The following is a 72,089-nucleotide window of genomic DNA, read 5'->3' on the forward strand; positions in this document are numbered from 1 at the left end:
ACGCAGAGCCAGGGTTGGTATGTAGGGTTTCATTAGGACAGCTAAGTAGGGAGGTGCCAGTCCGTGAATAATTTTATAGGTTAGTAGCAGAACCTTAAAATTTGATCTCACAGGGACAGGAAGCCAGTGAAGAGATGCCAAAAGGGATGTAATGTGGTCAAACTTTCTGCTTCCTGTCAAACGTCTGGCAGGAGCATTTTGAACCAGGTGGAGACCCCTAATGCTGGACTGTGGTAAACCAGAAAATTGGACCTTGCAGTAGTCCAATCTAGAAGAGACAAATGTATGAATCAGGGTCTCAGCATCAGCCATAGACAGGATGGGACAAATCTTCGCTATATTTCGCAGGTCAAAGAAAGCAGTCTTCGTAATATCGCTAATGTGGAGGTCAAAAGACAATGTAGGATCAAATATTACCCCAAGGTTCCTCACGTTGTCAGTGTGATATATGACACATAAGCCTAGGCTAAGTGTTAGCTGGTCAAATTGATGCCAATGTCTCACTGGACCAAGAACCATCATTTTAGTCTTTTCAGAGTTTAAAAGTAGGAAATTGCTAGACATCCATCTTTTCACTGATGCATGGCAATCTTCTAAGCATTGTATGTGAATGAGGTTACCAGCAGTAATTGCCATGTATAACTGAGTATCATCACCATTGCAATGAAAGATAATCCCAAAACGCCGCAATATGTGCCCAAGGGGTGCTATATAAAGAGAGAAAAGCAGGGGGCCTAAGACGGACCCCTGTGGAACCCCAAATTTCATGTCACTAAAGGTTAGAGGTAGTGTTATTGTACAAAACACAGTGAGAACACCTGGTCATGTATGATGTCAACCATGCAAGGGCAATACCCAGTAATCCCAAAATGATTCTCCAGCCTGTTGAGTAGAATATGATGATCAGGACTGCCTGGATCATCGACGGTGGCTCTGGAAGCTGGCGAGGCAAAATGAGTCAAGCAAGGCAACAGACAAACATGGCACACAAGTATTTGGCAATACATGAACAGAAAGTCAGGGTTTAAATAGTCTATCAATAATCAGTCACTCATCTGATCCAGGTGTGAAACAAAACTAAGGGCACCATCTAGTGGAGAAACTAACACGACACTGGTAAAACAAAAAGTTACAGTTTTTCTCAGTTGCTTTGGTGCATTTCTCAGATCAGAATGAAACTCCTCATAACTATTAGTTCAACCTCCACAACATCAAGTCATTTGTGCATATCATAATAGCAGTTTCTCATTACCTCAAACAAATTGCAAATGCTTTTGGACGTGTATCAATTACTGCCATACAGTTCTCTGCTGTTTCATAACATCATCATCTGCTTTTGTCATGTCAGTCAAGATGAACTATACTTATGAATCCTGAATAGTCATTCCCTATAAAGCTAACATTCCTCATTTCATTGCTTGGGTCATTACATACAAAATGGCTGAACTAGTTGTCAAAAGCTGTCAAGCTAATTTCATACATCTCTTTATGATCTTTTTTCCTGAAAATGTCTCAGAAATTGAACAACTGATCTCAGGTGAACCTCAGCTTTCACTCATGAGGAGGTGTGTGAAGCACTAGTTGTAACCAATGACAAGCCACTTGTCCACAGTCACTCAGAGCTGAATCCAATGAACCCTCAATTGGCAAGCATATATGAACCAAGCAGGACAAAGTGTGCACCATTTCTACAATTTTGAGACACAAAAATGGAATGTCAGCATCGTGGAGGAAGTGTGAGAATGCAGGGAGGAAGGGGAAGGGGACAAAACAGGGGCAGAGGAAGAAGAGGTGAAGTACATAGGCAGATTCCTGGTGAAATTAGGGCTACACTTGTGGACCATGTTGCCAATCACGGCCTCACTATGGCTAAGGCTGGTCGACGGGTGCAACCAAATGTAGGATAAAAAGACAGAAGCACTTTGAGGCAACTCTGTTGTGATTTGGCGCTATATAAATGAAAATAAATTGAAATAGGAAGAACCACTGTAAATTCCATCATTCAAACATTTCGTAGGGACAACAGGTATGTATAGTGTTGGACAGTAATCCAATACCTTTTTTTTTATCTCATATTTACTGTACTTTACTATAATTTTACTCTACAACACATAGGACTGCAAGACAACCTCGCAGAGGTGGAAGGGGGCCACTTTTTACTCCACAACAAGAGGAAGGCATGTGTGCAATGGTGACTGCAAACAACGCAATAAGACTGAAAGAGATTCAAAGCGCTGTTATAGAGGATGACAATATCTTTGGCAATATTGAATCTGTTTCAATCACAACAATTGACAGAGTGCTCAGGAGCAATGAAATGCATGTGAAACAACTTTACAATGTGCCATTTGAAAGAAACAGCGAAAGAGTGAAGGACATACTCTAATGTTCAGCACTGTAAACTGTTCTAGTTTGTGTAGTTCCATAACAGTTCTGTATATTCACAGTAGGCTACATATTGTTCACTATGTTGTCAAAAATGCGTTATGTTACACAGGGAAGGTTCTTACAATTGTTTTTTCCTCTCTTTCCCTCTCTTCTGGGATAAAGCGTATACTGGAGCTAGAGGCCAGGGAACCACTACTCACATTTATTAACACTGATGAAGCAGGTTTCAATCTGGTCAAAGGCAGAAGACGTGGAAGGAACAGAATTGGAGAAAGAACAATGATTGATGTCCCAGGCCAATGAGGGAGGAATGCCACAATGTGTGCAGCCATCTCGGAAAATAGTGTCCTCACCCATATCCCCTTTTCTTGGCCCTTACAACACGCAACATCTTCTCTCTTTTCTAGACACTCTTTACAGAACCATAGTCCCTGAGAATGAGAGGGGTCTAGCTGGAGACCATCTGAGCAAGTATGTTGTCATGTGGGATAATGTGAGCTTTCACCACTCACAACCATAGTGAGTAAACTGAAAACCATGACAAAGCCATTTGACTATCCTGTTCATAAATAATGGTGTCAGACCTTATCATTTTGAAAACAGTGACACTTTCATTGACATGAATACTTGCTTTTGAGGAGTCAACTATTTATTCATTTTGAGCAAGTGACGTGCTTTTGCAGGTTATCCACTAGGTTTTGCAGTTTGAACTAATTGTTCTGAGAAATGCACCAGTTGTTATGCAAATGTTAATAGTGATGTGAGAAATGCACCAAAGCAATTGAAAAAACTGTAAAACCAGGCTCTGAGGGAAATCCTGACAGGTATGGGATCAAATAAGCAGGTAGTGCTTTTCGTCAAAACGCCTAGTGAGATAGTATCAAATTCTATAAATCTAGGCAATACCTCAGTAATGGCACCCACCTCAAGAGCAGGGTGTAGAGACTGGGTTAAGGCATGCTGGGATATGTTTAACCTAATGTATCTATTTTCTTTTCAAAGTAATCCAAGAAAGTTTGTGTTGTAAATGAGAGCGACTTATAGGTGGGTGTCCATGAATAAGTGTCGCCACCATGTCAAAAAAGAATTCTGAGTTATGCTTGTTTTTGTTGATCAAATAAGAGTAATAGGCTCCCTTTGTAGCCAGTAATGATAGATAGATAGATAGATAGATAGATAGATAGATAGATAGATAGATAGATAGATAGATAGATAGATAGATAGATAGATAGATAGATAGATAGATAGATAGATAGATAGATAGATAGATAGATAGACAGACAGACAGACAGACAGACAGACAGACAGACAGACAGACAGACAGACAGACAGACAGACCGCTCGCTCCAGGGAAAGCAATACCCTACTTCACCACTTTATTAATGTACAGGGTAACTAAGAGGATTACAGTATTCCTCATACAAACCTCTTTAACCTAAATATGTATTTTCAAAAATAATCAAACATTCTCTGTAAAATTAAAATTGATTGACATTTACCTCTGGATCACTGGTACAAGAACATTTTCAGAGGCACCAAAATCTGTTAAAGGAACCACAAATTGAATGGGTTATTTGCTGTTTTGAATTATTCAGCTACATTTGAATTATGAACCTTTAATGTGAGAGAGAGAGAGAGAGAGAGAGAGAGAGAGAGAGAGAGAGAGAGAGAGAGAGAGAGAGAGAGAGAGAGAGACGAGGCTGCATTGTTCACAGGCCTGATTACAGAAAAAACAAAATCTATCCAAATGATTCATTATGTACCAGCTCCATCACATACAGTAAATTTATTCTGTTCTTCTCTTTCTGTTCTTCTGTTTACTTGTGTAATATTGATTGTATCAAATTGAAATGCTGTATTTAGCTCATATTTAGGATATATATATATATAGACAGCTCAGACTGGAGACAGCACATACAAAGCTCCATTTCCATGATGAATTCTGTATCAAAGTGTGTAACACATTTCTAGTGTTGTTAATATGTTAAAATATGTGGTTCATGTATCATCAGCACCATGGAGAGATCACCATAAAAAATGACTCTTACCATTCATTATTCACATCAAAACAAGCTGCTTGAGAAAAAGCTTGTGTTAAACTGCTCATACAGATCACTAAGGACTCATTTGTGTCAATATTAAAATTTTAAATGTGTCTATTTTCTGAAAGCTTATGGTCACAGATGAAACAGAGCAGTATGAGTGGGTATCATGGGGGGGCGGGGTGAGAGCAGTGGAGCCAAAGTTCAAGCAATACACAACCCAAATGCATTATATTTTGCTGAACTGATTTAGTGCCACCAACACTCCCTGATACCCTGTAAGGAAGAGTAGAATCAATGACACATGTAGACCAAAGGTGTCACATGTTAAGTATACAAGAATTTGTAACTACAGTAAGACTCACATATAATGGGTTCAGGTGGACAAACAAATTGTGTCCATTAAAATCTAAATCTGTTATATGTATAAAATGGAGAAAATCCATTGTACGTATGTAACGGATTAGCTACAGTCAGGAGGTGCCAAACTACCTACGGGGAATCCCAAGCACCAATTAGGCTTACATATTTCCTTTATTAAATATCTGACCTTGAATTGGAACCTGCCTCATTTAATGACCAGGCCAAAACTTTGTCTGAAAAAAATAAACGCCTGCCTCGCACATTATGTGCATTAAAAGATTACATTTGGTGGAGTCACCATTTTTTTTTTAAGTCCACTATGTGGTAGTACCTGTTAGGGGGGGTTCCCAGATTTTCCCAGGTTAAATGTGCAGGTTGTGGGGAGCACACTCACAAGACTCAAAAACTGACAAGAAGCTGACTTGAATTTTAGATATTGTACTGAAAGATGCATTCACTAAACAAAAATTTGCTACCACAGCTTGCAAGCTGATCGCACAGCGCTCTGCCTGCCTGTTCCGCCTCCCCTCAGCTCTGCACCCAGATGGGAGGGCTGTTGCCCTCAGCATGGGTCAGTAAAGTTATGTTATTGGTTGAAAAATGTTGAATTTGACATTTATGTGCGGTGATTGCTCGCACTGTATATAAATGATATGTGTAAAAGTAAAACTGTGTTTTGCCTATGTTCCGTGGTAAGCAAAAGAACAGTATGCACCATGGTGTCCCAGAGGAGATATGACATTATCAAATAGACTGAGAGCATGGCCATGAGACATAATGCTCAACATACATTAAAATCTTCAAGCCTGATTTATGCTTCTCCAGTTCTGTAACTCTGTGGCCATGCAGAGTTACGCTATGTTAAAGGTCTCTGTCACGTTGGTGGGCATCTTAGTGCAATTTACCACAGGAACAGTGTCTTTTTCTGGATTAATTTGTCCTTCAATGAGTTCTACTTCATTACACAATCATCAACCTCCAAACCAATTGTATGGTACGTATAATTTCCCTCCCATGAATTGCGGGTCATTTGTGCATCTTTTTCCGACTCCATGTTGTAAACTTGGTCATATTTGGAGACTTCTCTGCCAAACATATTTAATCCACGATCAAAATGTAATTGGCAGGCGCATTACAAAAACTTTGAAAATATGATGGGAGAGGAAGGCATGAAAACATACAAGTGACAAATCACAGCCCTTTGCGGTCTCCATCATTTAACAGGTGCATGGGTTCGTAGGCACGCAGAGAGTGATGTGTAAAACTTAATGGCATATTACAGTGCAGCCAACAAGCAGCAATTTGTTAATAATCATCAGCCTTGAATTACGCCCTGCCTCATTCATTCATGAGCAGTTTGAAAAAAATAAACATGCGGGCTTTTAATCATGGAAATATGGTACCCACTTTCCTCGAGTCGATGAGGGTTAGTGCTGTACAGTGGTCCCTCATTTATCGCAGGAGTTATGTTCTAAAAATAACCCGCGATAAGCAAAATCCGTGAAGTAGTCAGCATTATTTTTTGCAATTATTACAGAAGTTTTAAGGCTGTAAAACCCCTCACTACACACTTTATACACTTTTCTCAAACAGGCATTAACATTTTCTCACTTTTCTCTCCTGTGTAAACACTCTCTTTTTTCTTCTGGGCGAGAAAATTATAAACAGACACATGCAGAACTCTCCCTTTGTTCACTGTGTCCGGAGGTACGGATGCGGAACCCGCAAAGAATCCAAGTCCTCTCTCGGTGGCCATGGAGCTCTGCGGCTGAGGTCAACGTCCGCATCAAAACAGCGAGCGTAGTCTCTGGACCTGTTGCCAGATTTGGCGCATCTCCGCACAGCAGACAGGAAGGAGGTGTGAGTGGCCCGCTGCTGCATTTACCCAGCCCGCAGACTCAGTAAGTGCATTGGAGGCAGTGAGAGCAATCGCAGTGATGCCGACCGGTGCTGCGACCGGCCCGCCTGATAAGGACGCAGAACACAATGCACTGTTAAAAAAAAGCATGCAAAATTGCACTAAAAAAAATCTGTGAAACTGCGAGGCCACGAAAGATGAACCGTGTTATAGCGAGTGACCACTGTACTTCACTTTATACTTTTGTTACTGCCCTGTCCAATGTATGTGAGGGGTTTTTAATGGAGATGCATTGTGATGGGACAGGGCATTTTGTCAGATGTGAGCGACAATCTGTTGTACAAAATCCATTATATACGAGGTCTGTGATAAAAAAGCGGTCCTTTTAATTTTTTTCAAAAAATAAATGGATTTGATTCATATGTTTTTATGTCAGACAAGCTTGAACCCTCGTGCGCATGCGTGAGTTTTGTCATGCCTATCGGTGACGTCATTTGCCTGTGGGCAGGCTTTGAGTGAGGTGTGGACTCCCCCTCCCGTCGGAATCTCTTTGTCTCAGAAGCTGCAGGGAGACGGCGCACGTTGCTTTATCAAATTTTTTCAGGACCGGTGAGGGATATCCGTGTGGACACTATTCGAGAAATTCAGCTGGTTATCGGTGTAAAGTTTAATGGCTGATGAGAGATTGTGGAGTTTCTTTCGCTTTAAGCACAGCCCACAAAGCGGATCGGCGTGGCGTGGTCGGAGGTGGCGTCCGTCTGGCTGTTTCGAGCTGAAAACATCCTAATTTAAAGCTCTGTTCACCCAGGACGTCGTCAGAGAACAGAGAAGTTTCAGAAGAAACCGGCATCAGGAGTTTACCCGGACATTCCACTGTTAAAGGAGATTTTGTAATGAAAGAACGTGTGGACGAATTTGCCGAGTCGGATCCGTGATGACGTGGCAAATCCGTCTGCGCCGCGACATGAAAAACACCTCCATGTTGAAAACCATTTGTAAAATTCAGGCGGCTTTTGATGGCTTTCAACAAGTGAGTATCTGAGAAATTGTTTAACAGCTTGGGCATGTTCCAACTTGTCCGTTAAGATTTCCAACAGAGGTGTTTTTCCTGTGGCGACCCCCCGCGGTCAAGTCCGGCCCGACATGCGAATCTGCCTGCATGTTCTTTCATTACAAAATCTCCTTTAACAGCGGAATGTCTGGATAAACTCCTGATCCCAAATTCTTCTGAAAGTTCTCGGTTATCTCACGACGTCTTGGGTCCACAGAGCCTGAAATTATGAAGTTTTCAGCTTGAAACAGAGAGACGACGCCGCCTCGGAGCACAGATCGCCATCGGGCGCCGTGGGCCGTCCTTACCGCGACAGTAAAACTCCAAAATCTCTCATCAGCCATTAAAATTTTCACCGAAAACCAGCTGAATTTATCGAATGGTGTCCACTCAGTTGTGCCTTACAGGTTTTGAAAAAAATTTTATCAAACAAAGCAGCAGTCTCTGAGCCATTCCTAAACAATGAAAAAATCGATGAGAGGGTGGGCCACTCCTCACTCAAAGACTGCCCACAGGCGAATGACGTAACCGACAGGCGTGAAAAAACTCTTGCATGCCCACGAGGGTTCAAGCATGTCTGATGTAATCACACGTGATTCAAATCCATATAGTTTTTGAAAAAAATAATAAGGTCGGATACTTTTCTCACAGACCTTGTACAGTGTTTATTCCATGGAAAACCATACAAATGCATTGGGACTTTTGCTTTTGTCCAGTGAGTGCAAGTATCTGGTTTATACGATGACAACTTAGATGAGTTTTACTGTACCCCTCTCTTTTTTGTATCATCTGACAGGAAGCCTTTCATGTATCATTTTTTTTTGCCTACTTACGAATAATGTGATAAGTCGATTTCACTTCTTAGTAATTCCCACAGCTGATCGATTGCAGGACAACCGCTACGCTGTAGCAGTTCTACATGGGAAAATGTGTATTGACTGTTGAGAGGGGGTGCAGTGGGGCATTTGGGGTGTTGACGGGTGACTACTGTGTGTTGCAACATTAAGAAAAAAAAAGATGAGTGTGTCTGCGCCGGTATGATGGATGACTCTGGGCTTCGGAGGAGCTAATTGGCTCTTGATGAGGCCAGTGTAGCAGAGAGAAAGCATACTAGGCTAGATTAGCACATTAGGAAGCTTAATCAATGAGGAAATTAAGGTGTGCACTGTCTCAGTTTCATTCCATGTTGTTTTCTTCAAAGTTGCTGTTCAACACTTCTTAAATAGTCATTTTCAGTTTTTGTCGTAGACATGTTCTTTCCCCCTTCATTCACTTCATGCAAGCGTGGAATCATGGGAAATACTGTGGACAAAAATAGTCTTCTGAGAGACTGTTATTGATTCATTTTTTCTTCCCCCTGGGTGTACAGAAAGCAGGAGATGAGCAGTGCTGCAGTATTCTTATTTCAACTCTGGCTGAACTCTGCATTTGAATTGATTTGAAAAATCCTCCGCAGCTCTGTCATGCAATTTTAAACATGTCCATACAATTGCTGCAGCCTTTTATGTCGATCAGCATTTCCTCTTTTTCCACATACTGTAGCACATTTCAAAAATAGATTTTGCTGAATTTTTCATCCAGTTTCATTGTCCTGGTTTTCTTTCTTTGATTGTACACTTCTTTTCCAGATACATCCCACATATTCCTTTTTTTTTTTAAACCATTCATTGCTTTCACTCGCACTCACAGTTTCTCCAGTTCTCTCGAGTTTTAACCCAGCATTTATCCATCATTATTATTATTTTTTTTTTTTTGTCCAAATATGCATAAGACACGACTGTAGTGCTTGAAAGTTTGTGAACTCTTGACGGTTTGAATTTTGCAATTAGACAAAAAGAAAATCAAACTTCTTCATTTTACAGTTTCTAAAATGATGCCCTTTTTAACTCACAGTGGAAACTAATATCTACAACATGACAAATAAAATGTATAAAAGTCAAAGCAATGGGATGCAAATATGTATACACACAGATGATGATACCCAGAAGTACAGCACATAAAATAATCCTGTTTACCAGTTTTCTTCAGAAAAGTAAGAAGTTGGAGTTTTCTAACTTACTGAAGATGTCTTGAACTAGATATATTAATTTTCTATACCTGCTTACGCCAATCAAGAGTCATGGGGGTGGTCTGCTTGTCCCAGCAGTCATAGGCTGTAAGACAGGGTAAACCTTGAGCAGGATGCCAGTCTCATACAGATCCACACAGACAAACATACTCACACTCATGGTCAATGTAAAGTTTCTAATTTACCTAATGTGCATATCTTTGGAAGTGGGAGGATGTGAACTTAGGGAAACCATGTAAATTCCACATAGAACGATCCCAAGACTTTAATGCTGTGAGTCAACGGTGCTAACCACTATGCCACAGTACCATCCTTTATTGTTGTTAATGCTGTTGTTGTGGCTTCAATAAAAATAATAATTAAAAAAAAATGTATGTGAGATGTCCTCAGGCTGGCCATCTCCTGGAATGTCTGTACACTGACTGACTGACCTGTCTGCACTGTCTGAGGCAATGTCAGCTGATTGATGGGAAAGCAAAGTGATGGACCCCACACACTCACAAACATAGTACATAGGTAACAAACTAAAGTATGTTGAAAGGAGATGCAGCAACTCTGCTCTGTGTGTACCAGATGTCTGAAGTGAAGCAGTGTAGGTTGTGATTTGGAGTTGGCTGAGAGACCGGTTTTGATAAGCAGAGGCTGTGTATTTTTGTCTATGTAGAACTGGAGTTGCATCAAGATGCGCAAATACTGTAAAACGTGTGCCAAATGCCAATGCAGATCTATACTGGAGAAGACAAAGAACTACCACATGGTAAAATGAGCTCTGCATTGGGAATTACAATGTTTTATGCCAGTTGTCCTGGCAGTTGCTAATTAGGACCTCTTCTGCTTAATTCCTGAGATCTGATGGGATCAAGCATTCGTGGTGTATGGCTGCACAAAGTGCTGCAAGCATAGTACCATTAGACTACTTTGCAACAAAATACAGCATAGTGAGACAAACCAACTACATAATTTCACACTTGAGTGTTGTGGTGTGCACTCTGTCCATGTTTGTGGCTTGTATCTGTGGTCTGCCCTTTGCCTGTGTGCTGATTGTCATTGTGTTTTGTCTGTTTCCTGTCTTTTGTCTGTGTTAGTATTCTCTGTGTCCCGTCCCGTCTGTGTCCGTTATCCGTGTTTGTCATCCTTGTGGTCTGTCCTTGTCTCATAGACTAAAAACCAAACATATATATTAATGATATATGTTTGGTTCCTAAGTCTGTGAGTTGCATTTTGTTTGCGGATGTTTGAAAACTGTGTTTTGTAGTGGGGATCATTTGGGACAGCTTTTGGACATGATGGAGAGGGAAATACTAAATTTCAAACAATGGTTTGATTCAAACAAATTATCGCTGGAGGGCTCTGAAATTTTCATCTTAGGTGCATGTCCGGAAATCCCGGAAATCCATCACAATGTATGATTTTTTTAATAATTTATTTGTATGTTACTGCTGCAAATAAGTGCTTGATCCCCTACCAACGAGCAACAATTCTGGCTCACACAGACCTGTTCATTTTTTTTTAAGAAGCCCTCTTATTCTCCACTCTTTACCTGCATTAATTGCACCTGTTTGAACTTGTTACCTGTATAAAAGACACCTGTTCACACTCTCAGTTAATCACACTCCAACCTGTCCACCATAGCCAAGACCAAAGAGCTGTCTAAGGACACCAGGGACAAAACTGTAGACCTGCACAAGGCTGGTATGGACTACAGGACAACAGGCAAGCAGCTTGGTAGAAGACAACTGTTATGATTATTTATTAGAAAGTGGAAGAAACACAAGATGACTGTCAATCTCCTTCAGTCTGGGATTCCATGCAACATCTCACTTTGTGGGGTAAGGATGATTCTGAGAAAGCTTAGAACTACACAGGAGGACCTGGTCAATGACCTGAAGAGAGCTGGGACCACAGTCACAAAGATTACATTAGTAACACATGATGCTGTCATGGTTTAAAGTCTTGCAGGGCAGCAAGGTTAAGCACATGTCCAGGCCCGTTTGAAGTTCACCAGTGACCATCTGGTGAAGAGGAGGCATGGGAGAAGGTCATGTGGACAGATGAGACCAGAATAGAGCTTTTTGGAATCATCTCCACTTACCATGTTTGTTTCACCTTATCTTGTATTTGGTTGCTGCCTGCATCGCTGGGTTCATTACTAACTGCTCACATAACACTTAAGGTTGAATTCAAGTCAAGTCAAATCAGGAGGCATGTGATGGTATCACACTTAGTTGCATCCACAATACCAAAGAACTGCCTTGGTTTGTGGTTGACACCTACCTTGGCAAACAATCAAGTCATCCCCTCCTTTCAAAACTAACCATTGACAGATGAGCACAAAATTATTAGCCGCCTATGAAATTTAATGTTTTCAGAGAAGGAATTTTCAACACATGACTGTTTCACTGTATTTTCCACATTTTTTAAAAGCACATGTTATGGCTTTGTACTTAAATATCTACTGGGGATATACTAATATTTGTCTTTTCATGGCATAGAGTGCTGTGAAACGAACAAAAGGAAAAAAAAAACATGAAAATAGGTGAATATTTGGCGCTGATAGGTCCCAAAATGTATTAGAATTTGGCACTATTTTGAACGTAAAAAATACGGAATGAAATAGTAGTGAAGGGTAACAAAAATGCATGTATACACATGTATTTTTCATGTATTCTTAATCTTTACATAATAATGAACAATTTCAGGTGTCAAAGAAGAAGCATATCCTTTGTTTGGAAAATAATTAGGGAAGACTCACAGAAACCCCACCATTATGTTTTTTGATATAAGTATTGTTCAAAGGTTTTGTAGCTGATAAGAAGTTGGATTTTTCACTTTTTAACATCCTTTCTTACTTGTTGTGTGTTGGGGGGGGGGGGGGGGGGGGGGGGGTTTGGCTGGCCAAGATACTGTTTGTGTGTTTTGTGTATACTTCGGGTGGTTTGTGGGGGGCGTGTCTGAGGCTGTGATGATGGATGAAGCATCTCTCACCCTCCACTGTCATCATGCCAACCCCATGCACCTGATGAGCAGTTCATGTGCAGATCTAGAGGACTACCAGCTGAAGAGGATGTACCTGATGAGCAGTTCACGTGCAGAGTTAAAGGACTACCAGCTGAAGTGGATGCACCTGATGAGCAGTTCACGTGCAGAGTTAAAGGACTACCAGCTGAAGTGGATATCCTGATCAGCAGTTCCAAAGGACTTCCAGCTGAAGTAGATATCCTAATGATGTACTACATTTAAGCCATGACTGCTCTGTGTAAGGTGCTGGGGACTCAACCTTGTTGCTGCTGTGTGACGATTGTTTGTCTAACATTGTGACGCTGAGGATCGCTCCAGGTTTGACGCACCATGCCTGTTAAGGAGATGGGTGAGGGACATGCTCCATCAGCACACTTCAGAGGTAACTAAAGCTGTGAATGACTTTGAGTAATTAACAATAGTAATTTGGCGTTTTGTACGCAGCTATATTTGAGCTACTCTGATAATTGTGTAAATTTGCTCTTCACAGCCGTGGAGTGCGGATTGATGGTCCTCCACGGGCTGTGAGAGCTGTTTCTGTAATTTGAGTCTGAATTAGAACCTGAATGTGTTTGCTGATGGTGTGAACCCTAAACAGTATTTGTGTGAACAGTGTTGACTTATCTCGCCTCTCATCCTTAACAGGCGCTGTCCGATTCATTAACCACCTGGGGGGTGCCGGCGGGAATTTCTGGGTCCAGAACTGTCGGGCTCCAATCCCTTGGGCGCTAGGAAGAGTGCGTCGTCCTCCACCCCGCCAGGCTGTTAATTCACTTTTTGTTTATATTTGCACTTGAAATAAATCTGTTATGTTCTTTGGAACCGCTCTCTGTTTCTTTAGCGTTGGGTCCTTGTCAGACGCTGGTTCGCTCCTCTAACCTGCGTCCCAACATAACATTACTGGTAAGTTATGCTCACTTATATACTTTGGAAACCTAGTTGTTAAGTTTTTAATATAACTATATATTTTTTTATGTTTAGTGTTTTAAGATTTTTGTCCGGAAAATTGTAGTGTTCCCCCCCCTGCCAGATTCCAGATAACGCAATAAATCAGGAGATTATAGAATTTACAGTTGTTAAGTCTTATCATGCCTATGTAAAATAACATGCAACTGTGTATCATTTTGATATTTAAATACTAAAATTAAGACCAATATTTGCTAATTATAGTGTCCATCCCCTTCTGTAGTGTCCATCCCCTAGAGTACCCAAGTGCATATGAAGGCTATTTCTTTTACAGTAGTTACAAATGTGATTTTTATTTTAATGACAAACTTCAGATATTCCTCTAAACTATTGTAAGGATTAAAAGATTGCAATAAAAAAATAGTGAATATAATGATGCAGATTTATAGTGAAATGAGTTTATTTCCAAAAAAAAATCTACATTGATACCTTAAATTTTAACCCTCTGGGGTCTGAGGGCATTTTTTTTTTTTTTTTTTTTTTGGACAATTCACTCGCCTGGCATAAATGTTTTATTATTGCTATTAACAGCTCTCCCTGCATCCCACAATCAAGTTTTATGTCTCTTTTTTTTCAGGACAACCTGTGCTTTCAGAATATATATGTTTTTGTTGTTTTATAAATGTAATAAAGGTTTACAATCAAAAATAGGCAAGGAAAAAGTAAAGTGAAAAATAATTTGCACACACGTTTATTCAAAACACACAGCAAACTATAATAAACAACTGTTTTGACACTTTATAAAGGTAATTTGAGATCTTGTGTGAAAGTCTGTACAACAAAAAGGTTCAAACAATAAACACAAATGCACATTTTTAACAATATATATGAAATTATCCATGCGTTTTGTTGTCCATTGATATGGTAAACAGTGCTTTATGCAGAGAAAGGCGACAGAGGTATCCAGTAACATTTACATGCAAACTAGTGGAGCAATCCTGATAGTTGCACACTCTTTGTTTGAGCACGTGAGATTGTCATCAGAGGCTATTTGTCTGCTCCTGCTTTCACTGATCGCTGTGCATAATGGCGCAGGGCGCACTGAGTATGTACTAATAGTATGTACTCATTGGAGCACCCGGGGGCTATTCAAACGGGCCACCTAGTAACACATCACTCCTGAAAAAACGATCTTGGCTTTTCACATGAGGTAAATCTGCCCTACGATTGGATTTTGGAAAACCATGTGACAGTGAACCAATTCCGTTTGGACACTCACATTGCACACGTTATCACACAGCTTCTATGAGGAGTACAATATATATATATATATATATATATATATATATATATATATATATATATATATATATATATATATGAAACATAAAAGCATCCATTTTTTTTACTTAAGACACAGAAATAAAACCTATTCCACAAAACAAAAATCTACCAGGATCAAAATTATTAGGCTCTGAACAACTGATCTTTTTGTTGAGTAAAATAATGCATGCACGTAACATAAAACTAAGATACTTCAAAATGTTGTGTTGAAAATTCCTTTCTCTTAAAAAAGCACATGGGAAAATTTTGAACAAAGTGTTAAATGTTACAGGAGAGCTAATAATGTTGTCCTCTTCTGTATCTGCTACAGTCATGTGAAGCATGTGTGAACCATTAGTCTTGTCCTGCTACTAGAGGTCCCCAATTGTAAGACACTTACATGTTCGATCATGCACAGAGAAATGCACCGCATAGTCAGAATGTTAAAGCTGGTGCTGCCTGACATTGCAAGTGACACTTTTCACCTAAGTTTCCCAATATGACTGCTCATTTGTGACATAGTCAATCCAGTGGTACCCTAGGATCTTCCAAAGAGACCTGGTACCAAACTTATCCAGTTGTTGCCTTAGGTCCCTGGTTACCGTCATAGTCTCACAACCATACAGTAAGACAAAAGTGAGCTTCAAAACTAATGTGGACACAAATTGACAACAGTACAGTGATATATACAAGTCAAGCCAAGTCAGCATGGCAGCATGCATTGGTACTGTGCTCCACCAAATCCATGGTGCCATGGAACCACCTTGGGTCCTGAATGGCGACCACCTAGGCAGACAAGTATCAACACCTATCTGCTACAGCCAGGTGAAATGTAGGAATCCTCTTGCTATTCTCCAGCCACTAGGGTCCTCAGCACTCAGGCAGCTGTGTGCTGGATCATGCACAGAGAAATATGACCACATGGCCAAAATGCTGACCCTGACGCTCCCTCACAACAAGTGATACTCCTCATCTCAGTCTCTCTAGGTAACCACTCATTTGATGCAGTCATTCCAGTGATACCTAAAGATCCTCTGAAGAGATCTAGTACCAAAGACTACCAGTAGTCACCTTAGGTCACTGGTTAGTGTTCAAGTCTCACAATCAAAAAGGAAGGCAGGTAGGACCAGGACCCTAAAGACCTGGACCTTTGTTCTCATGCAAAGATATTGACACCTGTGTCCAGCATCCTCATGACAACATATGGATCAAATACTGTAGAGTAGACCTCAACATTCATAAGAAAAGCATTGGAGACTTGCAGGACAAGGATTTTTTTTTTTTTTTTTTTTTTTTTGCAGGATGATATTTCAGGTGTGAGAGATCAGTCAGACTTCCAGGGAGTGTGCTGGAAAAGTTCAAATGCACTAGCCAAATCTTCAGCTGCAAGCAGAAGGGAGGATTTTGTTCATTTTGGCTTGATCAATTTTGTAACTGTGTTCAGGAAACAGAAACTGGAGTGGTGTATTTCATTCAGCGATTGTGTGCATCTCATCGTACCTGTGAATAACTGAATACACTCACTCACTCATTCAGCTTCAGCCACTTACTCCAATTAAGGGTCATGGGGTGTAGGGGAGCACCAGAGCCTATCCCAGCAGTCATAGGGCATGACGTGGGGTAGACCCTGTACAGGACTCCAGTCTGTCACAGGGCCACATATATAGATAAACAAACACATTCACACCCGCACGCACACCTATGGACTATTTAAAATTTTCAGTCCACTTAACCTGCATGTCTTTGGATATGGGAAGAAGCCGGACCACCCAGAGAGAACCAACGTAAACATGGGGAGAGCATGCAAACTCCACACAGAAAGACCACAGGTGGGGTTCAATCCCATGACCTTCTTGCTGAGAGGCAACAGTGCTAACCACTAAGCCACCATGCTGCTCTAACTGAACACAACTGTTTTACAGAAATATAAATTTGACTGACAAAGGACCATGTATTACACCTGAGGGTACAGTTATGCTGCTGTAAAGTGTATTAATGTTTGAGTTTCTGCATATTTCTGCTTTGTGATGCTATGCACCTTGGAGAAGAACAAAAAAAAAAAAAACTAGAGGCTCAGTTAATGTGCTTTGAGTGTCAGGTATAATGAACCATGATGGGAGATTAAATCGGCTTTATCTTCTGATCCTGCAAACCGGAGTAGCTGGAGGAATCCCATGCAGACACTGGGAGAACATGCAAGCTCCACATGGAAAGGACCAGGTTGGAAGTTATCCCAGGACATTCTTACTGTGAGGCAACAGTACTAACCACCAGTGTTGAGAGTCATGCATTACAAAAGTAACACAATTAAAGAAAAGTACTATTATTTTTTGTGATGCAGTAATGTAAGGCATTACTAATACATTTTCAGTAATACTACACTCATTTATTTCAACACTACAAGACCTTTGGCAAAATGCAGCCTGTAAAAAGACAGCTGTGTGTGGGGCTGTGGTGTGCAGCATTTCTGCACTGATGTCCTCAAAAGCCGCATTGATAAATCTGCTGTGTGCCCTGTTGATGGACAGATCAAAACTCTGGTCCAATCCATCTTGTTAATTAGTCAGTTAATCTTGAGTCACTCAGAAGTGCACAATTACTCTTGCTTTCGTCTGCGAGGTGGAGAGAGCAGCCAGTGTTTTATAGAGAGATCAACACACAGCACTGTGTGTTTAAATACACAACACACTGTTCCATGGAACTGATACAGCAATTTAAAAACAACCAGCACACTCTCTCCCTGTTCATGTCTATTCTGTAGTTTGCACACAGATCATGCAGGGCCTGACCCACAGGGGTGAGAGGTGGGAAAGCCCCCACCCCAAAACCCCTTAAAGTCTTTTTAAACAGTTTTTACACATAATAATACTGACCATATTCTACTACTTCAGTTGTTAAGAATAAAGTAATGCAGTTTGTGATGCCAAGATTGGTTTTCACTGATTCTGTCTGAGCCTACTGAATAGATTGTGCACAGCAGAGCTGCCTGAAACTCATCAGCTAGTCCCAACTAAATTAAATTATCTTGCATGGATGTGCTTTATTTGAGTTGGGGATTTATTAGATGGAAATCCTGCTCGTAATTGAATTGAGTTCATCCAATGAGTCAGTTTTTTTTGAGTGTATGTTACAAAAATCAATCAATAAATAAATAAATAAATAAAGTTTGGCATATAGTCAAGCTTTATTGCAGACTCCAGCGTCCAAATAGACATACCATCACATACAAAACATAAAACAAATATATAGTATAAGAAAAGGTGTTATATCACGTAATATAAAAAAAAATAAATAAATATATATACACATACACACATATATACATACATATATACATATACACATATATACACATGCATACACATACACATACATACATAAAAAAATGCTTAAGCAAACTCAATAAAAAGGCATCTAATAAATAGAAACAGTAAAAGATGCCATTAAAAAAGAAAAAAAAATGCATACACATTCTATAAAAGGCATATAGGGTAAGGAAGATCTTGCTTTTTGGCATGTTTTATTTCTTAGCAGTTGCAGGGTATGTTTAGCTTATATGTTAATTTGTTGTAAAGTTGGGCTAAAATGACTGAGGGCTAATCCTCCAAGTGCACTTTATAATTCTTTATAAAAGCATAATTTATTTCCATCATGCCAGAATGAAAGCTTTGCTCATGACAGTTTTGTACAGTGAACTTCATCTGAAAGAAAATAAAAGAATGGAAATGAAAAGAAAGGGATTGTGTATCTTGCAGTGTCATTAGGCTATGGGTTACATTATAGTGAGCTCTAGATCGATTGTGTTTTATGTGAATTTTGCTAGATTTAAAATATTCACACTATCTCTGTCATAATTTTACAATGTTTGTATTCTGGCTGTAAGAAATACAAATATGACTTTCTGTACCACACAGCTGTTTTAATGTTGTATTTTTAAAATAGCCTATTTTTATTCAGACGTCCTTGAGATAACTACCATTTTTGTGGCTTATTTAACAGTTTATGTCACAATTCTCCCTATTACATGATTGACAGATAGACTTCATCTTCATTCAACTGCTCCCCAAGCTCAGATCATGGTCTCTTCTTCATCTTTTACTCAATGACTGAGAATAGAGCCACTGAGAGTTAAAGTGGGCTAAAGCATAAAATCAAAACCTTTGAGAGAGATAATGGTATTGTATTATTCCCAATACTATATGCTTGAAAAGATATATAATTTGTTGTGGTTTCTGCTTTCTTTAGCATCTAAAATGTCTCATTTGCTGTAAAATTTAGAATTTGTTTGTTCCCTGCAGCTGGTAAAAACATAGGGCTTCATCAGCAAAACTACAGAACATTGCTGTGGCCTTTTATTTGCATTATTCTCATTGTCAAAAGCCTGCTGAATCTAGAGAATGGCTTCTGCTTGGGTATCACCAAGCTTTTGGCAAAGTTTGATTCAATACCTTTGCTCCTGTTGGTCCATTATATTATAGTACATTTTCACTCTATGTCTGACTGCATGTGACTGATGCACTCTTCAGGCGCAGGGGGATGTCATGTGCAGTAAGGTTCCCCACCAAATGTCAACTTTAATTTGTTTATAAGTGAAAACATATGGTTGGATATGTTTTGAATGCACCTCATATACAACAGAATGAGGAATTCAAGATGTACTACTGGAGTTGCACTCAAATCTCAAATACCACTGCTGACCTGTGCCAGAACCACTGCCCAGATTCAAGGAACTGGGGGCTGCAGAAAAACTAATAGATACAGTACAGCATGGAGCTATGGGTGGTGCCAAACTTTATCCTTGTGCCTGCAAATTACAGAGGACTATCTTGAAGCACTTCAAAACCTTTGGCACAGCCATGTTTCAAATTTTTTTTGTAGAGTCTGCATGATAAAGCAAACATCATAGGAGGAGGTGGGGCCCTATTAATTTATTGGTTAGACCCATTCTGTAAGACAGCAGGTGAAGCAGGGCTTCACCGATATTTCACTGTACCTACCGTGTGATATTTGGGCACTATTGTGTTCTATGCATTTTGACCCATCTACTGGATGGCAGTGTGAATAGTGTCCACATATGACACAACCCCTATTTGTTGTGCTGAATACCCTTAAACAGAATTTTCAGTCTTACAAATGCCTTTTTTTAACAAATGAAAAATGAGTGATGAGTGGAGGCTCATTTTCCCATTGGCATATGCGTGTGTTAATGCTCAAACCTTCAGAATTAGTGGATTACTTTAAAATTAAAAGATATGTGTTATATTTTCACTTTCACATGAATGTAGATAAACTATCCAGATTAATTTGGTTTATAAATCAAACACATGACTCAAACTTGCTTTGCTTTTCATGTCTACTGCCACACATCTGGGGCACTGTATGTTGAATGTAAATGACGTTTTTATAGCAGCTTGGCAGTCAGGCCCCTTCTGCTGGGGTAGGGTTGAGCTCAGCTCCTCACGGCTGTTTGACTGCTCTAAAACATGTAACAGAGAGGAACCAATATGTATGATTTAAGGGTTTACAAATATTTCTGACCATTCAGCTTTACTAACTATGTCAGCAAAAAAGTTAGCAGACTAAAAGTTAGCAGAACTAAATTTAGCGGAAGCTATTTGGTCCTCTGATGGTTTTCAAAGTTAGCTGAAAAGCCAATCTGCTAACAAAAATTTAGCTTCACTAATTAGCAGTTAGCGGAAGTGTGCCCACCACTCACTGTACCCAACAAATAAAATAAAAAAGCTCTCAACAATCACATTTTTTTTCTTCCTTAAACATTTGTTTGAGCCACTGCCATCGGGCAGATGGTACAGGTCCATTAAAGCAAGAACAAATAGCCTGAAAAACAGTTTCTACCCAACTGCTGTTAGAGTTATGAATGCCATTGAACTAAAATAGCCATGTCATATGTCACACTGAAATTAGCACAATATCTATTATGTGCATTTTCAACTGTCAAATGTGTAATATCGACTGACACTGTGAAATATCCATGGTTTTGTACTTACTTTTTCATATATATATATATATATATATATATATATATATACGAGGGCTGTCCGTAAAGTAACGGTCCTTTTTATTTTTTTCAAAAACTATATGGATTTCATTCATATGTTTTTACGTCAGACATGCTTGCACCCTCGTGCGCATGCGTGAGTTTTTCCATGCCTGTCGGTGACGTCATTCACCTGTGAGCACTCCTTGTGGGAGGAGTCGTCCAGCCCCTCGTCGGAATTCCTTTGTCTGAGAAGTTGCTGAGAGACTGGCGCTTTGTTTGATCAAAATTTTTTCTAAACCTGTGAGACACATCGAAGTGGACATGGTTCGAAAAATTAAGCTGGTTTTCAGTGAAAATTTTAACAGCTGATGAGAGATTTTGAGGTGATTCTGTCGCTTTAAGGACTTTTCACGGTGCGAGACGTCGCTCAGCGCTCTCAGGCAGCGTCATCAGCCTGTTTCAAGCTTAAAACCTCCACATTTCAGGCTCTATTGATCCAGGACGTCGTGAGAGAACAGAGAAGTTTCAGAAGAAGTCGGTTTCAGCATTTTATCCGGATATTCCACTGTTAAAGCAGATTTTTTTAATGAAAGACGTGCGGATGGGTCCGCGCGTCGGGACGCAGCCGACGCGGCGCGGCGGCACAGGAAAAACACCTCCGTGTTGATAACCATTTGTAAAATCCAGGCGGCTTTTGATGGCTTTCAGTGGAGTGAGTATATGAGAAATTGTTTATCAGCTGGAGATGTTCCAACTTGTCCTCAAGGCTTCCAACAGAGGTGTTTTTCCTGTGGCGGAGCGTCGCGGCGGCTGCGAGCGACGCTGCAATCCGCCCGCACGTCTTTCATTAAAAAAATCTCCTTTAACAGTGGAATATCCGGATAAAATGCTGAAACCGACTTCTTCTGAAACTTCTCTGTTCTCTCACGACGTCCTGGATCAATAAAGCCTGAAATGTGGAGGTTTTAAGCTTGAAACAGGCTGATGTCGCCGCCTGAGAGCGCTGCACGACGTCTCGCACCGTGAAAAGTCCTTAAAGCGACAGAATCACCTCAAAATCTCTCATCAGCTGTTAAAATTTTCACTGAAGACCAGCTTAATTTTTCGAACCATGTCCACTTCGATGTGTCTCACAGGTTTAGAAAAAATTTTGATCAAACAAAGCGCCAGTCTCTCAGCAACTTCTCAGACAAAGGAATTCCGACAAGGGGCTGGACGACTCCTCCCACAAGGAGTGCTCACAGGCGAATGACGTCACCGACAGGCGTGGAAAAACTCACGCATGCGCACGAGGGTTCAAGCACGTCTGACGTAAAAACATATGAATGAAATCCATATAGTTTTTGAAAAAAATAAAAAGGACCTATACTTTACGGACAGCCCTCGTATATATATATATATATATATATATATATATATATATATATATATATATATATATATATATATATATATACATGAGGTCTATTATATAAGAAACTGACACTTTTATTTTTTTTTAACTATATGGATTTGAATGACGTGCGATTACACCAATCATGCTTGAACCCTCGGGCGCATGCGTGAGTTTTTTCACGCATGTCGGTGACGTCATTTCCCTGTGGGCAGGCCTTGAGTGAGATGTGGTTCAGCCCTCTCGGCTGAATTCCTTTGTTTCACACGCTGCTCGAGATGGCGCCCGTTGCTTTATCAAAATTTTTTCTGGACCTGTGAGGAATATCCGAGTGGACACTAGTCGAGAAATTTAGCTGGTTTTCGGTGAAAAGTTTAACAGCTGATGAGAGATTATGGGGTGTTTCTGTCGCTGTAAGGACTTCCCACGGAACGGGATGTCGCGCAGCACTTCCAGGCGCTGTCGTCGGCCTGTTTCGACCTGAAAACATCCTAATTTAAGGCTTAATTCACCCAGGATATCGTGAGAGAACAGAGAAGATTCAGAAGAGGCTGGCATGAGGACTTTATGCGGACATTCCACTGTTTAAGGGCATTTTGTAATGAAAGACGTGCGCGCAAATCTGTGTGCGCTGCGACAGGAAAAACACCTCCGTGTTGAAAACCATTTGTAAAATTCAGGCGGCTTTTGATGGCTTTCAACAAGTGAGTAACTGAGAAATTGTTTAACAGCTTGGGCATGTTCCAACTTGCCTGTTAAGGTTTCCAACGGAGGTGTTTTTCCTGTCGCGACCCCCCGCGGTCGGGTCCGGCCCGACATGCGACTCTGCCCGCACGTTCTTTCATTACAAAATGTCCGTTAACAATGGAATGTCCGAATAAACTCCTCATGCGGACTTCTTCTGAAAGTTCTCTGTTCTCTGATGACTTACTGGGTCAACAGAGCCTGAAATGTGTAAGTTTTCAACTTGAAACAGCGAGACGCTGCCACCTCGAAGCGCAGATCGCCATCAGGCGCCGTGGGCCGTCCTTAAAGCGACACTACCAGACCAAAATCTCTCATCAGCCATTAAAATTTTTACCGAAAACCAGCTGAATTTATCAAATGGTGTCCACGCAGTTGTACCTTACAGTTTTTGAAAAAATTTTTATCAAACAAAGCAGCAGTCTCTGAGCCATTCCTAAACAATGAAAAAACGACGAGAGGGTGGGCGACTCCTCACTCAAAGACTGCCCACAGGCGAATGATGTAACCGACAGGTGTGAAAAAACTCTTGCATGCCCACGAGGGTTCAAGCATGTCTGATGTAATCACACGTGATTCAAATCCATATGGTTTTTGAAAAAAATAATAAGGTCGGATACTTTTTCTAACAGACCTTGTATATATATATATATATATATATATATATATATATATATATATATATATATATATATATGTATATACTGCTACTGTGTACTTACATTTTTTAAACACGCTTTATACATAACATTTTTATTCTGTTAAATTTTAGATTAACATTCTCTTTCCTTCCATAGACCATGTAAGTATGCATGTTGTTTATATATATATAGTTTTATATTTGCACTGAAAAGGCTTGCACCTTAATTTTCCTTGTACTTGTTATAATGATAAATAATCTGGATTCTGGAGAAATATGGTTGTTATCCTGCTACAGACATAAGGTTGTTTTCTTGAAATCAGCTACTATGTGTGAAAGTTTCCCACCCCTGCTCCAGGTGACTCAGTGGTGCTACAGTGCTTCATAACCAGATATTTGTACCCCATTCATCTCTGAGTAATTGTACAGAATCACCTACTTGTGGTCTGTTGCCCCTGTGCAGTTAAACAGACTCTTATAGCAATAAATCTCACTCCTAGAGCAGTAGTTCACCCTGTACAGAGTTTGGCAATTTATAGAGTAATACCTATAAACCATCACATTTGCTATGCTGTGCAAATGCTGCCCCTGATTGTTTAACCAGACCAAAATTGAGCAAAATCTGTGACCTTTGAAGTTGCAATTCCATGCTTATTGTTCTTTTGCCATATTACACTGCATCACATATCCAGTACAGCGCTTGCAATACGACGTGTGTCTAGTGTTATTTGAACCATTAGGTTCAGGTCACTGTTTTGCTGTGCCAAAGTCACCTCTGTTCTTCTCACTGGAAGCATTAGTGTGTCATGTCGAGTAATCTTCCCCTATCTCGTTATTGTCACCACCCTTGTCTGTTCAGGCTTAAATGTATTCTATGAGGTGTGTATATGCAAGACAGCTACAGTGTACATGCAGGATAAATGTGGTGCCACCAATGACATCTTCATGCTGAATGGAAATACACCAATAAACCTGTGTTCTGCTTACAACCCCTGTGACAATGACAGGGAATGGTAATAAAGGAATGGCAAAGAGCACTAAACCATTTTGCAGATGATGCTTTTCAGCACATAAAGAGTTCGTGGTTACAATACACTCCGTGGCTGCAAGGGACAATCAATAATAATTACCTTGTGACTGGGCCATTTAGCTAATACTAAAGCAGCTTAATTTAACGGATACATAGTTCATTAACACAATCCTTTGTAATTACCATCAGGAAGTGTTACTTAACGCGCAGTCTTGTCTTTACACACCTCAAGTGTCAGCATTTCTTTTTAAATCTGTGATGACCAACCAGCGGACCAAGCAGACATGTAATTATGCAAGAGTGGTGATGGTGGATGGCCCGTAATGACTGACACTGTGCTGAATTTTCAGTGAATAATCCACTTGTATCCCATAAATCCACTTGGAATTTTCATCCTTCGAATTTTCCATCATCATCATCATCATCACACGTTTCTTTGGCCATTTTTTAAAAACTTGAAATATAATTACATAGACACTTCAAAAATGACAAAGCTTGCTCATGTGTTAAAAAAAAGCCTGAAAGAAGATGAACCTTTCTGTTATTACGTCACACATGCAGCCGTAGCACATGGAGAGGCGTTACTGTATCCTTCGGTCTATGTTACAACAAAATAACTTAAAGAAAGCTCATCTTGGTGGAATGTATGGGTTCAGTCAAGGATGAGAATTTCAATTTTCAAAGTCAAAGAATCAGCAATCTTACCAATGACAACATGTACTCTCTCCTTGAGGAAATGCGAATTGAAAGAGAAGTACTGCTGTTGAAATTAAATAACCCCCCAAAGTAGAGGTTCATTCTGCATTTCCTATATTCTAAATTTTAGTGTGCTAAAACTTTATACCAGTGGATTCTAGTTTGTGGTGCTTTGAAAACATTGTAGGGAACACTCGACTTTGTGTGGTGAAGTTCTGTGTTATCTGCAGCAAGGAAAACCCTCACATTTTTTTCTCTATGCCCACTCTATGCCCCTGTATGCCCAAAGATACATCTATGGTTACTACTGAACACTAATATGAAGTCATCGGTCACATTTCTGCTGGTCACCTGGCTTTTGACACTGGATAACCTTGAAGGGTGAAACTCAATGCCATAACGGTTATACTCCAACTGTTTGTCGCCAAGATAGATTGATCATGGTGGAGGGATTGTGTTCTCCTTCTTGAGCATAAACTGCTTCTATTTTGGACAGAATGGATCAAACATTAAGGCCAAACAGTGTCACATGTAATGGTATCACTGAATTACAAAGAAGTAATTTGCAAGACACTGTGGCAGACATGTAGTGAGCATTTCAAGCTCTAAGCACTTGCTGTTTTACAGTTGAGGTTTGACTTTCTCATGCTTCTGCAGTAATACCTGCACACAAATTCTAGTTTATTTTGGGTGCTATTCTGTGCTGTAAAAAACAGAGTACATTAGATTGTGTTTGGAAAGTCTACACATGGGAGATGTCTCACTCTTCTGTTTGTCACTTACTCAATCCAACACACCTGAGTGTCATCTGAAGATCCTGAGTTATGAGCCTTTGACTACTATGCTCATGGTCCTATAGGGGTGATTTTCTTTTCGTACTTCAACCGCTTAACAAAGATTGTTATCGATTTGACTGTTTTACTGTTACAACCTCTGGTTGTGAGTGTAAGTGAATGTTTGTGCTTTTCTTTGACATTGTGGAACCTGGTTGTCCTCGCTCTGTGAGCGGATAAACCTGTGTACCATAGACTGTTTTGCATTGACTTGTGTTCTTTCAGCAGCTTGGTTTACAGAATGAGCCCCACAACAGCAATTGACTTGTTGTGACTCATTGCTGAAAAACAACATGATATGATGGCGCAGCTAAGGTAAGTAACTAAGCAATCTGTGTTTTAAAACATGACATTTTGTGAGGGAACCATGCACATTGACCTGGGTAGAGACCATTTCCCTGCTGCCAGATACTCCCTTTTCAATCGCAACAAGAAGTGGTGTTTTTTAGCATGGCTGTGACTGTGCTTGCATTCTAAACCAAAATTTTTGGGGGGTGATGGTCTAGTGGTGAATTGTTGGGCTTGAGACCAGAGGATCCTCTGTTCAAATCCCAGCCTGACTGGAAAATCATTAAGGGCACTTGCGCAACATCCTTAATCCCCTAGTTGCTCCCAGTGTGTAGTGGGTGACTTGCATGGCAGCAACCTGACGTCAGGGTGAATGTGATGAATTATTGCTGTAAAGCGCTTTGAGCATCTGATGCAGAAAGAAAAGCACTATATAAATGCGGTCCATTTACCATTTGCCAATTCAATTCATGTTTGTTCTCAGTGAAAAGATGAACCCCACAACTTAAAAAAAAAAGTCTGGAGTCATGTGTAGCACAGTGCAGTATCCAACATGGTCCTGGATGGCAACCATCAATGCAATCAACCAATCAATCCCCACCTCTCAAAAACAGACATCTATCTGCCACAACCAAGTCAGATGGCTTCAAAGAGACATCTTGTTGTACATCTTTCCATCGCATCAAGACTTGCATCTTTGTCCCTCTGCCAAGATACTGGCATTACCAAACACCTCTGCCCAGCAATGTCATAGTGTACAAGCAGAATCCAATAAAAAGTATATAACTTTTCTTTTAAAATTGTTGTATTGGACTGATATTATAACATATTTTGGATACTTTGATGCACTTTGACAGCTGTTTGAAGATCCATAGAGAAATACAATTCTTCTTATTGGTATTCAGATGCAAGTGGGAAAATCCAATTGCTACAGAACTGTAATTGCAGAACATGCTAGATGGTTATCCATAGACAACTGGCAAATCATTAGTGGATAACTTTGGAAGTCAGGTAATTTTGTCTGAAAATGACAATAACAATGACATAATAATAATATATGCTCTAATATGTTAGACCTAGTCTTAAGACATGATACTGACCCACCAAAAAACAAATGAATAAATAAATATATACAAGTATGACCTATAGCAATGTGAGCAGGTCAGGCAATGACAGGTGATCACGGATTCTAAAAGATACGCTTCCACACAGACATCCAAAATAATAAGTTTTGGGCTGTCAGCCTCTACTTGTTAGTCTGTATCTTGGGCTGACCTTGACACTCCAAGCTCTAATGACTACTACATTTGTACAGAAAATGGGCACAGATGGACATGTGCACACTGTCGATTACATACAGGTGAACATCCACAGTATGATAAAAATTGCTTGAAATATGGTAAACGGGCTCCCCGGGTTCACACATATTCCCAGATGGGAACCAATTAGACCAATCAGAGAAGCTGTTTTCACACTGAAGGAGCAGGGAGGAACCTGGGGGATTGACCTCTACAAGAGAGGTGAAAGGGCTGATCGGAGATGTGAGTTCCAAAACGTCACACCTGACAAAAGAGACAGAGTGACAATAAGAAGGAGATGGATGAAGACTGACAGAATGGCAGGTACTCCTCTGAGATATTTCTTATTTAAAATTTGTCAGGGTTGGGGTGTAAGCCTTCAGGGATTGTGTTGTAACAGGCATTGCAATAAAAGAATATGCAAAAAAGAACCAATAAAAATAAATCCTGGTATATCATTCAAGTGACATAATGTCTTTTATCTAAGAGGTTGAAAAGTACAAAGGATATTAGGGCCATTCTAAGTTAAAAGAAAAAAAAAGGATGGGGTGGGAGAAACAGAGAAAAAAGTAGAACATCCAAGTTTAAGCAAATACATTTCTGAGAATAAAACTAAAATAATGAATATGTGAGAAAAAATTACATCTTTTTTGTGATATTGGATATTCAACATTACAATTTCAGTTTTCAATTTATTTTCATTTATATAGCGCCAAATCACAACAGATTTGCCTCAATGTGCTTCACACAAGTAAGATCGAACCTTACTAATCCGCAGGGCAACAGTGGTAAAGAAAAACTCCCTCTGAGGAAGAAACCTCAAGCAGACAAGATTCAAAGGGGTGACCCTCTGCTTGGGTCACCCCTTTGAACAGACACAAATTACAGACACAAATAATAGAACAATTCACAAAATGAATATACAGGAAATGCTGTTGGTGCACAGGACCCATCTCTGGATGGAGCTGCACCTTAAACAGAGAGAAAAAACTGAATCAGGCATCAGAAAAACAAGAAAAACTGTATAATTTGCCAGCATTAAGCAACAAGAAAAACAGAAGAAATACTAAGGTGATCATCGGCCACTAAGCTTCACTAAAAGACCCAGAATTTAGGTAAAGTTACAAAGTCATTCATTTGTGAACAAGGTTATGAAATAATAAATCTCCATAAACAACTCACAAATTAACAACTTAAAAAAAATCATCTATATTCTCTGATATGATAAAGTCATACATGATCCAGAAGAAAACTAAAAGTAAAACAAACAAACAAACAAACAAACCAAAACAAAAGCCTGAAAAAATAGGGGGTGTGTGGGTTGGGTTGTCACAGAACCAAAATACCTCACCTTGCAGGCGGAACACAGCCAAACACACACAGTGCAAAATTTCAACAAAGCTGCTCATTAATACTGTCATATTAATTACCATGTGTTTGAAAAATGAGGGATTTTCTGTGTGCATGTTTTCTCTATTTTCATCACTCCATTCTTTCTGTATGACATACACAGATCCTTCTCATTCTGACAACACACATGATAATTAATATGACTCCATATATATATATATACACACACACACACACACACACACACACACACACACACACACACACACACACACACACCACAATAAAAGGTAATTAATAATATTACAGTCAATAGTTTGATTTTTATTTTTAATTACTGCAGCTTAGCAAGAACAATATGTTGTGGTCTGTCCTTTGTCCTTGTCTTGTGTCCTGTCAGTTAAATGTTGTTTCTTTCTAGTCACTTTGCCTTTGTTTTATATTTTGAGTTATTTGAGTTCTCCTTTAGCTCCACTCACTGGTTTTATGTTGTAGTTAATGTTTGTTTTTAGTCACATTCCCCCAGGTTTCTTCGTAGTTTTGTCTTCACCTTGTCTGTGTGTTTGTGTGCGTGTCTGTGTCACATGTTGTTTCTCACAGCTGGTTTCACCTCACCTGTTACTTGTCCCCTCATTACCTGCATCACTATTTAAGTTTGTCACTGCTTATGACGGGTTGTTTATGGGTCATGTTTCATGTCTATGTGTTTCCCCTCGCCTCATCCCAGTTTGTTTCCGATCCTCCATCAAGTTATCTCCTTCTTGAGTCCACCTTTGACTCTCCACTCATGCCTCCTACCCTTAGAACTATTTGGACTGATCCCCATCTTTTGGAGAATTACTCAACTTACCTGGTAATAAAATCACTTATTATGCCTTTTCAGTGTCCTTTTGTCTGTATTTTGGGTTCAACTAAGGATAATCCCAACACAGCAACCACAAAATCACCATATTTTTCGTCTCCTATTGTGGTTTCAAACATTTTTATTTCTCAGACAGAAAATGCTTGGTTTAAAGTGAAGAAAACAAACTTTTCAGACTGTTGCTTGTCTTTCTACCAACCTTGTCCCTGGCATTGTTATTGTCTTCCTACTGACAGCCAGCACCCACTCTGATTGGCTGCTGCTGGTCTGACTTACTGTCAGAATGACCCTTGCAAGAACTTTTTGCTCTTGCTTTTCATTTGCATAATGCTAAGCTGACAGGTCGTCAGCTCACAGCCAGTTTCTCGTTGATTCCCACTGTCTTGCACACCAAGTGCACCTGCTTTCTATTTTTATATTTTGTCTTTTCACAGAATACTATATTATATATATATATATATATATATATATATATATATATATATATATATATATATGTGTGTGTGTGTGTGTGAATGGTGGAGCTATTTTCTAAGCCAGCATTCATGATCAGCAAACCTTCCAAGGATTTAAAGAATCCTTAAAGGAACATTGCAGGAGTGGCTTAAATCCTATGAAGTAGGAATGTAAATGCATGCTCGAGCCCTGAATATGAGTGGAACAGCTCCTGCACATGTGCCATTGAACAAGGCACGTCACTCCTAGTTTCCCTTGTAGGGCTGCTGTGTGTGTGTGTGTGTGTGTGTGTGTGTGTGTGTGTGTGTGTGTGTGTGTGTGTGTGTGTGTGTGTGTGTGTGTGTGTGTGTGTGTCACAGCTCAGACTGGAGTCACACATAGCCGCTTCCAGGTGTAAATGTGTCTAAAGTGCAGGACATTTCTGGAAAATGCTAATTCTATCGTAGATTGTTTGCATTGACTTCTTTAAAACACATTTTCTCAGGTGGTGACGTCTTACACAAGTTAACATTAGTTCAGCATCATGTTGCATTGTTAGCCTTACAGTTAGTAACACATGACTGATTTAACTTGATCCTTGGTTGGAGGGGCTGTAGATTGCTTTGGTGGCATTGATAAAGCCTCTGCTGTTACCTGTGTTCGTGAGGGCTTGGATCCATGACTGATTTTTCAGTTTGTGAGTTTCATTTTTGCAAAGTTGCTTTGCTTTGCTGAAGCCAAGACTTTTTTGCTTCTGATATCAGAACTGTCTGGCGGTTGAGGAAATATTTTTGCATTTGCGAGTTGTTGGAGGACGTCATTTTCATTCCAGGGCTGCAAAGAGACACACACGCGTCACACTGGTCAGTTGTTAGTCCATGTCCGTCCAAACACAGTACTGTCCAGCTGGGATGTCCAGAATGACAGCTCTCCACTGCCGCTCCTGTCATAGCCACACCTCCTGTCAGTTCAGCACACACACCAAAGCCACACTCATGGGGCACTTAGACAAATTCCACTGCAAGTACAACAGTGATTGTCTGCAGACTGTTGTCGTGCCAAGAGTGCGAATGGTCACACATTTTCTAATTACCTTGGGAGCGGTGTTAGATGTTTGTGTGTGTCAGCTGGAATTTGGACAACACCTTCGCACAGCGCACACTCTGTCTTTCAGCTGTTGGTGTGTGCAAATATTTGTAGCAACCGGTGTATGAGGCATTGGAAGCAGCTACAAAATTACACGGTTTGCATACGATTCCTGCTTCAAGCGCACTTAATGCGCAATTTGACCTAACTTTCAAAAGAACACTTCAGAATGCCCCATTAAACAGAATTAAAGAAACTTTCTACTGGGAAATCTTGTGATTCAGGTGAAATGTTGTAGGGCATCAGCACAGATTTGGATCTTTGCATTTATGTGAAGGGGTTCTTCAGGATTTGTTTAGTAAGGAATGAGGCATCATCTATGGAGAGCTATGTGTGAAGGTCTTTGTGCTTCACAAAATCAAAGCATGCAGTTTTTGTTAATTCAGGAAAGCAGTTTCCATGCAGAAGTGTGAAACACATGGACAACACTGCTATCAAGGACCAGAGCCTGCAAACTGCACTTGTAAGCACTAAATAAATGAATCAGTCCTGCTGTAAACAACTCACTGTTGAAATGATCCAAGGAGGTGGTTTCCATTTTGTCAAATGATATGACACATTAAAGCTGTCCTCATTCTGACTGTTTATTGGATTTCTAATATTGGTTGGCAACAGCTCCAAAAAACATGCTATGAACATTTAGTTTTGTCTCTCAACACATTTTGACAATATTTTGATAATCTGAGGAATCTTTGTCTGTTTGTTCACTGTCTTCTTCCTGGGTCCTAAGGTTGATTTCCACTAAACTTAGCATGAGGAGAAGGGTGACAACAGAATTGCCTTCAAAGGGCAGACATTGGGGCCAAGGTCGTGTCTGCCAGCCAGTTTATTGTCTTTCCACTACAAGTCCATTTGCTGATTTCTACTGCACTTGGTATGTCAATGACGTTTGACCCAAAATTTCCTTTGAAGAATTAATTTTGGTCAAGGTCAAGATATATGATTTTGATTAAATGTGGCACACAAGTGGATTCCAGAATTGCCCTGGCAAGACAAGCCAGAGGTCAGATTAATCAAAGATCACATTGCTGTAGCCCATAATGTCCTCATGCCAATGGGTACTATCACCTAGTTGAATGAAATCTTAGACTCAGTTTACACAAGTGATCGGTAATCATTTATTTTCAGAGCTGTCAAAGGTTCTGGTTCCTGCTTTTGTATGCTAAGTGATCGTATTTTTGTGTTATCGCCTATTGCAATATACTGTATGTTACAATATTTGACTGTTGGCCAATCAGTCCAAAAACATCATTGCAAAGCAAGTGAGTATGCAAAGATAGAACTTTTTAGCTTCCTGTGTTCTTTGTTTCTGTGTTTTACCTCCTTCTGAAGCTCCACTGTGATTGTCAGTTAGGAATTAGCAGCGTGTGCACAGTCCAAACATGCATTTGCATCCATCAGCCTCAGCGCCAGTGATCTCAAACACCAGATTCACTCCCCGCTGATCCTTCACACATTAGCTTTTCTGCTGTTTCCTGCATTTTTATTGTTGATAGCAGAGTGAGGTCAGACATGGAGAGAGCATTGTGCTGCAGTGAGTCTTGCAAACAGTTTGATTGAGGGTCACCTTTGCAGGCAGAGAGAATCTAAGATGCGGCTTACTCCCAGAAGTTAGAGAAAACCAAACTTCAAGATGCCACACATTGAAATGAGAGGGCACTGAAAATTCATGTAGCATCAATAACAAGCAGAAAGCATACAGTGAAATCATCAGTTTGGTTTGTCAGCCAATTCACCAAGGCACCAAGACTTTTGCAGTTACTGTATATGTTACATACCTAAGACAGCACAGTGGTTAGTGGTCCTGGATGGCAACCACCCAGGCAGAAAACTGATCCATCCCCAACTCTTGAAAATAACCATCTTTATTATATGGCTGTGACATTACACGTACTCTGATTGGCTGATTTCCGGTCTGATATGGGAAAATATTAGACTGGGTACCATGACAATCAGTCCGGAATGCATGATTAGAAAAACATGATTAGAAAAATTAAGTCGGGCATCACATACTCCATCAATATCTAAACAGCACTGGAAAAAACACACGAATTCAAAGTTTACCAACAATTGACCGGATCATCTGTTAACAAGTACTTCACAAAGGTGAAGCGAATTTTGTTGGTTTGGAACCAAGATTTTGCTTGTTTACTAGTGTGCTTGGGGTCATTGTCTTGTTGAAACACCCATTTCAAGGGCATGACCTTTTCAGCATAAGGCAACATGACCTCTTCAAGTATTTTGACATATCCAAACTGATCCATGATACCTGGTATGTGATATATAGGCCCAACACCATAGTAGGAGAAACATGCCCATGTCATGATGCTTGCACCACCATGCTTCACTGTCTTCACTATGAACTGTGGCTTGGATTCAGAGTTTGGGGGTCATCTCACAAACTGTCTGCAGCCCTTGGACCCAAAAAGAACAATTTTACTCTAATCAGTCCACAAAATATTCCTCCATTTCTCTTTAGGCCAGTTGATGTGCTCCTTGGCAAATTGTAACCTCTTCTACACATGTCTTTTATTTAACAGAGGGACTTTGCAGGGGATTCTTGCAAATAAATTAGCTTCACACAGGCATCTTCTAACTGTCACAGCACTTACATGTAACTACAGACTGTCTTTGATCATCCTGGAGCTGATCAATGGGTGAGCCTTTGCCATTCTGGTTATTCTTCTATCCATTTTGATGGTTGTTTTCCATTTTCTTCCACGCATCTCTGGTTTTTTTTTTTTTTTTTGTCCATTTTAAAGCATTGGAGATCATTGTAGATGAATAGCCTATAATTGTTTGCACCTGTGTATACGTTTTCCCCTCTCCAATCAACTTTTTAATCAAACTACGCTATTCTTCTGAACAATGTCTTGAACGTCGCATTTTCCTCAGGCTTTCAAAGAGAAAAGCATGTTCAACAGGTGCTGGCTTCATCCTTAAATAGGGGACACCTGATTCACACCTGTTTGTTCCACAAAATTGACAAACTCACTGACTGAATGCCACACTACTTGTTGTGAAAGTGTAGTGACACGGACTCACAACAGGGGGCGCAAATGGACGGACAATAGAAGAAGTCAAATATGAACACTTTACTGTTGGGAATGCCAAAACTACACACAGCAGATTATAGAATGAATACAGAGTCAATCAATCAAGGTGTCGTGTGGGCAGGCTCGACGATAGGAGACGTCCATCTGGAGAAGAACCGGAACCACACGATTTCCTCCGCCACCGAACCAGGAGAATACTGGAGCCGCCAAGTTCCAAATTCCCCAGGTGGCCACGTCTCCGCGTGTCGGATCTGGTACTGCTGGCGAAGAGCAAAAACAGTCAGGTGTGGGTGTGTGTACACCCCGTAACAAGTATGGTGATTATTCCACCTCCACCTCTCATCTACACTCGTGCAGCTACTGTCAATTACTTAACTGGCGGGATGCAAGGCGGAGCAGTCGCGGCATACGCCGGTTCTTCAGGAAAACAGCTGAAACAACGTATTCACTGAAACAATGTTAGTAATACTCAGGCTGAGAACGTTACCTCCGTGGTAGAACGATATCTCGGCGACGTGGTGGAGGTGTCGTCCTGCTTTTATTAGGGGTGAGGAGCAGATGATTGGTGACAGCTGTCAAGCCGATGAGTGACAGCTGTCACCCTGGCCGCTCTTGTGGGGCGGCAGCGCCCTCTCGTGCCTGAAGCCCGCACTTCAGGCATGGCGCCCTCTGGTGGTGGGCCAGCAGTACCTACTCTTCTGGCGGCCCACACAACACTACTATTATTGTGAACACCCCCTTTTCTACTTTTTTTTACTAATAGCCCAATTTCATAGCCTTGAGAGTGTGCATATCATGAATGCTTGGTCTTGTTGGATGTATGAGAATCTACTGAATCTACTGGTACCTTGTTTCCCATGTAACAATAACAAATGTACTCAAAACCTGGATTAATCTTTTTAGTCACATAGCACTACTATTATTCTGAACACTACTGTGTATATATATATATATATATATATATATATATATATATATATATATATATATATATATATATATATATATATATACACACACACACACACACACACACAACCCCAATTCCAATGAAGTTGGGACATTGTGTCTTTGCATTTTCACTTTGTTGCCATGTAATTTGCCCAAAAACCCAAACAAAGTGCTATGTTTCTGATGGGGACATACACGGGCTGTCCCTAGATGTAGGATTATTGCATCATATTTTAACCCTTTAATGCCAATCCTAAAACGAGACTGCACTGCCCAATTCGTACATAAAAGGTAAATAATAAAATGTGCTCTAATGCTATAAAGCCAAAAAAATAATAACAATAACAATAAAACTTGAAAATTGGCCAAACGTGTGAGTATGAATGTGTTTGTGGGTCCCTATGTGGCGCTGCAGTGGATTAGAAGCCCATTCAAGGTGTACCCAATCTGTCATCCATTGGCCACTGGGAGAGGCACCCCCCCCCCCACCATGCCACTTAATTGGAGTAAGCAGTATTGAGAATGAATGAATGAATAATTATATGAAACAAATCCATAAGTAAGTAAGTAATAAAAATTAAATCCATCAAGTGAAACTTGGTCTTGGTGCTCATCTGTGGACATGCACAATAAAGACGTGATAAGTTTCAGCTTGTGCATAGAAGTACACAGAGCCTACATTTTTACTGCTCTATTTTCTGCACTCTGATACCCTAAACTCAGTTACTTTCACCGGCTGTGACGTTAATGAGTAACATTCAATTCATGCACTAAAACAGTCACAAGAAACTTTTGTAGAACTGCGTAAGTCCACACACCTTATGCTGCACATGTAAGCAGAATTATAATCACTCAAAAATGGAAAAAAAAAAACATCCTTTGTAAAATCTTTTTTTTTTTATCTCTTAGTTCTGTTACTTCTCATCATGCTTTCCTTTTTTATTTTTATCCTTTTATATTTCACGTAATGCATATTCTGTGAATTAATGAGGGTGAAATTCAATTTAAGTTTTTCTGCTTAATTATTTTGCCAGCCCTTATTATCAATGCTTAGCCATGCAAAAAGCAGTAAAATGTTATGGAAATGAGTCGGAAATATGCGGATGAAGATGTAAAGCGATGCGTGGGCCATTTTGTTAAGCCACAAGATGCACAAATTAGCGCATGAATGAATTTGCACACTGAGTATTACTCATAAAATTAGAATATCCACTTGATCGCCCATTTGTCGTTGTACTCGCACAGTCGTGTCTTGTTCTTGTCTTGTATATGATAAGGCTGTACCAGCCTTATCAGGTGCAATAAAGCCTTACGTATAAATCAAGCTGTGGCGTGCAAGCTGCACTCTCATTTTTTCTCTCTACATGAGCAGGCTTGCAATCCCTTGTTGAGAGACTGCTTCAGCTGCCAGAGAGCTGAGTTTGAACACGTCTTAATGACTGACAAGCAAGCGGGAGCTCATGCAAATCAGCCGGTGGTACCAGGGTTGAACCCATGCATCTGTCTTGCTGAATTCACATCTGCTGTGCTCCTGTTATCAATTACCCAGGTCCTGTGTATGCATGTATGTGCACTGCAGTTTAACTACATTTATAATAGTATATCTATGAATTGTCATTTTAAGCCTTGCCTGTAAAACATCCATTTCTTCATGCAATGATTGTTTGTAGTTGTAGTTTCTGCTCAGAAACCATCAAAATGACAAAATATTGTTAAGGGAAAAAAAGGGGATATGTATCACAATGTTTGACAGCATTTGTGTCAATTTATTAAGTGTGTATTTGGTTGGGCATGACACTCATTTGTCCTCGCTGACAGTTTTGTGTCTGCAGCAGTTCTATTTTATTCTTTCTGTCTGTCAGCAGCGATATGTAATGCTTCTATATGCACAGTGCACACGCAGGAGGGTGAGACGCAATACCAACTACAGTGGATCCAGAAAGCATTCACAGTGCATCACCTTTTCCACATTTTATGTTACAGCCTTATTCAAAAATGGATTTTTTTTTCCCCCCACTCAAAATTCTGCTCGTAACATCCCACAAAGACAACTTGATCTTTTTTTTTTAATTTTTGCAAATTTATTTTAAAAAAGTTAGAAGTCACATGTACATAACTATTCACACCCTTTTCTCAGTAGTTTGTTGATACACCTTTGACAGCAATTACAGCCTCAAGTCCTCTTGAATATTATGCCACAAGCTTGACACACTTATTTTTGGGCAGTTTTGCCCATTTCTCTTTGCAGCACCTCTCAAGCTCCATCAGGTTGGCTTGGGTGCACTAGTGCACAACCAAATCTCTCCAGAGGTGTAGAATCGGAGTCAGGTCTGGGCTCAAGCTGGGCCACTCAAGGACATTCACAGAGCCAAAGCCATTGCTTTGCTATCTTGGCTGTGTGCTTAGGGTCATTGTCCTGCTGAAAAATGCACCGTTGCCCCTTTCTGAGGTAAAGAGTGCTCTGGAGCAGGTTTTCATCCAGGATGTCTCTGTGCATTGCTGCATGCATCTTTCCTTCAATCCTGACTAGTCTCCCAGTTCCTGTTGCTGAAAAACATCCCCAAAGCATGATGCTGCCACCACCATGCTTCACTGTAGGAATGGTGCCTGGTTTCCACCAAATATGATGCCTTGGGATTCACACCAAAGAGTTCTTTGTGTCATCAGAGCAGAGAATTTTGTTTCTCATGGTCTGAGAGACCTTCAGGTGGCTTTTTGTAAGCTACCTACGGGCTGCTATGTGTCTTTTCCTAAGGAGTGGCTTCTATCTGGCCACTCTACCATACAGCCTGATTGTTTAATTGCTGCAGAGATGTTTTTCCTTCTGAAAGATTCTCCTCTCTCCACACAGAAATGCTGGAGCTCGAAAAGAGTGACCATCAGGTTCTTGGTCACCTTTCTGACCAGGTCACTTCTCCCCCGATTGCTCAGTTTAGACGGGTAACTAGCTCTAGGAAGTCTCCTGGTGGATATGAACTTCTTCTATTTTAGAATGATGGAGGACACTGTGTTCATTGGGGCCTTCAAAGTAGCAGAAATATTTCTGTTTCCTTCCCCAGATTTGTGCCTAAGGACAATCCTGTCTCAGAGGTCTACAGACAACACCTTTGCCTTCATGTTTGGTTTGTGCTCTGACATGCACTGTCAACTGTGGGACCTTATATGTAGAAAGGTGTGTCCCTTTCCAGATCATGTCCAATCAACTAAATTTACCCCACGTGGACTCCAATTAAGCTGTAGAAACATCTCAAGGATGATCAGTGAAAATAGGATGCACCTGGACTCAATTTTGAGCTTCATGACAAAACCTGTGAATACTTGTACATGTGATTTATTTGTGTATTTATTTGTGTAGAATCTTGATGAAAAAAAAAAGAACTGAAATTGAATTGCTGTGAATACTTTCTGGATACACCGTCTTAAATAGCAGGGTGCACTCAGACACATTCCAAATATAACTGCAATCACTGCACAGATCCTTTATGCATCAACCATCAGGACAGAGCCTTGAAGTTCAGAAAAATGCCTTTGCCTCAAAGCATGCTTAATTTAAAGATCATTACTTTGCAAATTCTACTTTGAAACATTTTGGAACATAGAATGATTTTCATGGAATAAAATTGATCAGTTTTAGGCTTCAGTCTCCAATGTGCCCTCCAGAAAACTGTTGCTGAAATTTCATGTTTTTGTTTTAAGAAAGTCTTTCTATTTGCCACTCCATCATGAACCTGGGACTGTTGATGCAACAGACAAAAGTTGCTATGTTTTCAATTTCTCCAGTTCACCCACATAACTTGGTGTCTTGATGGCTTCCCTCATTAGTCTCCTTGCACAGTCAAGCTGTACATGAGAACTGCCAACTCCATACAGATGTAGCATAAAGCACTGTAATGTGGATTAAGTCCAAAACACATATAGTGACTTGGAAATGTTCATGCATCCATACTCAGAATTATGCAAAATAAATAAATAAATAAATAAAAATAATAATAATAATAATAATAACAAATCATGCTGTGAAAGTCATGGGTTACTGTAAATTGTTCTAAGAATGTCTAGCATAGATTTTATATCTGTATTTTTTAATTCACTTGATGAAATATTGTTATTGTTGGTCAATAACTTTGGAGTTTGTCATTTCTTTGTATAAATTTTGTTTGTTTGCATTTGTTTCAGAATATTTTTGAAAATGTGTATTGAACATATGGGTGTGCTCAAGATATAGATACATAAACCTGTGTCAAAACACAAATAAATGTATTAATATGAGAGGCCAATTACCACAATTTTACATACTAGGAATTTTGTATTCCAATTGGGAGCTTAAATAGATTTCTCATGGATGGTCGTATAAGGCTGTGTTTGAAGGTGGAATGTAGAAAGAGGTGCACTTATGTTATATTATTATTTGAATATAGTATTTCATATTGTTTAAAAACAGTTTTAAAATAAGAGAGACTTTACTGTCATTGTAATAATAACGAAAGTTCATTGGTGACAACCGGTCAGTAGCAACAATTAATAAATATGAAAATAGAATAAATAAAGATGAAATATAAGAGCAATAAGGTGCATAAGACAACAATGAACATATTATTTGCAGTGTAAACTGAGATGTAGAAATTGTACTGCCCATGGCTGTTTAAATCCAGAAGGAACAACAGTCTGTGGCTCAGTCTGTAGCTGAAGCTGGTGAGGATGAGAGTGTGGAATATTTTGAATATTTGAAATAAACTTGAACTCACAGCAAATATAAGATTCAGCTTATACAATTTATGAAATGTATACACTGTGGGAAAATATATATTTTTATTCATCTTATGTACTCACTGAAATATTGTACAAAGTAGTGGGAAATTTGTCAGTGTTATCCAAAAAAGGATTTTAACTAACGTCTCTTCAGTGTGGTCAAGTTAAACTCAGTCACAAGGGATACTGACAGCATGCCTTTCCACAATAAAAGTATTTGTTCACCTCCTGACATTAAATGTTTTATTGTGGAATGGTTTGATGTTGTTTAACTTTGCTACTAGTATCATCAGGGAGCCACACCATCTTGGAAGCATGAATCAAAATAAAGGTTTAATGTCAAAATAAAGGTGTTGAAATTTAATCTCGAAAATTTTCATAATAAAGGATGCACATCATCGTGCCATGTGCAAGCCATATCCAAAAGCTGAGGCCGATCTGACAAACAGAGATATGCGAGCCACATACCCACACACAGATGCTTATTGGTTTATAGATGGATTTAAATATACAATTAAAATTATCTGTTGAATTTACAAAAGATTATTCACAAAACAGAGAACTCGTGATTGACAGTGTTGTTGGTAAATCTGTCTTAATGACGCTGGTTCAAACTATGACTTTGACTGCAGTATCATCTCCACCTCAAAACCTCCATGAAATCATGTGCAATCATATTGAGGTGTTTCCAGCCTAAAACATTGATACTAAGCATCACTGCAGCCCCATTTCTGTGCCACTTATTGAAAATAGCTCACTGTTCAAACAGCTGCTAAAACACAAGATGCTGTGGCTTCTGTGGGATGATTGCCGCAAGCAAGTAGCTCTCTCAACTACACTGTGCAATCTGAAGGTGCCGCGTTATTCTCAACAGATGGCACACAACACCAAGACGGACTGAATACCAATTTAGCTCACCCATCTGCTTTCTCCCGCTTGCTTTTGATAACAGACAGCAAGCTGGCCAACAAGTCTCAGGATGTTATCTCATCTTCACATTAATAAAATTTGTCACTTTTTGTTTCCTCTCAGTATATATGCAACAAGCAGTACCAATTAAATATTTTATTTTTGGCATGTTTGCACATTTAGTTTGAATGAAAACATCCAGGTCTGCAGAAGTTTAGTCAAAAGTAACCTTAAAGTGGTATTCCATTTCAATTTTATTTTTACTATTCAAATCATGAAATGGATTTTCTTTGGCACCGCCATCACTTTGTTTGTTGGTATTGAAATAAAGATATTGCAATCTTTTACTGCTAGGATGATCAAAATTTGTCTTTCCTGAAGACGAGTTAGGATTTTGACCCATGTGGGTTAAAATACAAAAACCTGTCATGACATTTTGTGGTGATGTCATAGATTATGTGGGGTAGTCTCAGTGGTGGGCACAGCTAACCAAAAAGTTAGCTTCGATAACAGATAATCAGCTAGCTGAAAAGTTATCTTTTATAAAGCTAAACCGATAAACCACCCCAAAAATTATCGGAAGCTACAGATAGCCAATAAATTCCAGTATTGTCTTCAGTACACTTGCAACTACTAACAACTTGATTTTGAGTTTTAACACCACAATCGCTTCTTGTAGCATCAAAGGCGACTACAAACCCAAACAATGAATCAGCACTTCTGTCTTTGTGTACCCTGCCCACTGCTGGAAGCTCCTGTTTATTACATTAGCTTCCAGCAGTGAGGCTCAACTCTCTACTCAATAACAGTGTTGCTGTGAGGTGGAGGTCTTGGAAAATAAAGCAGTGCTAACTTATGGTTTGGTTTATAAATAAAATTAATACTGATAGAATAACTCCATTAAAGTCAATTCTGTCATTTGTACAAAGTTAAAATATAACATATATCTTTTAATGTTGAATAATGCACTAATTCTGAAGTTTTGTAACAAACACAGACAGATGGCAAAGGATTATGGGTAAAATGTGCCTCCGCTAACACTTAGTGGTTGACTCATTCATTCTATGTAAACCAACACATTAATGTGAGGTGTGCCATGTGTTGGTGTTTACAGATAAATGTGCTTTCTAAAATATGCCATTTTTTTATTAGTTAAAAAAAGCCATGTTCAAAAAAAAAAAAAAGCCAAGATGTAATTAGATAACTGTCTGATATAACCGGTGTCAAAATAAATAGAACACTGTCACCTACTGGACGCTCAGTACTTTGGCAAATACTGCCATGAACACTACTGGCCAGTAGATGGCAGTAGAGACTGTGAAAACTTGCCAAAACAAATTCCAGATATGAATTTCAGACATCTATATATATTACTCTGGAACAAAGACGACAGACAGCTTTTGACATAAGCAGGACTCTAATAGCAAACAGGAATTGACTGCAGTGATTCCATCTGAAAATAATGGAGCAACCTGAGCGTCTTCTGGCATTTTTACATAAAACAACACAATATATATATATATATATTCAGTTTTAGGCACAATATACACATAGTTTAATGCTGTTGTCTGCGTGGCACCTGATCAGAACATCTCAAATGCATTTCTTCTGTCATGAATGTACTGAGGGTACCCATAATGCACCTGGGCACAGCATGTCCACACTAAAACCTTCAAAATTAGTGCATTACTTTAAAACTAAAACACGTATCTGATATTTTCACTTCGTAAATTTTCAGACGTGACGTTAATTTAAATAACTTGTCCGAAATTAGTTTGGTTAAAATTTTAATCATAAGTTAAAAGTGTATGCCTCTGGATGACTTGGGTGATATTGCCAGCGTATCAGTATGGGGTCAAAATAAATTAGACTTTTTTTTGTGATCAGTTGTCCTTTGCCTGCAGAGAATAGAGCGGTTTCTACTGGAACCAGCTCTCCTCTGTTTATGGAGGCTAGAACTGCACATCTACTATAAAACATTTAACAGGTAGGTACTCAACTAACTTTAGATTTCATAGATGTTTATAACATGTAAACTCCACAAAGAAAGGGCAGGGAAGCAATCCCACAACCTGAGGCATCTGTGCTATCCACTAAGTCATGGTGCTGGCCCCTGCAAGTTCTTATGAAGCAAAATCACTATATTTTTGAAATACCCTCAAAATAAATATATTCCATGAATAAATTTTGCTGTAATTTTGGAAGATGAAACAACAATAAAAGTACTTTATGAAATCACTACATTTCAAGACAAAGGAATTTTGTCAGTTTTGTAAGAAATTACAATGAACACAAGATGTTTCATCACAAGTCCAAGTAGCTCCTTTAGTCAGATGGAAACTGATGCAGTTGCCTGCTCTGGGAACTCCTCAGCTGGTGATAGACAAATCACTGATTGAGGAGTTCCTTGACCTGGCGAGGTGCCTCTTAGGACACTATCCACAGCTGAGGAGTCGATGTTCCTGATGATAAAGGATGAGATTTTGATTTACACAGCACGTGTAGGAAGTAGAGTATCTTTCTGGAGCCTATATTGAATGCCAACAGGTCAGATATGGTCCTCAGCAATATATATGATGAGTTATGTAAAGATGAAATCCCTCTCCACATGTTCTCTGTTGGGGAGGGTCCTTGGGTCCACTGGTCTTAACCTCTTTATGGCAGCACGGTGGCTTAATAGGTAGCAGTAGTGCCTGACAGCAAGAATGCCGCAGGATTGCTTCCTGCCCTTTCTGTGTGCAGTTTTCATGTTCTCCCTGTGTCTGCGTGGTTTCCTCTGCATACTCCGGTTTCCACCCACAATAAAAAAAAAAAATAATAATAATAATAATACTTATTTAGCGTCTGTTCCTTTCTCTGCCCCTGACCAAGGCAGTGCCTCTACATCTGGAATTGGTCCCTGGGTGCCAGGCTGTAGCTGCCCACTGCTCCTAGTGGTTGGATTGTGTCTAACTGTAAATAGGATGGCTAATCCTATTTACAGAGGGCAAATTTTGTTGTATGTATATATGTGTATACAATGACAATAAATACTCTATTTTACATTATTTGATGGTGTATCTTCAACCCCAAACTGATTTTAAAATTCACAAATAAATATAATACTTTCAAATAGCTAACAAACCAGATCCAACTTTGTTCAATTTACAAAAATAAAACATATGATTCTATTGGCATACACTATTAATCACCTTTAACTGTCGTGTTGTCTATAACTCTGTTGAATTGAAAATCAACAAATAATGGCAATTCACCATAATTAAAAGTTTTTTTTTATTGTCGCACTTTTTTTCACTCACATAACATTACGTAACTGACTTTAGTGCAACATATAACCTACCATAAATGTAAAGACAACTTCACCTCATAAACAAAGAAGGGATGTTCCCTTCTGTTTATCTTTAGGGGAGTGTTTCTGCTAATCTCCTGCCTCCTAAGGTCTACCACTACTTGCATGTTCTCCCAGTGACTGCATGGGTTCCCTTATGGTGCTCCAGCTTCATCCCACTTTGAAAACATGCATGTTAGGAGAATTTGTGACTCTAAATTGACCATAGGTGTGAGTGAGAGTGTGAATGTGTTTGTAGTATGTCTATATGCGGCCCGATGAAAGACTGGTATTCTGTCCAGGGTGTATGCCGCCTCTCTTTCAGTGACACCTGGGATAGGCTCCAGGCCCCTGTGACCCTTAACTGGAATAAATGTTAAGGTTAGGGGTTCAGGTGGAACCAACCCATTTCAGGCTATGGACCCAAATGCAGGGAGCTGGACATGGAAAAGAGTACAGAAGGAAAATATATTAATTTATAATAAATAAACAAAAATAGCTGCACTGAGGAATGCCTACAGTATGGAGAGTGGCCCGCCATCTAGCGGTGAAAATAGGGAGCTGCAGTATCCCAAGCCAGTCTTGAAGGAATATGTCAACAAAGAATTCTGAGACCAGGGCCAGGTGGGACACTCACCTCTGCAACCAGGAACTAAGAAGGAAGACACAATGGGTGAGTGGAATGCACTTGTTATGCTGGAGTTTCACACAGTCACAGTTCAAAAACAGGATTAACATGTGTTGTTGCAGAGTTTAAGAAGTAAAGTTCTCTTCTTATAAAGTTTACTGTTCAGCAATTGTTCATAGTTCATAAGTTGTATTCAAAGGTCAGAGGTCAAGTGCTGCATATTGAAGCACATCGCCAATTAAGCAGGACTTGATACAGCTGGGCTGGGTTCTCAATTGTTTGACATCAGCGTTCATGCAGTTCCTTGGCAGAACTCTTAATAGCACAGTCACAAACAGGAACTAGTGAGAACGGGATCTCACAGAGACAAAGGGAACTTAACTGGCGTGTTAGTCGAGAAGCGCTCCACGCCGGGAGCCGAGGAGTTCCCAAAGTGATGTTGCAGTATGGGTAGTTAGTACCAGGGTCCAGGTAATCTTGGTAGCCATACTGGAATCATCTGGAACATCAGGAAAAGACTAAAGTTTGCTCTAATGCAGGAATTACAGGTAGAGACCAGCTTTACCTGAGTTTAAGCTGCAGGAAGCTTTGGCGTCATGAGCACATAGCTGGAAGATGTGTTCAAGGTCAGCAGTCAGGCTTGGTCCTTCGGGTCTCTGTCTTGATATTGGAAAAAGGCAGGAAAGCAAGGCACAAACAGCAAAAACATGCAAATCTCTGTATCAAAGATCTAAGAAGCATCAGGCATGGCTCATCAAAGTATCTGCCAATTCTGAGCTTAATAGTCTCTCACAATAACCATCCACTCATAGAATTCATGTGAGGAGAAAACACTGAGGGTGCCATCTGGTGGGGAGCAAAACACATGACAGAAGTTAAAAACAGTTCAGGGCTGAGGCCAAGGGGAAATCCTGACATTAAGCAGAAAATGAATGAATGAATGAATTCATCTTGGTAGAAGGATAAGTGGTCCAGGCTGTACCTCAATACCATGCCAACCCGATGCTCCCACTCTTAAACTGCTGAGGCCATGGCTGAACTGAGGTGAGGTCATGACAACCCTCAAAAAGCGAAACAGCAATTGCGAGGGAATGTGCTTCATTTGGCCCGATGTTCACTGGGTGTCATAATTCCCTCACTTGACTCGCAGGATTTTGAATGTTTCAAAGTTGCTGAGGTGACAAGAGTCCTCACCATACATTCCCATACACTCCCAGAGCCATTGCAGGTGTTGGGAAGCTCTGACTGTAGTCCCTAAAAGTCATATTCTGCGAGAATCGGTACAACTTTGTGAGTGGCTGACAACAGATGAAACTACATTGTGAATGATTGGAGACAAAAATGAAGATCTTATATTCCCCACGGGGGACATGTACAAGCTGCCCTGGGAGCAAAGTAGTGGAGATGATTAGAGAAAGACAGCAGTTGTGGAAGTGACCGAGGGAGTCGAGCAGCCATAGCTCAACTGCCAACCCGAATGCATGCATGGTCAATGGGCTGGACCCACCTGTCCATGTCAGCTGGAATTATCTTCAATGTTTTTTTTTTATAGATAACCAGAGCAAGATCCTATGCAGAGAGATGGGCTTCAGCACAGCGGTGGATGAATACTGGTAAATCCCAAGAACCTAGGGGGACATCTGTCTACAGGAGGACATCACACACTGATCTGTGTGTGATGGTGACAGTCAGGAACTCTTCCCACCGAACATTACATATTTCATCCTGTGGCTGGCAATCACATGCATGACAGTGACAGCAAGGACCTCTTTGATAGCGTGGACCATGGGACATTGCATATTTCATTCTGCGAATAATCATTCTACAAGTGGGTGAGTACCGTCTTCACAGATTTCTTCCTGTTGTATGTGTTTTTCACCTCTGTGGAGCCAAGCTAGGCTTTGTTATTATAATTATTATTTTAATTATTAACTTATTTAAATTATTATTTACAATGCTGTTCCTTACTGGGGACAGTTGGGGGAATTTCCACAGCCTCTATTCTCAAAATAGCAGGATAATACCAGCTGAGTCCTTTGTGTGCAAAAGCATCATCATTTCAGCCATGAGCGCTGTTTGATATCCATGAGAGTGCCGCATGGCAGTCGTGCACAAATCAACAGATCATTGCATTTGCAAAGGCACTCAAGCTGCACTCATGCGATATGTATGTGGACATCTTTGCCGTGAGTCCATGTGATATTCAGCCGGCATGTGCAAACGTGATGTTAGTATCAATACAGTAAGATAACAATTGTGATTTGTTGCTCATTTACATGTTTGGTAACAAATTCACGTCTCCATCTGTTCTCCGACAGTCACAGCCCAGTGAGATAGGACTCTAACCATTACTGAATGCTACATGGGAATGCAAATAATATATATGGAACATGTGTTGTGCATGCATATATAAATTTGCATGAAATTTGAAGAATATGCATGAAACAGCACTATGAACGTTTTGTATGGCATACAATACACGTTGTGAGAATATGTTGTTGAGTATGCAGCTTGACAACATAATTGTTATGGATAAGACACGGAGTGAGGAGCAGTCCAGTCTCTGAATGAACCCAGCATCAAATAATCAGAAGCAGTTCCAAAAAGAAAACACATTTATTTTTCTCCCATTTGTGCTATACATAAAATACTACTTAATTAAAGTTCTGGTGAGGTGAAAAGGCGGCGCGCTCTCTCAGCGTCTCAACAGTCGGAGTCCGAATGTTCAGGACTCAGGAGTTCCGCCGACACCCCCCCCCCCCAGGTGACTTTTTCCTAGAACTGTACTCTGCGAAGGAGGAACAGAGATGAGATTATTCAACACTATTACTACGAAATATTGTTTGGAGGCAAACTTATCAGCTACATGTTTAGGTCTGAATTCCAACTTAATTCAAGGAGGCTGCTGCTCACAGCTAGTGGAGGATCATTAATCCACACGCCACTGCCGTGAGGAGCACGCCAAACACTTTCCACCAATAATTACTTATAGCTGCGTATAAGACGCCAATTTACATTCACGGATAAACTTTTCAGAATATTCACCTCTGCAGTGTGCTGACAACGTTTGTCTCTCACCCTCGTCCTCCTTCACAGGCGCGATGTCAGACTCTGGAATGGCCCCAAATCCCCACACGGTTGTCACAAGGTTGTATTCTCCGGCAATCTTATCCAACTCACTGCTGGTTTAAATGTAGTTCTTCATCACTACATTGGTACCAGCTGGAAGTCCTCAGATCTGCACGTGAACATCACAGGTGTCGTGGATTGTCCTGATAGAGAGCCGCACGAGAATGCAACAGGTGCAGCCAATCATCGTAACAGAGGAGAGAGACTCTTCTGCAGCACATTTTCCTCAGAGAACAGCCCCAAATCACCTGGGAAGGAAAATAAACACAAAACAACCCAACCTTGTCCAGCCAAACCCACCCCAACACACAACAGTACCCCCCCATCAACGGGAAGCCTCCCGGCGACCGCACAAAACAGACCCAAAAACAACCCCACACATCAAAGGCCAAAGCAAGAGGAGGGCAGAGATCACAGCAGGCAGTAGAAAGGCTGGCCGGCATCAAAAAAAGAAAAACATCCCGAAACAACCCCAAACACAAAAACAAAACATGTGGAGCCCGACTTCCCCCAGGGGACATCGTCGTCAACCCCAGGAGCAACGACCACAGCAGTAGCCATCCAAGAATTCCCAGGCATACACGGGAGCCTTAACGTCCCCCAGAGGACCATCCCATCAAACCCCAGGAGACACCCCCACAACCCAGGAACCCCACCCCAGCCCAACACGGCCGGTCGGCCCCACAGTCAACCTCCCCCCCAGAGGACCGTCCCATCAAACCCCGGGGGGAAACAGGAGGAAACAAAAACCCCAAACCCCCAGGGATTTCCAAAAACCACCCCAGGAGCAAACAAAAACTACAGAAAGCCCCATTGACCTCCCCAGCACCCCGAAAGACCCTCCAGGTCCGTCGGGAAACACGTCATGGCAATTGGCACAGGACTACTAAGCCGGAGAAGCCAATAGGAAAAACGCAACCCAGCTCCACCCCCAAGGGCAGGGGAAAACCGGCAAGACGGCCGGTGTCGACACCCGACTATACTCCAGCCTACCGGGAGGGGTGGGCAGTGGAAAAGGCGTACGGCACTGATCGGCCCCACCGCTCCGACTGGAGTATATCCCCACTGCCCGACACCTCAGCAATGCCAATGGTGAACGGTCAGAGGCACGCTGAGGCTGGAGAGGAACCGGGAAACAACTAAATCTAAGAAAAGAGCCCTGGACCCCTCCCCCAGGTGCAGAGGTCCTCATGGGAATGCCCAGCAACCAACCTGCACCACCCCACAACACCAAAGACGAACGGCCAGAAGTGTGTGAGGCTGGGGTTAGGGGACAGGGAAATAAAAACCAACAAAATAAAACAACCCATTCTGCTAACAAAAATTAAATAACTATAAACAATAAAAAAAAACACATGCTTACCTGAGTCCAAACGAACTCCGACCAGCCAGCCTGTTCACCCCACCAGAACTACCTCAAGTGCTATACACAAAACATGGTTTACAAAAACTCTCATTTATATCCCACAAAAATGTCCATAAAACACCTGGAGCCATATTATGATGCTGTCTCCTGACGCTCGTTTGACCGGGGCAATATGGCTGTTCTGACCCTTCGAAGTTGCATTGGCTCATCCACTAGAGGAGCTAGAGGTCCCATCGGAGGAGTCTCAGAGGAACGAAGAAGAGGCGGTCCGGACTTGTGTCGGGGAAAACCCCGAGACAAAACACCCCGTTCGGACGCTCGCCCTCTCTCTCGTCCACGCTCCTTAATCCGATCGTCTAGACGAATAACCAAGGATATTAACTCATCTAAATCCTTCGGTTCGTCACGGATGGCTAGCTCATCTTTCAGGGAGTCATTCAACCCATCTACAAACACCCCCCTCAAAGCAGCAGCATTCCAACCAGACTGAGCGGAAAAGATTCGAAAATCCACAGAATAATCAGCTGCGCTTCGTCGCCCCTGTCGGAGGTTCAGCAATCGTTGAACTACGGTATTTGTTTTCACCGGATGATCAAAAACCAAACGAAATTCACAGGAAAATTCGTCAAAGGATTCTAGCAGTGATGATTTATTGCTCCACAACGCCGTGACCCATGCCAGGGCGTCACCTCGCAACAGATTAATAACATATGCGACTTGGCTACTCTCAGAGGAGAAAGACGCCGGTCGCTGAGCAAAAACCATAGAACACTGCATCAAAAACGGCGCACAAGCCTCCACATTTCCCGAATAGGGCTCCGGATGACATATAACCGGTTCAGGAGCTGAATCTCCGGACGGCGAATTTATCTGCACCGGGCTCGATGGAACCGGAGCTGCAATCACAGGAAGCGGAACAGCCTGAGCTACAAGCTCCGTAACACGGGCATCTGTCTGTTTAATTTGAATCGAAAGGTGCTGCACTTGCTCCCAAATCATCTCCAGGTGCTTCTGGGCTTTCTCCTGAAATGGAACTGCTTCTGCCGCTGGGTCCATATTGGTTTGGCCGGAGAATTCTGTTATGGATAAGACGCAAAGTGAGGAGCGGTCCAGTATCTGACTGAACCCAGCATGAAATAATCAGAAGTAGTTCCAAAAAGAAAACACATTTATTTTTCTCCCCTTTGTGCTATACATAAAATACTACTTAATTAAAGTTCTGATGAGGTGAAAAGGCGGTGCGCTCTCTCAGCGTCTCAACAGTCAGAGTCCGAACGTTCAGGACTCAGGAGTTCTGCCGACACCCCCCCCAGGTGACTTTTTCCCAGAACTGTACTCTGGGAAGGAGGAACAGAGATGAGATTATTCAACACTATTACTACGAAATACTGTTTGGAGGCAAACTTATCAGATACACGTTTAGGTCTGAATTCCAACTTAATTCAAGGAGGCTGCTGCTCACAGCTAGTGGAGGATCATTAATCCACACGCCACTGCCGTGAGGAGCACGCCAAACACTTTCCACCAATAATTACTTATAGCTGCGTATAAGACGCCAATTTACATTCACGGATAAACTTTTCAGAATATTCACCTCTGCCGTGTGCTGACAACGTTTGTCTCTCACCCTCGTCCTCCTTCACAGGCGCGATGTCAGACTCTGAAACGGCCCTCAGCGTCCCCACACGGTCGTCACAAGGTCGTATTCTCCAGCAAACTTATCCAACTCACTGCTGGTTTAAATGTAGTTCTTCATCACTACATTGGTACCAGCTGGAAGTCCTCAGATCTGCACGTGAACATCACAGGTGTCGTGGATTGTCCTGATAGAGAGCCGCACAAGAATGCAACAGGTGCAGCCAATCATCGTAACAGAGGAGAGAGACTCTTCTGCAGCACATTTTCCTCAGAGAACAGCCCCAAATCACCTGGGAAGGAAAATAAACACAAAACAACCCAACCTTGTCCAGCTAAACCCCCCCCAACACACAACAATAATACTTGTACTACATGGCACATGCTAAACCATCCATGGCACACACATTGTATAACTTTAGCACAAACATGGCAACACTATGGGCTCCACAGAGATCCAAGGGACTACACAGATATATCACAGTTCAGAACAGAAAACAAGACATTTTCAAATAGTATTGTTATAAGCAGGCATGCACATACCGTAACTTGTACTCATGGTACTTGTGCATGCTAAAAATAAATGATGCACAGGAGGAAACAAGGAAAGCGTTTCATAAGAGGAAAACAATGACAGCTTGTAGGAAAAGTGTTTCCCTCTGCTGTGCATCAGTGATGTTGAGCACACACGAGCACGATGAGTACCAGTTATGTGCACCCCTGATTATAAACACCCTCCTGGCCACTCATAGATTTTCCAAGCTAAGTACAAGGTTTTCAGAAGGCATCTGTGAAAGTGAGAACAGGGTTTTATAGGTCAAGTGAGCAAAAGGGAGTCAGGAGTGGTCAAGTCTCAAGTCTCGGTAGTGCTATCACTCATCCACACTCTTTGTACCTTTCCTCCGTCCGTTCCCATTATTTACCATCCAGTCATCTCACTTTCATTAACAGCACATTCACCACATCTTCTTTACCTGCATAACAATGGCTTGATGTGGCTTTGATGGTCAGGGCCGTGCAGAAGAGGGGCCTTGGGGAGAAATAAGCTCTGTGCAGGTTGACAGGGGAAGCCAACAGCTGGGTCAGGGGCCAGAGACATGCTGTCTCCATGGCAGTTTTATATGTCAGGCAAATCTATGCACACACAGTAAACAGGGAAATAACTTCAGTCACACAAAGCAGATATACAGCTATAAATAGAAAACACCACATGTAATGAATTTACATATAAAGTGAGCACTTAAAATATAGTTTCAAAATCCTCCTCACAAATAGATCATTGTAAGACGCACATGTAAAGGCATTACAGTGTGTCCCCACTGAGTGTTAATGTGAGGTTGGGAACCCTGAAAAGCCAGCAACTTCCAGAATCATAGGATCAGTCAGGCCACAGCTTCAACCAATGAATTAAACATCATTCTATCAGTATGGCAGGTATAAACATTTCTCTTCTATTCTGACTGGAGGAGTGTAACACAAGGACAAAGTCCTTCTACAAGAGTCCCCAGCACATTGTGACATGGAGGGGGGTGGGGGGGGGGGGGGGTGGATTGTCAAGGCAACAGGGTGAAGCAAAGTTGTGGGAGTAGTGTTCATATTAGGTTTGTGAAATAATGTCCAGTAACAGAGGAAGGAAAGGTATACATCTGTTAGGTTGCTATGAAGTGAACTTATGACTGCTTGACATGGGACAGAGATCCAGCATGCTGTAACGTCACAAACCTTAGAACTCTTGCAACACAAGGGCAGTGGTGTTCATCTTCCACTTCCTAAATAACGTGGCAGTTTATTTTATCCAAATTTCCATCGAGAGCAACTCTAATGTATCTGTCAGTGGATGGCCGAATGGTCTGTCTGCAATACCAGGCAGAGAAATCAGTTTCAGAACTGGGGAGGTTTGTCTTGATTTGATGCCTGAAGCAAGAAAGCAGTGATCCAATGAAATCACAAAGAGGAGCAATGGTATGGTGTCAGTGCTCAGCACGGTTAGTGCACTGAAACTAGTTAATACAACCCGTAGGCAGGAAGGGCTATGATAAAATGACATTTGATTCCAGTGACCCTGACCTTCACCCAACTGTGGCTGTGGCTGACTTTGCCAGGGATATTCTAGAAGCCACGAAAAGGTGTGCTGAATTTGGTCACAATTAGCCTGAAAATTATGTTCTTTAAGGACAATTTTGTGTTCAGCTCTCCAAGACAGTTGATAGTGGTTCTGCTGATGGGTTAAGAACCTTCCATGGCCCTGTCCAGCTGTACTAGAGCAACTGCCTGTCTATGCTATGCTGGGACACACAGCAAACCTTCTGGCAATGTCACGTAGTGATGTGCCATTCTGGAGGAGTTGGACTACCTGTACAACCTCTGTAGGGTCCAGGTACCCTACCATGCTACCAGTAGTGACACTGACCCTACCCAAATACAAAATTCTTGAAAAATCAGTCAGAAAACATGAGTAAGGAAAATTGTCAATGGCTTCCAGCTGTGAAACCATTCGTATTTTGGGTGTTGTCTCATTGTTGTCCCTCTACAGCACCTGTTGTTACTTTAATTAACACAAAAGCACTGGGACTGATTATCAACTCCACTCTGCTACTTACCTGACCAGATCAATATCCCAGAAGTTGAATTTAATTGATGCAGTGTAGTATGATGCACTGTGATTTTTACAAAATCTAAGACGTAGTGAATACAAGATGAAATGTGAGTAAACACAAATACAAAATAAACATTACATTCTATTTTCCCACTGACACCAACCAAGTAAAAATAGTCTTTGAATCCTTACCATATGAAGTGGCACTCAGCTCAGCTGCTCCTTATTTTTGACACTGGGTAATAATGCAAATGAATTCATTGTGATTCAGTGATACCACAGTATCTGGTTTGGTATGGCCTTGTCCAAAGTGGAACCACTTTATCTTTGACTAAGATACAATCCTTCTCGCATATTTAACCCTCTGGGGTCTGAGGGCATTTTTTGGACAGTTCACTCGCCTGGCATAAATGTTTTGTTATTGCTGTTAACAGCTCTCCCTGCATCCCACAATCAAGTTTTATGCCTCTTTTTTTTCAGGACAACCTGTGCTTTCAGAATATACAGTATATGTTTTTGTTGTGTTTCATAAGTGTAATAAAGGTTTACAATCAAAAATAGGCAAGGAAAAAATAAAGCGAAAAATAATTTTCCACACACATTTATTCAAAACACACAGCAAACTATAATAAACAAATGTTTTGACACTTTATAAAGGTAATTTGAGGTCTTGTCAGAAAGATTGTACAATAAAAAGGTTCAAACAATAAACACAAATGCACATTTTGAACAATATATACAAAATGGTCTATGCGTTTTGTTGTCCATTGATATGGTAAACAGTGCTTTACACAGAGAAAGCAACAGAGTTATCCAGTAACATTCACGTGCAAACTAGTGGAGCAATCCTGATAGTTACACACTCTTTGTTTGAGCACGTGAGATTGTCATCGGAGGCTACATGTGTTCTCCTGCTTTCAGTGATCGCTGTGCGTAATGGCGCAGGGCGCACTGAGTATGTACTGATAGTATGTACTCATTGGAGCACCCAGGGGGCTATTCAGATGGGCCAACTAGTAACACATCACTCCTGAAAACGATCTTTGGCTTTTCACATGAGGTAAATCTGCCCTACGATTGGATTTTGGAAAACCATGTGACGGTGAACCAATTCCCATTGGACACTCACATTGTGCACGTCATCACACAGCTTCTATGAGGAGTACAAAGATGGCCAATGGCTGGCTTGAAAGTCCACGGAGTTAACTTTTCAGCAAAACAAGTTTCTATCTCATATCATTCAAAAGTTATTTATAATTTAGTAACGCTTGGTCTTAGCCATCGTATATGATGGCATCAGCCCCAGAGGGTTAATCCACATTCCACATTGGTGCTAAACTGTTCATACCTTGACTTTGACATTTGAAAGTCACCCAAGGTCAAATGCAATGTTACAAATTGGAAGATGATATATGACAGATGCATTAAATCAGCAAGCTTCATTTCATCCAGCATCATCCAGTCATTTTGTCCAAAATAATTGATTCTGTCATCAAATGGGGCACAACCAATACTTCCACACCTCCCAAAGGAAACTATCAATCTGCTGCACCCAGGTAAAACGTGAGCATTCCCTCAGCCTTCTCCAGCTGCCAGTGTCCTCAACATTGATGCACCTACATGCTGGACAATGTGTGAAAAACACACAGCATGTCCAGAATGCTGTAGCTTATTCTCCCTGACAAGGCAAGTGATGCTTCTCATATGAGTTTCCTGAAGTAACTGCTCATTTGATAGAATTGTTCCAGTGGCATCTGAGAGTCCACCAAAGAGATCTGGTGCCAAAGACTTTCAAGTTCTGCCTTAGGTCACTGGTTAGGATTCACGTCAGACAAGCACACCTTAAGATAAGCACCAGGACCATAAAGAGATGGACCATTGTTTTTCTGCAAACATACTGGCATCACCAAACTCTTAACATAGACATCTCTCAGTCTCAAAAACCAAGTTCACAGAGACATAAATGTTACTACCTAGATAAGTGAATGTCTCTCCACAGTACAAAACTTTTGCCAGATACAGATCCACTTCTGATGACCAAGTTCAAGGAATCATCGGATTGTAGTCAGGATAATCGCAAACTCAAATACCCTGATTCCGGACCCAGCGCCACGAGGGGGGGGGGGGCGTTTGGGGGCGACGCCCCCTCACATCATCATCCCCGCCCCCTCAGATGTGACAGTTCTCAAAAAATAAAAATAAAAAAGAAGGAAAAAGAAATACTGGAAAATATAGCAGAATATTAGTTATTCAATATTATTATCACTTTACCGGGGCGTTGCTCGGCCGGTATCGTGGATTTACGTCGACGGCACCTGGCTATACCCACCCGCTATGCATAAACAAATGATGTCATAGCGCGCAGCCCAAGAACTGTCCGCGGGGGGGGAACTGTCTGCAGAGGAAAAGATGAAAATGCGAGAAGTGTGTTTTGGTCCCAATATGGATATTCCGGATGATTTTCTCATGGATAGTATGACAATGAACAGCAGCTAAAGCAGACAGCTTGATGAGGACGCACTGGGTAAATTGGAGAGTAGCGCGAGCCAGCTAGCCGACACGACAAAAGCTAAGTGAGCCAATTTTTTATGTATGCGTTACGTCTTATGTATCTCAGTAAAAAGTGATAATAATGCAAATAACATGCTGTTGTCGTGCGGCATGCATTTTCTTAGTCCCTCCATTCACGGCCAGTCTCCCGCAATGACAGATATTAAAGTTATGTATTGTTGTAAATATAGCTACATGAAAGGTTTATCTTTGACCTGTTGTGTGACTGTCATGCCCAATTGAGCTGTGTTTGTGCTTGTGATGGAGGGCTGTATGTGGGGTTAATCTACTGTCTCGTGTCGTTTCTCAGATCAGTTGTTGGCTTGGTTTTGTGGTATGCAGGAAATCACTTGACCGAGGGTCTATACGTTCAAATAATAATTTAAAAAATACTGTCATCACTCTTTACTTTTAAGCCCCATTTACACATAGACGGTTTTGTCGGTGGGTAGTACATAGACTGAAGTTTGCGGTAGTTCCGGCTGTTTTTGCGGTGGAAAGGGGTGGAGCATTTCGCTGGCATTTTGACTGCCGTACTATCCGCAAATAGGCGGATAAAACATCACTAAATCCGCCGAATAAAGCGGCGTTTTGACGCCATAGCATCCGCCACACGTCAGGCAACGGGGGTTAATAACCAGTTCTATCCTTTACAATCGCAGGTTAAGACGTGCGTGAGAACGGCGGTGTTCTGCTGCCGCCGATAATGCCCTGTGTACCGCTGGTTAATACCCAGGTTTTTATCCAGGCAAATCCTGCGTTACTCCAGGATCATTTGCATATAGGCACTGCCCCCAGAGTATAATAGGCTGAAGCAGCAGGAATACATGCCTCTGTCACTGCAGGGGGAGGGAGATCATCCTCAGCCTTTTCTTCTCCTTCCTTTCCCCCTCCTTAACGTGTTGCTCCGTCTCCACCACAGGCCTCCCCTCTGCTTATGAACCAGACCTCTTGGTTTCCTTCTTCTTTAAGTCCTTGCCACTGCCAACTTTCTTTTAGGAGGCATACTGGAGCTTCTCTGCAAAAATATCTGGAGCTGGCCGCGAGTGAGAGGCCTGCATGCAGCGCGCTAGTGTTTTTATACTGACCGCCGCCTATCGGCCGTTTGGAACGCTGTTTTAACCGGGAGGTGGCGTTTAGAACGGCGTACTGTCCGCTAGTGCCGCCGTTTTGTCTGCCTCTGTCGCCGGTTAAAACGCTGTTGTGTATGCCGATGTGGGCTCTATCTCCATTTTATACGCTGTTGATTAGGGATACAACGCCGGCCGCCGAATAATGGCGGTGTAAACTGCAGCACTACAGGAAAGGACAGGATGAAACGGCAATTAAAAAGTATCAAACGCCATTTTTCGCATTGTCTCTGTCGTCACGCGAATTCTCCGGCAGCGCTCCCGGAATTATTTGACATGTTGAATAATTTTTTCGACGATTCCTGGTGAAGCCGGAACTAAGCCACGCCCCCTAGCGCCGGTGTTAACAACGGCGTTTGATCCCTAAGACGGCCCGGAGGAGCCAAAAACTCTTCCGGGACACTTCTGGGAGCTCTTACCGTCTATGTGTAAACAGGGCTTTAGTCAGACAGTCTCTTACGCAGCTTTCCAGGAGCGCACCCAATTCATTACGCATGCTCAGAGGCACGTCCCCTCCGGTGCGCACTTTTTTTGGGGGGGGCGCCCCCTGTGATAAAGTCATCGCCCCCTTAATATTTTTTTTCTGGTGCCGGGCCTGCCTGATTCCACATCATTAGAGCAAAGAAACATTGTCACCTACTGTCCAAAGCCAGAACTGACAGAAGGGAACTCTTAAAATATAAACCATTAAACCAAATGAAAATTTCATGACAGAACTAATATGTAAATAAACATTGTGGTTAACTTAAAAGATGTTTTATTGCAGCATATTTAAATTCTTCACCAGGGTCCATGTATATTCAAAGTCTTTTGAGTGCAGCATGGAGTCAGCATGAATGGCTTTACTTTTATTGCCTGAAACTTTGTGCAAGCAGAAGAACCTGCAAGGATTTGTCCAATATCTATTTAAACTATTATTACTGACAATTTTTGCACCATGCATGACATGTCTCTTTCCAACCTGATTGAGTTGACACTCATCTAGCTTCTTCTTGAGGTCTGAGAAAGAGAACAAAGGCCTTTGTCTGAAATCGCGAGGTCGAATAAAGGTCAAGCCAATTGAGGATCAAAGCGTGTGTTCCCAGGCACTGAAGAGGAACTGCTGCCTTTGATCTCCACCTCACTGTGGACAGGATGGTGAACCACTGCTCGCTGCTTTGGATCTGTATTTACTTTACCTCAAGGGTACTTTTCTAGAAGAGAATTTTATATACTCAGTTAGGAAAGAGAATAAGCAAAAACAAATGGAAAATGAGCTGAAATTCTGTGCTGGAAGATTTGAGCAGTTTTAGATTTTTTTTAACATTGATGATGACATTTTTAAGCTTTTTCACAACATTTGCAAGTAAATGGTGGATAATTAGAGCAACTGAGAGCAATGAAAGCTCACAAAGTTCATGGAACAATCTGGCTAGAATTGAATGAATGAATGAATGAATAAGTTCATTCAGCATGCACATGAACAAAATACCAACATAAAATGTGTCTAGCAATTTGAATATTACAGCAACAAATCAGAAAAAGAAAAAAAAAATGTTGGGAGGGCATGGAAAAAAAAAACATGAATTATTACATTTACTTTGACTTCTATTTAACCACACACTGTACTGCACACTACACCCTTGGTATTTCATGTTTTCTATGGTTAACTTCATTTAATTTGTTAATATATGTCCATTCCTGCACCTTGCTAAAAAGGGGCAGGATAATTCAATGGGACTAATATGGTCAAATAAATAAGTAAATAATGATGATATTTCAAACATGAAGTGTCAACAGGTAATTATAATTATAATTTGGTACAAAAGCAGTATCTACAAAAGTCTGAGTCTTTGAGAAGCAAAGATGGGCTGAGGATTTCAATTTTGTCAAGAAATGTATAAGGATGTTTTAGAAATGTTTCAAAACAATATGCATCAATAAAAGATTGGAAAGAATTTACATTTTCCTTCCTTTACATTGTGTAATATCTTGAAATGATTCACAGATACTGGAGGAATTTTAGTGTTTAAAATGAATGCACTCAAGCCTGAATACCTGACAACCTGTGTTCTCCAATCCCTCAGGTGACACTGCATCAAGAAACCATCATTCATCAATAGATGATATAACCACATGGTGAAGAGATTACTTTAGCAACGCACTATCAAGCACTACAATACTAGGGGCATTCACAAATGCCACGGAAAACTGTGCTGTGCAAAAAAGAAGGCTGATGTGAACCTTGTCCAGAAGCAACATTGACTTTCTGGACTCAGCGGTATCTGGGATAGACATAGTACAACCCCTGGCAAAAATTATGGAATCACCGGCCTCGGAGGATGTTCATTCAGTTGTTTAATTTTGTAGAAAAAAAGCAGATCACAGACATGACACAAAACTAAAGTAATTTCAAATGGCAACTTTCTGGCTTTAAGAAACACTATAAGAAATCAAGAAAAAAAGATTGTGGCAGTCAGTAACGGTTACTTTTTTAGACCAAGCAGAGGAAAAAAATATGGAATCACTCAATTCTGAGGAAAAAAATTATGGAATCACCCTGTAAATTTTCATCCCCAAATCTAACACCTGCATCATATCAGATCTGCTCATTAGTCTGCATCTAAAAAGGAGTGAACACACCTTGGAGAGCTGTTGCACCAAGTGGACTGACATGAATCATGGCTCCAACACGAGAGATGTCAATTGAAACAAAGGAGAGGATTATCAAACTCTTAAAAGAGAGTAAATCATCACGCAATGTTGCAAAAGATGTTGGTTGTTCACAGTCAGCTGTGTCTAAACTCTGGACCAAATACAAACAACATGGGAAGGTTGTTAAAGGCAAACATACTGGTAGACCAAGGAAGACAAAGCGTCAAGACAGAAAACTTAAAGCAATATGTCTCAAAAATCGAAAAATGTACAACAAAACAAATGAGGAACGAATGGGAGGAAACTGGAGTCAACATCTGTGACCGAACTGTAAGAAACCGCCTAAAGGAAATGGGATTTACATACAGAAAAGCTAAACGAAAGGCATCATTAACACCTAAACAGAAAAAAACAAGGTTACAATGGGCTAAGGAAAAGCAATTGTGGACTGTGGATGACTGGATGAAAGTCATATTCAGTGATGAATCTCGAATCTGCATTGGGCAAGGTGATGATGCTGGAACTTTTGTTTGGTGCCTTTCCAATGAGATTTATAAAGATGACTGCCTGAAGAGAACATGTAAATTTCCACAGTCATTGATGATATGGGGCTGCATGTCAGGTAAAGGCACTGGGGAGATGGCTGTCATTACATGATCAATAAATGCACAAGTTTATGTTGATATTTTGGACAATTGAAAGGATGTTTGGGGATGATGAAATCATTTTTCAAGATGATAATGCATCTTGCCATAGAGCAAAAACTGCAAAAACATTCCTTGCAAAAAGACACATAGGGTCAATGTCATGGCACAGGGTCAATGTCAACGAGCAGATCTGATTTGATGCAGGCGTTAATTTGGGGGATGAAAATTTACAGGGTGATTCCATAATTTTTTCCTCAGAATTGAGTGATTCCATATTTTTTTCCTCTGCTTGGTCTAAAAAAGTAACCGTTACTGACTGCCACAATCTTTTTTTCTTGATTTCTTATAGTGTTTCTTAAAGCCAGAAAGTTGCCATTTGAAATTACTTTAGTTTTGTGTCATGTCTGTGATCTGCTTTTTTTCTACAAAATTAAACAACTGAATGAACATCCTCTGAGGCCGGTGATTCCATAATTTTTGCCAGGGGTTGTAGAAACATGTATTGTATTCAGATGAATCAGTGTCCCAGTTCTTTTTTTTATGAAGAAATGGCTGTCATGTGCCTTAAAAAATAAACAAACAACCAAAAAAAAAAAAAAAAAAAAAAAAAAAAAGCAAACAAAAGGAGACCATCCAGACTGTTATGGACAACATCTTCAGTGTCCTTGGCAAAGGTAATTTTCACTTCTGTGATGACACCATTACTGCAAATAGCAAACTGAGATTTAAAAGCAACAAACTTTACAGGTATTCCCATGTATTTCCAACAAGACAATGCAAAACCACATTGGACATATGTACATAGATATGTGTAATGAAATTTGTTAATTACAATCATGTCTCGATCTTCTTCTTGTTCTGCATTCTAAAAAATAAGCCGCTGTCTCAGTGAGAAAAAAGTGATGTAACAATTTGCATAGATTTTTTAAAAGATATTTCAACTTTAACTAAAGTTATTTAAACTTAACTAGGGAAGTATTGTGGCATTAACTCCGTCAAAGTTGAAATAACTATGCAATCTTTGCAAACTGTTACATCAATTTTTCTCGTTGAGAGTTCCTTTTTTAGTGTGTGATTCCTCACACAGTTTTTCAAGTAGTGTGATGAGGATATCCATAGATGTTGCAAATATCACATCATCAACAACAAAGACAAGGTCATCAATCCTTTCATTGCTAACAAAGAGCCTAAACCTGCTGGTTTTTACAACCCTAACCAATCCATGAAAATATTAATAATATTAATAAAAATATTACTTATAAAAACAGTATTGGAGCTAGAACATATCATTGACAAGATTCAAGGTCATCCATTTTCTTCACCTCCAGATGAACAGAGGGACAAAGAGGACCAAAAGCAGAACAGATAAATGTGCTACTGCATGACTAAAAAAAGCATTAGTGTAATTTACAAAAATGCAAGCAAAATGTTTCTGTAATTCCTACTCTGAGGCACAGCAACATTTGTTCTTCCTTTTCTTCAAAAAATTATCACATCAAAAACAGAGCAGTTGCCTTCACATCTGCTCAATTGAACGCATCTTCCAGAATTTTTTGTCTTTGCATCTTTCCTGACTGTGTTCTTATTCCCCATCGTTTTTGTACTCCGTTATTATGTGCAGCTTACATAGTGTAAGAAGTGCTAAGATGATCTTTTGTTTTCCTCTTGTTGTCTCTTTGAGGGACAAATCATGGAGATGATAGCTTCATCTGCAGTCGATTTGCAACAAATGGAAGAAATTGTATCTTGGCTATTTTCAGCAGTTAGCAGGGCAGGCTTGGAAATAGCAGCAAGCAGCTCATCTCACATCATTGCAAAGTTATTGAGCTTAATTATATGAAACATGCACTACAGTGCAATTTCTTTGTGATTGTAGCAGAAAATACTTTGATGAAGCAAACAGAACATGGTGCATCCAGAAAGTATTCACAGCACTTCAATTTTTCCAATTTTGTTATACAGTCTACAAAATGGATGATTTTTATTTTCCTCCAAATTTTACACACAATACCCCATAATGCCAATGTGATGTTTAAATAAATTCAGGTCTGGGCTCTGGCTGGACCACTCAAGGCCATTCACAGAGTTGTCATGAAGCTGAAGCAGAAATATCTTAGCTGAGTGCTGTGGGTCATTGTCCTGCTCAAAGATGAACCGTCACCCCACTCTAATGGTCAGAAGCGGTCTGGAACAGGTTTTCATCCAGAATGTGTCTGCACATTACTGTATTCATCTTTCCCTCAATTGTGACATCCCTGCAGCATGATGCTGCCACCACCATGCTTCACTGTAGCGATGGTGCCTTGTTTCCTCCAAACATGATACCTGGCATTCACACAAAAGAGTTCAATCATGGTCTTATCAGACCAGATAATTTTGTTTCTCATGGTCTGAGAGTCCCTCAGGTGCCTTTTGGCAAACTGCCATGTGCCTTTTAATAAAGATTGGCTTCCATTTGGCCACTCTACTATATTGGCCTGATTGGTGGATTGCTGCAGAGAGTCCTTCTGGAAGGTTCTCCTCTCTCCACAGAGGAATATTGGAGCTCTGACAGAGTGAACATTGGGTTATTGGTTACCTGCTGGACTACCACGATCTCTCAGTTTCGTCGGGCAGCCAGCTCTTGGAAGAGTCCTGGTGGATCAGAACTTCTTCCACTTACAGATGATGGAGGTCACTGTTCTCAATGGGACCTTTAAAGTAGCAGAAATGTTTCTGAACCCTTCCCAAGATTTGTGCCTCAAGACAATCCTGTTTCAGAGGTCTACAGGCAATACCTTTGACATCATGCTTGGTTTGTGCTCTGACATGCACTCTCAACTGTGGGACCTTATATGTAGACAGTTGTGTGTCTTTCCAAACCATGTCTTGTCAACTGAATTTACCCCAAGTGGACTCCAATTAAGCTGTAGAAACATCTCAAGGATGATCATTGGGAACAAGATGCATGTCAGCTCAAATTTGAGCTTCATGGCAAATGCTGTGAATACTTTTGTATACGTGATTTCTTCGATTTTTAATAAATCTGCAGAAATCTCAACAAAACGTATTTCCACATTGTCATTATGGGGTAATTTCTGCACAATTGAAGACAAAATTAATTTAATCTGTTTTGGAATAAGGCTGTAAAATAACAAAAAGTGTGTAAAAAGTGAAGCTGTGTGAATATTTTCTGGATGTACCGTAGATAGATCAATAGCTCAACCTTGACTCTCTAGCACATCACGATACCACACAAATAATAAAAAAATATATATTATTTTGTAAGTTATGTGATTAAACTCATTCAAATCTGGTTACCATTAATACATCATAATTATCCAAATGCTAAATTTGTTTTTCCTGAGTATTATCAATCAATCAATCAATCAATTTTTTTATATAGCGCCAAATGTGTTTCCCACACTGTTAACTTCACTGCAGGTCCTGTTCTGAGCACGCACGCCAGTTGATCAGTTGTTGTTGTGAGCAGGCACAGAAGATGTGGGATATGTGTATCATGCAGTCACACTCACGTGCACCAGTTCGATAGGAGTTAACCTGGATGTGGAACTGTCCTCCTGCTGGTGATCAGTCCGTGAGCAGAAGATAATGGACTTTAACTTGTTGCACTCGTGAGAGAATTGAAGGAGATGAAAAAGCAAAGCAAAGTGGAGCACATGTGGCTGTCGCATGTGTGATCCGCCATGAGAAGTGGACAGTAGACAGTGGACATGTCCTCCTGCTGGAGATTTTGTCCACGAGCAGGAGTTAAGGGACTTTACTTAACTTGCTGCAATCATGAGAGAACTAGACGAGGTGCAAGAAAGCTGTGAGCTGCATGTCACGCATGAGAAGTGAACAGTGAATGGTGGAGGTGGAAATGTCTTCCTGCTGGAGAACTGTCTATGAGGAGTGGACGTGGACATGTCCTCTGAATGTGAAACCTTGGCTCACCTCTTCTTTCATGGTTTTGAAGCTTCACTGACAGCACAGTTCAGTGGGATAAATAAAATCTATCAATGCATGTTTGTACTGATGAAAGGATCTGTCATCCTGGCATGTAGAATTGTGGAGACTTGGTGTACAGTCACACAGTGCTGTGTAGATTTACAAACTGTTGTGGTGTGTTGTGCAGACTTGCTAAAAACTGCGTACTTTCTGTATCCAGTGCTCTGCATAAAAAAATTAAACATGTTTAATTTCTTGCATCCTGCTTGCATAGCACTCAGCATACTGCTGCGTAGGGGAGCAAAACCTCAGCATAGAGCTGCTTAAACTGGGCATAGAGCTGCATAACTCAGCGTAGATGATATGCCGCAATACCAATTCTACATTGGCCCTGATGTGAAAGAGGCTTGAGCCTTTTTTTTCTGTAAGCTGATGAGGTACACAGACAAAGGTGGGTGTGTCCCTGTGACCTGCAGCTGTTCAGATATTTGTGCTCATAAATCACAGTTGGAGAACACATACCGTGGCATGTAGAATATGACCTCACATAACTTCACGATGATGTGCGGACTTCAGCATGTTCTCCTCACGTGGAAATAAATTAAAACATGTATCACTTCAGCTGCACCACTGCATCAGCACATCCCAAGGCTGGTGAATATTGTGCCATCCAGAAAATCACCTAACAGTGATTTCATCACTGCAAAATGTGTATCTGTGGGATTTCCCCACACTGTAATAATTAAAACACATCACATGTGCAACGTGGTCAACAGCGGACCACTGCATACTGGACATGGCATGTCGGCCGATGTGTTCATGACACGAGAGCCGGGTCTTCATGAGACGAGTACATCAGGTAATTCATGTAAAACATAAAAGGAAGAACAGTAATCCACATTCTTTCATTACTCCCTGGTGTATGTCTAGGAGGAGGCTAAGTACGCTCTTTATAACAGGAATTAAGTATTGTAAATTGTGGTGTTTTGTTTTGTTTGTTTTTTACAGTGAGAACAGATTCATGACCAGTCACATGATTGTCTTACATTTAAACAGTACATTCATTGTTCCTATAATGTTCTGAATCTGTGCTCTGATTATTTTGTGTTACACATTCGTTTATGTACATATGTCCAGCATCTAATTGCTCCACTGCTGTGTGCACGACATTCCATGTGCTCACACAAGCATGCTGCATATCGTTCACCCCTGTCCGACTGTATGTCCCACCCAACAGCAGGTGGAATGTTTCGTGGTTCCCCATTTAATTTTTTGTTTGCGGATTTTCATGTTGTGTGAATGGGGCCCTTACTGTTGTGTGGGCCGCTGAAGAGGAGGTACTGCTGGCCCACCACCACCAGATGGCGCCCTGCTTGGAGTGCGGGCTTCAAGCACGAGAGGGCGTCGGAGCCACTGGGAGTGACAGCTGTCACTTATCATCAGCACCAGCTGTCACTCATCCAACTCATCACCATCACCATAAAGGCTGGACTGCAACTCCACCTCCTCGCCGAGAAATCAGTTACCAGAAGAGGTAATATTCTCTGCTGTGTCTGAACTAACACTGACAAATAGTCTGAACTCTTTTTGCAGCCGCTTTCCTGTGGTGTGCCTTATATGCTGGATTGGCGTTTGGTGTGAACAGCGACGGCTTCGCTTCACACCCCAACCAGATAAGTGGTTAGACAGGAGCTGCACGTGTGTGTGATTGGAGGTGGAGGTTCTCCCTCCCAAAGGAACACAGACTGTGAAATTACTGAGTGTGCGAACTCACACTCATCAATACTGTTTCTGTTCTCTGCCAGCAGTCCCAGGTCTGACAGCTGGAGACGGTGGCCACCTGGGGATCCACGACTTGGCAGCTCTGGTGTTCTTCAGGTCCGTTGGCGGTGGAGGCCGTGTGGGATCCGGCTTGGTTCTGGACGGACGTCTCCCATCCTCCAGCCTGCCCACACGTCACTCAACATATAATTATCTGTACTACCAAAACTGTATTTGTCTGTATTCCGTTGTGCACTTCACAACATTAAATTGTTACTGTTTGGCTTATCCATTGCCTGTTCATTTTATGCCCCCTGTTGTGGGTCCGTGTTCCTACACTTTCACAACAGGATTTCTGGCCAGCGTCATGGATCCCAAGGGGCGTCAACCATCACTTGAACAGCCAATGGAAGAGCGAGGTGAACAGGCGTCAGCAGGAGACGTGTTAGGTGAGCTGCAGCAAATCTTAACCGCTTTCACTGCTCGGTTGGACTTAGTTACCGAGCAGAATGTTATTCTCAATCGGAGGATGGAGGCTCTCACCACCCAGGTGGAAGCGCATGCTCAGGGCGCTGGTCGTTCAACGAACCCCCCCCACCATCCCTGAAGCATACATAAGCCCTCCAGAGCCGTACGGAGGCTGTGTCAAGATGTGCGCGGACTTCTTAATGCAGTGCTCGCTCGTCTTTTCACAGCGTCCCATCATGTACGTGTCAGACACCAGCCGGGTGGCTTACGTAATAAATCTGCTTCGAGGAGAGGCACGCGCCTGGGCTACGGCGCTCTGGGAGCAGAATTCACGGCTCCTAACGACGTATACTGGGTTTGTGAGGGAGTTCAAACAGGTTTTTGATCACCCCCATAGAGGCGAATCTGCATCAAACTTGCTGCTGTCAATCAGACAGGGGCGTCGGAGTGCAGCGGAGTATGCAGTCGACTTCCGCATCATGGCAGCGAGGTCCGGCTGGAACAACGTTGCGCTCCGCACCGCCTTCATAAATGGACTGTCTCCGGTCCTGAAGGAGCATCTACTGGCTAAGGACGAACCGCGGGATTTCGATGGGCTTGTTGATCTGGTTATACGATTAGATAACCGATTAGAGGAGAGCAGGGCGGGGGGCATGGCCAGGCACGAGCCGTCCCTCTTCCTTCCAGGTCCGAAAGGGTGCCGCCTTCCCCACGCTCCACAGCCGGTGTCTCCCGTGTGGCAACAGCTCCCCCTGCTGATGAAGCTATGGACACGAGCTGGGCCAAAGTTAAATCAAATAACAGACAATGGAGGCTGGCCCGCGGGGAGTGTTTTTTCTGTGGCTCGAGTGAGAATCTACAGAGGAACTGCCCCAAGCGGTTAAACGACAATGCCCGCCCTTAGAAACTGGGCTAAGGGTGGGCCATAACACGCACGCGGGGAAACCCCGTAAATCAGCACGCATCCCAGTTACGATCCTGAGTGGAGATCTGACCCTTCACGCCCCAGCACTGGTAGACACGGGGTCGGAAGGGAATCTGCTGGACAGCAGATGGGCAAGGGAGGTCGGGCTCCCTCTAGTGGCTAGATGGCACCCTTCTTCCACTAATCACACACCAGACACAGCCAGTGACATTGGTGGTGTCTGGTAATCACAGGGAGGAGATTGTGTTTTACGTAACACCTTCTACCTCCTGTGTGATTTTGGGTTATCCTTGGATGATAAATCACAATCCCCGGATTGATTGGCCGTCAGGGGTTGTGGCTCAGTGGAGCGAAACCTGCCACCGGGAATGTCTCGGATCCTCGGTTCCGCCTGGTGTGACGGCTAGTGAGGAGGTCAAGATTCCCCCCAATCTTACGGCGGTACCGGAGGAGTACCATAATCTTGCTGACGTCTTCAGCAAAGATCTGGCACTCACTCTTCCCCTGCACCGACCGTACGATTGCGCCATTGATTGGATCCCAGGCGTTGAGTACCCGTTCAGCAGGCTGTACAACCTCTCATGTCCTGAGCGAGAATCAATGGAGACCTACATCTGGGACTCATTAGCTGCCGGGCTGATCCGGAACTCCACCTCCCTGATGGGTGCAGGTTTCTTTTTGTGGGCAAGAAAGACGGCGGACTCCATCCATGCATTGACTACAGAGAGCTGAATGAGATCATGGTTCGCAATCGATACCCTTTGCCTCTGTTGGATTCAGTGTTCACGCCCCTGCATGGAGCCCAAATTTTCACAAAACTGGATCTTAGGAATGCGTACCACCTGGTTCGGATCCGGAAGGGAGATGAGTGGAAGACGGCATTTAACACCCCGTTAGGTCACTTTGAGTACCTGGTCATGCCGTTTGGCCTCACCAATGCACCCGCGACATTCCAGGCTTGGTTAATGACATCTTGCGGGACTTCCTGCATCGGTTTGTCTTCGTATATCTAGACGATATACTCATCTTTTCCCGGATCCTGAGACTCATGTTACGCATGTACGTCAGGTCCTGCAGCGGTTGTTGGAGAACCGGCTGTTTGTGAAGGGCGAGAAGTGCGAGTTCCACCGTACTTCTTTGTCCTTCCTGGGGTTTATAATCTCCTCCAACTCCGTCGCCCCTGATCCGGTCAAGGTTGTGGCGGTGAGAGATTGGCCCCAACCAACAAACTGTAGGAAACTACAGCAGTTCCTCGGTTTTGCTAATTTTTACCGGAGGTTCATCAAAGGCTGCAGTCAGGTAGTTAGCCCCCTGACAGCCCTGACCTCCACAAAAGTCCCCTTCACCTGGTCGGATCGGTGCAAAGCTGAGTTTAGGGAGTTGAAACGCCGGTTCTCGACTGCACCAGTCCTGGTGCAGCCCGATCCAAATCGCCAGTTTATAGTTGAAGTTGATGCCTCTGACTCAGGGATAGGAGCTGTGCTATCCCAGAGCGGGGAGTCTGACAAGGTTCTCCACCCATGTGCCTACTTTTCCCGCAGGTTGACCCCGGCTGAAATGAACTATGACGTTGGCAATTGGGAACTTCTTGCGGTGAAGGAGGCTCTGGAGGAGTGGAGACACCTGTTGGAGGGAGCTTCAGTACCATTCACGGTTTTCACAGACCATCGGAACCTGGAGTATATTCGGACCGCCAAGCGTCTGAACCCCAGGCAAGCCCGCTGGTCACTGTTCTTCGGGCGTTTTGACTTTCAGACCACATACCGCCCCGGGACGAAGAACCAACGGTCTGACGCCCTGTCCCGGGTGCACGAGGAGGAAGTCAGGACAGAGCTGTCAGACCCAACAGAAACCATCATCCCCGAGTCCACTGTTGTGGCCACCTTCACCTGCGACGTGGAGAAGACCGTCCGGGAGGCCCTGACACGGAACCCGGACCCGGGGACTGGACCGAAGAACAAGATGTATGTCCCACCAGAGGCCAGGGCTGCAGTCGGGTGTGGCGTGCCGCCTGCTCTGCCCTGCTCAAAGCCCGGACGAGGGCTAAAGCCCATGCAGACCGCCGGCGTGCCCTGGCCCCTACGTATCAGCCCGGGCAGGCGGTTATGCTATCTACAAAAGACATCCCCCTGCAAGTGGAATCCCAAAAACTCAAAGACAGATTCATAGGACCCTTCACCATCACTAAAGTCCTCAGTCCAGTGAATCCACAGTGAAGCTCAACCACAGTGAACCCCTCAAACCCTGCCATACCATTCCACTCTGTGCCCCTGGACCGGCGCCGCCACCTGCCCGGATCATTGACGGGGAGCCGGCTTGGACTGTGCGCTGGCTTCTGGACATCTGTCGGAAGGGCCGGGGATTCCAGTACTTAGTGGACTGGGAGGGATACGGACCCGAAGAAAGCTGCTGGGTGAAGAGGAGCATCATCCTGGACCTGGCCCTCCTGGCCGACGTCTACACCCGGCACCCGGACAAGCCTGGTCGGGCACCAGGAGGCGCCCGTTGGGGGGGGGTCTTGTTGTGTGGGCCGCTGAAGAGGAGGTACTGCTGGCCCACCACCACCAGATGGCGCCCTGCTTGGAGTGCGGGCTTCAAGCACGAGAGGGCGTCGGAGCCACTGGGAGTGACAGCTGTCACTTATCATCAGCACCAGCTGTCACTCATCCAACTCATCACCATCACCATAAAGGCCGGACTGCAACTCCACCTGCTCACCGAGAAATCAGTTACCAGAAGAGGTAATATTCTCTGCTGTGTCTGAACTAACACTGACAAATAGTCTGAACTCTTTTTGCAGCCACTTTCCTGTGGTGTGCCTTATATGCTGGATTGACGTTTGGTGTGAACAGCGACGGCTTCGCTTCACACCCCAACCAGATAAGTGGTTAGACAGGAGCTGCACGTGTGTGTGATTGGAGGTGGAGGTGCTCCCTCCCAAAGGAACACAGACTGTGAAATTACTGAGTGTGTGAACTCACACTCATCAATACTGTTTCTGTTCTCTGCCAGCAGTACCAGGTCTGACAGCTGGAGACGGTGTCCACCTGGGGATCCAGGACTTGGTGGCTCCAGTGTTCTTCAGGTCCGTTGGCGGTGGAGGCCGTGTGGGATCCGGCTCAGTTCTGGACGGACGTCTCCTATCCTCCAGGCTGCCCACACATCACTCAACATATAATTATCTGTACTACCAAAACTGTATTTGTCTGTATTCCGTTGTGCACTTCACAACATTAAATTGTTACTGTTTGGCTTATCCATTGCCCGTTCATTTTACGCCCCCTGTTGTGGGTCCGTGTTCCTACACTTTCACAACACTTACTCAGGTTATATTGCACTGAAAGACATTACCTGTTGTTGTACTCATTACAATGACATAAAGAATCTGTATCTGTGTCACCAGACACTGATTGCACCTTAGACAAACCAAACATCATGATTAAGGGCCCCTTCACACATAACACGAAATTGGGCAAAAGAAGCATTAACCGGCCGAAAATCCACGAACAAAAAATTAAATGGAGAACCGCAAAACATTCCACCTGATGTCATGGGGGGGGGCACATGGTCGGACAGGCGTGCACAAACACAGTACGAGCACCTGAAACGTGTGGCACCACATTGCACCACTGCTGTGGACACACACACACCATAAAAAACACAGACATTTCTAATATTTAATCCCTTTTATCGAAAGGACAATATAAATATGATCTCTCTGTTCCTCTGTATATGACCCACGGTCATCGATGTGAAGTCATGAAATGACATGAATGAAGCAGCGTGCTCTTATGTCCACATCTTCTGCCGGCCGTGTCCAGCCAGCCCTGCACACATTTCCAGCCAGCTGCACGTGTCCAGCGAGCAGCGCCAAAGGACACCGCGTCATGTGGACAACAGCTCACGTGGGTGACGTGACATTTTCACCTGGCACAGGCCTGCCGATGTGTGTGCTGACACGGTT

This window comes from Thalassophryne amazonica, chromosome 14, assembly GCF_902500255.1.
Source record: "Thalassophryne amazonica chromosome 14, fThaAma1.1, whole genome shotgun sequence".
Lineage (NCBI taxonomy): Eukaryota > Metazoa > Chordata > Actinopteri > Batrachoidiformes > Batrachoididae > Thalassophryne > Thalassophryne amazonica.